At 50.7% G+C, this 53,916-nt stretch overlaps 4 protein-coding genes across 4 annotated transcripts in view; all 4 read left to right on the top strand.

Moving 5' to 3' along the window:
- The first annotated feature begins 381 nt into the window (after nucleotides 1-381).
- PIGV (phosphatidylinositol glycan anchor biosynthesis class V) lies at nucleotides 382-10,154 on the top strand. The gene is given in 9 exon segments (XM_036864438.1): nucleotides 382-995; nucleotides 3,073-3,207; nucleotides 6,397-6,798; nucleotides 6,800-6,853; nucleotides 6,855-6,897; nucleotides 6,900-6,974; nucleotides 6,977-7,069; nucleotides 7,072-7,517; nucleotides 9,330-10,154. Coding segments are annotated over 8 exon segments (1,473 nt in total). The 5' UTR covers nucleotides 382-995; nucleotides 3,073-3,129; the 3' UTR covers nucleotides 9,612-10,154.
- A 6,404-nt stretch (nucleotides 10,155-16,558) lies between these two features.
- Nucleotides 16,559-17,517, top strand: LOC118901303 (60S ribosomal protein L5-like). Its single transcript, XM_036864488.1, is given in 1 exon segment — nucleotides 16,559-17,517. A coding segment is annotated over 1 exon segment (891 nt). The 5' UTR covers nucleotides 16,559-16,610; the 3' UTR covers nucleotides 17,502-17,517.
- A 4,321-nt stretch (nucleotides 17,518-21,838) lies between these two features.
- Nucleotides 21,839-45,472, top strand: ZDHHC18 (zinc finger DHHC-type palmitoyltransferase 18). Its single transcript, XM_036864450.1, is given in 9 exon segments — nucleotides 21,839-21,977; nucleotides 21,980-22,280; nucleotides 26,501-26,661; nucleotides 39,926-40,075; nucleotides 41,531-41,668; nucleotides 41,799-41,847; nucleotides 42,370-42,472; nucleotides 43,993-44,105; nucleotides 45,022-45,472. Coding segments are annotated over 9 exon segments (1,158 nt in total). The 5' UTR covers nucleotides 21,839-21,952; the 3' UTR covers nucleotides 45,140-45,472.
- A 7,412-nt stretch (nucleotides 45,473-52,884) lies between these two features.
- Nucleotides 52,885-53,916, top strand: part of SFN (stratifin) — a 1,449-nt gene continuing 417 nt past the window's right edge. The window contains exon 1 of the mRNA XM_036864512.1: nucleotides 52,885-53,916. This exon is cut by the window's right edge and continues 417 nt beyond it. Coding sequence (XP_036720407.1) covers nucleotides 53,052-53,798 — 747 coding nt within the window. The 5' untranslated portion in view covers nucleotides 52,885-53,051 and the 3' untranslated portion in view covers nucleotides 53,799-53,916.

A 53,916-nucleotide genomic window follows, 5' to 3' on the forward strand; every position in this document is an offset into this window, starting at 1 on the left:
GCCGAGAAGCGAGGAGCCCCGCCCCTCCACCAGAGCGGCCTCCCAGTGCCGCCTCTTCCGTTACAGCCTCCCGCCCTCCCCTGCCTTCCGGCCCTAGGCCGGGCCGGGCCTCGCTGGCCCCCTCGAGAGTAACCTCTGAGCCGTGGCCCCTTTGGGGAGAGGAGATGCCCAATCCCCGCTTGGGACTGTGTCCGAAAGGAAAGGGCTAGAACGGGCTTCGGACCCGGCTAGGCTGGCAGAAGGCGGCCCCTGCCTCGCGGCGGCCAGCAAAGCCTCTGGTCCTGAGGACCCTGGGTCCGAACACCACCACCCACCCCCCGCCCGCCCCCGAGGATGTTAGTCTTACCCAGAGAGTCCTGGGCTCCGATTCAACAGGTTTTCCTGTCTGCTCAGATAGGGCCCTCCCTGACCTAAGCATAGCCAGCAAGAGCATGCGCTGTCATTGGACAAGTCCTGGGCTGGGAGTTGGGAGACCCTGGTTGTAATTCTGGCTCTGAAAGAGCGCATCCCCTTTGGCAGGAGTGACGGCTGGTGGAAAGATTGATGTTTCAGACAAAAAAAACAAAAAAACAAAAAAAAGACATTCTCCTTAAATATAGCCTTGGGAGTCCCACTTGACCCCAGTGAGCCTCAGTTTCCACATCCATAAAATGGCGATGGTAATTACACAGGGTCTAATGAGATCTCTGATGTAAAAACTCTGGAGAATTTTATTACTCACCTCTCTGGGGCATATTTATCTCACGGGATAATAGAGTAAAACTAGTTGCTCTGTAAGTGTCCTGCCAGTTCAGAGGGTCTGTGATTTCGTAAACGGGTTGTTGGGAAGTGAAGCCCGCAATTAGCTGAGAGGGAGAGCTCACTGGCTTTATTTTTGTTTTCACATGGTTTACCTGTAAACTAAGTGTAGGCTACAAGTCTTCTGTGATCGCTGGGTCTAGAGCGTGACTCTGGAGAAAGGAAAGGAAGAATGGAAGCCTGGTGAAGAGGCAGAGGTGGGTTCCGTGCTTTTCTTTTTCCAACTCTTCTGCATGTGGGTGGGAAATGAAGGAAGGGAAAAAGTGAATTCACCCTAGGATGGAGAACCAGCGGCCGTGTAAGGTTGGCTGTGCTTGTTTCTACGATTCCTCTCGATTCGGCGAGTCAGATGTTGGCAGTGTTGGGGGGATTTCAAAAGCTTGCCTTTGAACTGACTTTTGATGAGCAAACCGGTGTGGCGTTTGTGGCCCCTCCCTTCCTCCAGGCTTCCTGGTGATGGAGTAAGCAACAGGCGCCCCCTTGTGCTGAGAGGAAAGAGAACTGTTGCTTATGGCCAGTTTTCTGGAGAAACTGTGTTTTCCTGTGGCTTCTGTGACTTTGTCGTTTTGGTCTCAACACGAGATATGCTGGGAGGAGTACCCGGAGCAGGGATTTTATATCCAGAGCCAATGAACTAGTGAAGCCATATCCAGTGCTTGCTACTTCCACTCAATTAGAACACAGGCTTAAAATGCCTGTTTGTAGTGCTAGGCCCTGCCCTCATAAACAACCTGAATAAGCAATAGCAATAAAGACGACAAGGCAGAGTGTAATGAGAGCATATCACATAGTCTAGGGAGAGTCAGAGAAGTCCAGAAACAAGTGATGACCTAAAGGTTTGATAGGTGTTAGCCAGATAAGAGAAGAAAGAAAAGTCTTCCAGGCCTCCCTGTTAATTTCTCAGTTCTAGTATTTTTTCCTTTAGGGTTAGTTCTTCACCCCAAGTTGTGGAGCTGCCTCTGATGCGCTTGCCCTTCCTTCTGATTTCCAACTGGTTCCGTAGGGGCCATTGCTACTTCTTTTAACACAAGGAATTGAAAAAAAAAAAAAAAAAAAAGCCTTAATGTGCATTCCTTCCCTCAGAATGGCTTTGCAGTTGTTTATACATTGCTGCCATTCCAACAAAGAGATGGGAAATAACAGTTTTCCCCATCCCTAGTAGTCGACTCTGTCGTCCCCCTAAGTTTGTTTTAGCAATATGAGCTGGCTGAAGTCCTGCTGAGTGGTGGTTTTCTTTTCCTTCTCCACTTAATTTAACAGACCAGCTGAACACACATCAGAGAGCTTAACTAGAGTGTGTAGTCATTATGGTCTTCCAGTTCAGTTCTATGCCCCACTTTTGGGACTCTGGTTTGGGACCTAGTTTATTATTCTGGGCAACAGAGAAAGGGCACACACTAAATAACAGCAACCACAATATAGATTTGGTAGTACTTCTTCACACTTCAGTCCATTTCACCACCGTGACAATTTCATGAGACAGGCAAAATAGTCCGATCTCATTTTTTTTAATTAATTAATTTATTTATTATAAATTTATTTATTTATCTTTGGCTGCATTGGTCTCTGTTGCTGCGCCGCGGGCTTTATCTAGTTGCTGTGAGCGGGGGCTACTCTTCTTTGCAGTGCGCGGGCTTCTCATTGTGGTGGCTTCTCATGTTGCAGAGCACGGGCTCTAGACGCGTGGGCTTCAGTAGTTGTGGCACACGGGCTTCAGTAGTTGTGGCACGCGGGCTCAGTAGCTGTGGCTCACGGGCTCTAGAGCGCAGGCTCAGTAGTTAGGGCGCGTGGGCTTAGTTGCTCCGCGGCATGTGGGATCTTCCCGGACCAGGGCTCGAACCTGTGTCCTCTGCATTGGCAGGCGGATTCTTAACCACTGTGCCACCAGGAAAGTCCCCCGATCTCATTTTATACACAGAGAACTGAGGCTTAGAAGAACAAAATGAGAACTTATGAATGACAAAGTCAGGACTTGAACCCAGGTCTTTAGTTCCTGGATAGGGGCACTCAACAGGCTTTTAAAGGTTTTCTGTGAGCTTAGCTTTCCAGCTTCATGCCTACCTGTGTGGAACTTCCCCTACAAGGATACAGTGCTTCAGAGTGACACCAAGAGGTTCCATCTGCCTTTAAGATGCTTTTCCCTCATCTGGAAAGTAAGGTGGTTAAGTTTGCCATAGTAGTCCTGAAGCAGGGGTGATGTTTTCATGTAAAATGCTTTCAAGAATTTACTTTCTGCCCATGTGTGACATTTCCTCCTTGGGTTTTGGAGTTTAGAAGCCTGAGGGAGTTCAGCCCTGGCAGCAGCCCCCCTGAATTCCTGGTGGTGAGAGGATGTGGCCCCTGGACACATTCCGGAAAGAGGTCCTGGGGTTTGCAGTCAGCTGCCGTGTCCTGACTCTGGTGCTGCAGGTCAGTCTCTGATCTTTTGTCCTGAACATGCCATTGCCACATGACTGGGCTAGACGTTAAGAATAGGCCTCATCTTCTTTCCCTTTCCCAGATGCCCCCCCCCCCCCCCGACCATGTGGTTAGAACTATAGAGACCTAGACCACATAGCTGAAAAGTGGACAGGACTCTTAGATATGACCTATTAATCTCTTATTTTATATTTATTTATTTATTTATTTTGATTTATTAATCTCTTATTTTACACATGAAGTAGCTGAGGCCCAGAAAGGATAAATGGCTTCCTTAAAGTCACAAGGCAAGTTAGAGAAGGACCAGAATCAGACCCCAGGTTTCCTCACTCTTGGGCTAGTGGTCTTTCCAGCAGACCATGATGTTCTGTAACCAGAACAGGTGTGTTCTAGTTTAGGGTGTGACAGCTCAAAGTGTTGCCCTGGGTCCCCTGACCAGGAGACTGAGTGTTGCATCAGTCAGTTGAGTGGGAGAGAGGTGGCACTGTCCTGAGACCATCTGTGTATATTTGTTTAGTCAGCAGTGTCTCCTACTCTTCCCCCAGCTGTGTCCCCTTGCTGTCTCACCCACACACAACCCCCAGAATGCATTTTACAACTCCCTTTCCCCTCCAAGGCTGCCCTTGATACATATTTAATCAAATTTCAGGTATATATGAACTATGTATGGTGCCTAGCACAGTGCCCAGTGCTTAGTAGGTCTTCAGTATCTGTTATTGTTGAATGTATGTCAACACCCTAGGGATGTTCTATTAGCATACTATATGTGCCTTTCATCACAAGCACATTCTCTCTGAGGCTCATCGGTGGTTCCTTTGTGGAAAACTCCTTTTTCTCTCCTCCCCCACTATATGAGGCATAACAGCCTCTGCTGGGTCCCAGGTTTAGTTAGAAGTGTCTTCAGCTTGGAGACTAGGGGTGTTACCTGTGACTGTCACTCCTTTCCCACTTGTTTTCACTGTTTGAAGTGGCCTGATAAAGAAACTGACCGAAAAAGGAAAGAGCCTTAAAAATGAGGTTATACTCCTGTTGCTAGGCTGGAAAACTGACTTGATGATGTCTTTGAACCAGCATCAGCTGAATGATTGACAGAACTAAGGGAGCAATACAGTGACTCGGCATCTGGGATAGGGTACCAGGACAGCTGGGTTCTAATTCAGATGGTGATTTGGAAACAAATATGTTTCCTCTATACTGTTTGCTCAACAACCAAATTTTATTAAGTTCCTGCTCTGGTCAAAGAACTATGCTAGGTGGGAGTATAAAAAGTCACCATCTCTTTTCCCTTAAGTAGCTGACCAAATCTAATGGGGCAAAAAGACATTTAATAATAATGCTATTTCATTATCCTCCCCTCCCCCCCTTCCAGCTTTAAAGCTCATGCCATCAGGTTATACCCCAGTTACCCTTTGTTGTTGCTGTCATCTCTGTTAGCTACAACTCATTCCTCCTCATTCCTTGAAGGTTTTAGCTCCTGATTCACTGTTGCTCTTTCCAGCACTACTGTATATTTCTTGGTGGTTTCAGTATTAATAAAGCTGATACATCTAACCACTATCTCCTATCTTTCCAGTTCACTCCCTCCACTACCCCAGTTCTAACGATTCTTCCACTCCCTCGGGACTTATCCATTGATTCTACCACGGTTTCACTGTCCCTCACCTACCTCATGGCTTCAGCTCCACTTCTTACCCAGCTTAGATTCCATGGTCCACCATGCATACACGTACAACTCACTCGCTCCCTTCTCCCTATGTCTTAATCACAAGACAAAAGCCCAACCTTGGTTAAATTCAATTCTGTGTCTACTCCACGCGTGCATCTGCCCAGAGAAAAGCACACAACTGTGTTAACTAGTCTCTTTGTATTCAATATCATTAACCCAAATGAGTCCTTAGTGCTACCTGGCAATCTTCGTGTATTTCCCTGGTCCAGTTGCTCACCCATTCTCTCAAATTTTTCTGCACATCAGAATCAGCTGGGAGAGCTAAAAACAATCTAAACGCCCAGGCTGTACCCCATATTGGTTAAGTCATCAATGTTGTGGCAGGAGGGAAACCCAGGCACCAGTATTTTTGAAACTCCTTGGGCGATTCCAGTGCACAGCCTATTTTGAGAACTAGGGTCATAGATGACTTATTTTACACATTTTCCTCTTTTCTCAAGTCTCTAGCACCTTTTCCCCAGCTTGTTTTCCTGAGTGAAAATTCAGAAAAGTAGAAGCAATAAGAAGTAACCTTCTGAATACTTCCACCACAGCCATCAGCATACCTACATCTGCACCTCTGTGCCTTCACTACTGAAGGGTGATGAACTGTCTGTCTCCTCTCTAAGGCCAGTTCCACCTCACAAGCAGATTCCATCCCCTTTTGCCTGCTCCAGCATTCTTCCCTTTCTCGCCTGCATACTCAGTGGTTCCTTTCCACTGGATATTCCCATTGGCAAACAATACTTACCTCCCACCTTTGGAAAAAAAAACAACAAGATTTCTTTTGACCCCACAATGTCATTCACCTACTACCCCATTTCTCTGGCTTCCTTTACAGGAAAACTCCTCCAAACGGTTGTCTGTATCTGCTGTCTCACTTCTCCCCTTCTCTGCTGAACCCCAGTCCAGGCAGTCTTCTCTCTCACTCCACTCACTGAAGTAGCTCTTGTCAAAGTCACCAATGACATTCCCATTGCTAAAGCCAGCGGTCAGTTTTCAGTCCCATCTTACTGACCTATCAGCACATTTAAGAGCCGATCACTCCTTTGCTTTACTTGGTTCTATGACACCATGCTCTCCTGGTTTCCTCCCTACCTCACTGACCTTCCTTCTTTACCTTTATTGCTAGATCCTCACTCTCTTTCGAGCCTGTAAATGTTGACATGTCTGAGGCCCAGTCCTCGGATCTCTTCTTTTCTCTATCTGCACTTCTTCCCTGGGTGATCTCATTCAGTCTCACACCTTTTAATATCATCCATACACTTATGACTCCCAAATTTGTATCTCTAGCCCTGATTGCTCTCCTGACCCTCAGACTCATATATCTCACTGTCTCGTTGACCTCTGCACTGGAATGTCCATCTCAAACTTAACTTGTGATTCTTCCCCAACATGTCTGTTCCTCCTCATTTTATTAAATGGTAATTCTTCCACTGGCTCAACCAAAATCCTAGTTCTCCTTCATCCCACAGGCTCTCTTCAATGCCATCATCCCAGACCATCATGCAGAAGCCTTCTCTCCTCCTCGCCTCACCCCCTCCGGCTCTGTGGACCAACTTGTGGAAAGTCTCCTGGGCGGCCTATCTCACTGGGATGCTGAACACTTCCTGTTCATTGCTGAGCATGGCTACCTGTATGAGCACAACTTTGCCTTCTTCCCTGGTTTCCCCCTGGTCCTGTTGGTGGGGACTGAATTGCTGAGACCCCTGTGGGGGTTACTGAGCCTACGGAGTTGCCTGCTAATCTCAGTAGCATCGCTCAATTCCTTGTTCTCCGTGCTGGCCGCACTTGCGCTTCATGACCTGGGCTGTCTGGTTTTGCGCTGTCCCCGCCAGGCTTTTTATGGAGCGCTGCTCTTCTGCCTCAGCCCCGCCAAATGTCTTCCTGGCGGCTGGCTACTCAGAAGCTTTGTTTGCCCTCCTGACATTCGAGCGCCCTGGGGCAGCTGGAAAGGGGCCGAAGCTGGACTAGTGGACTCTCTTTGCCCTTGCCACTGGCGTGCGCTCCAACGGGCTGGTCAACGTTGGCTTCCTCGTGCATTCTCAGTGCCGAGCCTTTTCTCTTCTCTCGTGGTGCGGAAATCCCTGAGACAGCTCTTGAAGCTGATGGGCTCTGTGTTCCTGTCAGTGCTCACACTTAGCCTTCCTTTGCCCTCTTTCAATATTACGCCTATACCCAGTTCTGTCTGCCAGGCTCAGCCCACCCCATTCCTGAGCCCTTGCTGCAATTAGCTGTGGACAAGGGCTACCGAATCGTAGAGGGAAATAAGCCGCCTTGGTGCTCCTGGGAACTTCCCCTCATATACAGCTACATCCAGGATATCTATTGGAATGTTGGCTTTTTGAGATACTATGAACTCAAGCAGGTGCCCAATTTTCTACTGGCTGCACCAATGGCTATACTGGTTGCCTGGGCAACTTGGACATATGTGACCACCCATCCTTGGCTCTGCCTTACACTTGGGATGCAAAGGAGCAAGAACAAAGAGACCCCAGAGAAGCCTGGTCCTGGATTCCTCAGTCCTCGGGTGTTTGTGTACCTAGTCCACGCTGCAGTGCTGCTGCTGTTCGGCAGTCTGTGCATGCATGTTCAGGTGAGGTGGACTCCTGGCTGGGAAAAGGTGGGAACACAGGCCAAACCCCTTAGTCAGGGACAGGGAGGACATTTAACTTCTCCCATTTGAGTGACCTGTACTTATTCATTCAACAACTATTTGGGGATGTTTTTAGTGTGAGTTCCTGGGTCAGATCACTGAGGGTAGAACATAAATAAGTTAAGATTCTGCCCTAGTAGGTCTTTGTGGTCAAAATGGAGAGACCAGACATTTAACAGCTTAAATTATAGTATAGTGGGATGGAATTGGAGATATTTTTGAGGTAAAGTATTGTGAAAGCACAGAGGAATAAGTGGCTAACTGGCTGAAGGAGGTGAGGAGGGCATCATATTAGGCTGGGTCCTGAAGAGTAAGAAGGAATTCCATTTAAGAAGCAGAGGAAGAACATTCTGGCAAATGGAAGGGCCTGTGCGAAGACACCGAGAGTTGTGAAGACATGGACCGTACTCTGACTAAGTTAACAGGAATAGCACAGAGGGTTATCTCTGGGACCTTCCCCTAACATACAACTATACCCAGAAATGTCTGCTGAATGTCCGACTTTCTGAGGTACTCTGAGCTCTGGCAGGTGCTCCATTTTCAGAGGAGCGATCTTGTGCAATGTTCGGTTGGTGGGGAGGATAGAGGGATGGGAAAGGGTTTGATCATACCTTCGATTTTTTTTGGTCCTGGTTGTGGCCCAGGTCCACCTAAACCCTGAGAAGTCTTTTTTTTTTTTTACATTTATTTATTTATTTAATTTATTTTTGGCTGTGTTGGGGGTCTTCGTTTCTGTGCGAGGGCTTCTTCTAGTTGCGGCGAGTGGGGCCACTCTTCATCACGGTGCGCGGGGCCCTCTCACCGTCGCGGCCTCTCTTGTTGTGGAGCACAGGCTCCAGACGCGCAGGCTTCAGCAGTTGTGGCTCACGGGCCCATTGGCCCCGCGGCATTGGGATCTTCCCAGACAGGGCTCGACCCGTGTCCCCTCATGGCAGGCAGAATTCTCAACCACTGCACCACCAGGAAGCCCCTGAGGAAGTCTTTGTCTCCATGCTGGCCACCCCTCAGCAGTTGCTGCCTCTTGGAGGCGCACATTGGCTGTTTGTGAAGTTCTCTGAGCTGTGTGACTAAGAGGCACAGGGGAAATAGAAAGGAGCACTCTGTGTTTGTAGCTGGATGAGCTACTAGCGTGAATGCCAGCGAAGCTTAGAGTTTCAAGGATAGATGAGGGAGACCATTTGGAGACCTGGCTCTGACTTTCCCTAGAGGGACAGTGTTGAACCACAGGATCCCCTGCCCCCTTTCTCTCTGCTTTGCCATCCCCGTGGGATGAGGGAACCGTTTCATCACGGGGCAGGGGATAAGAGTCCTGGCCCTGGGCTAAAAGTGGGACCCCACAGACTTTTTTTTTTTTTTTTTTGGCCATGCCGCGTGGCATGTGGGATCTTAGTTTCCCCAACAGGATCTTATCCACGCCCCCTGCGTTGGAAGCGCGGAATCTTAACCACTGGACCGCCAGAGAAGTCCCCTGACCACAACCCCCATAGAATTTTTTAGTATCAATTGGCCCATTATTGTGGTAATTAGTGTGTAGCCATTTTATTTGTAACATTGCAGCACCTGGCTGGTGTCATGCACGCTTTATAAGGCAAGATCCTAAGCTCTGCTGAATGATATCTTTTCCAGTGTAATACATTTCTGGTCTTAGAGCTATAGCTATCACCCAGCAGCAAGGGAAGTCCCAGGCTCATCTCATTTTGAGGCAGTGACATTCCAGTAATTGTGTGGGTTTTCCCCTCTTATGATTTCCAGGTTCTCACCAGGTTTTTATGCTCCTCCACTCCTATCGTGTACTGGTTTTCAGCTCACTTGCTTCAGGATCAAGAACCGCTGCTGAGATCCCTAGAGACTGTGCCTTGGAAGCCTCTTTCAGGGGACTCCCCACCAGGACAAAAGGTCCCCAGAAACTCTATCATGGGACTCTTGTACAAGTGGAAAACTTGTTCTCTGGTCACACGATGCATTCTAGGCTACTTCCTGACTTACTGGCTCCTGGGACTACTCCTGCATTGCAACTTCCTACCTTGGACATGACCTGGAGACTTAGGGGACAGGCTTGAAGCAGACTTAACCAGGGTCTGAAAGTACAGATACATGCTGGGGCTGCCTGAGCTGCCCTGGAACCCTTACTCTGCCCTGTTAGAACCTCTCTCTCCTTGAAGGTTGGTTAGGAATGGGAGAAGTGTGAGCCTCTAGAGAGCCCCTTCTGGTCCTGGCTATGGCAGATTTTAAGGTAGTAACTATTTTCTCTGTAAATGAAGAAATATTCTTCCAGGTCTAAAGCATACCTGGATCTGTCTTGTCAATCAACCATAGCAGAGATAGTCTTAAACTTACCACCTACCCACACGTAAATTTAAATGTAAATTATTTAAATGTGAATTTCATCAAAGGCTCTAGGTGACAAGCTGGTCATCATCCACACAGTGATGGTGGAGGCCTGGACAGTGTAGCCTAAGTAAGATGGGACCATCTTTCCTAAATGGGACATGTTTCTGATGACTTTTTTCATGATTTGTCACTTACTTATATGAAAAACCTTACAAAGATATGCAAATTAAACAACTTTTGATTATATCTGCGATTAATTACCTTTTTATTTTTATTTTTAAAATTATTTTATTTTATTTTATTGGCTGCACGGCTTGCAGGAGCTTAGTTCCCTGACCAGGATTAAACCCGGTCCACAGCAGTGAAAGCACCGAGCTGGAGCAAGCACCAGTGAATTCCCATAAATTACCTTTTAAAAAAATAATACAAATTAAGGGCTGAGACCCTGCCACATACTCTGCATCCACACTTCATTTGGATATTAAAGGTCAATTGATGCAAAAAAAATTAATACAAGTTACTGGGGGAAAAAAGTCATGGTAAGAAGAACATTGCATGAGGAGGCAGGAGGCCTGGATTCTGTCCTCCCCGTTAAAGCCCCACTTACCAGCTGTGTGACCTTGGGAGAGTTTTCAGAGCCTTAGTTACCTCTCCTGAAACTAGGGGAAAATTACATTATCCTACTGGAAAAAATATCCAGTTCTCCTCTTTTCAGCACTCCGAGGAGTAACTTCAGTGATGTTTCCTTTGAATGAGGGAAAGCAGTGACACTTGGCAAATAAGGCTCCCTGTCCTGTGTAAGTAAGCCTGCCCAGGGGCAACTAAATGTTCAATGTGTGAGCAGTGACTGGTTTTCCTGCCCTGCCCGAGTGCCTGTGCTTTCTTGATTGGTAGGTAAGGGTCAGATGAGCCAACACAGCAGCAGGAATTGATAAATTGTAGGTAAGTCCAGGGTTGAATGAAATGGTATCTTCCTGGTCCCCATTTGGTAATGGGCTTGTCTCTATAATTGTAGTGAAATCTTGACCCCTGCTGAGCGATTTTTTCTCATTCTTTGAGCCAGGTAAGAGGCTCTGCATCATCACCACTCTTTCCCCGTTTGAGCCAAAAATTCCAACAAGCAGAAACTTGGAAATAGATGGATTGACACGTTCCCTCTGACCATGACTGAAAGCTAAACTTGCCAGCTGAAGGGAAGCTCCTGGCTGAGCCCCAGCACCCTCTGTTGGAGCTCCTAGTCAGCCTGGCCAATAAGCATTTCCCATCCATCGCCCCAGCTTTAGCACAGCTGAGAGAATTTGGTCCAGAGTCAAATGCTTCTGAAAATGTACACACAGATCGGGACAGCCCTCTGCCGTCTGCCAAGACACCCGAGTGCCCTTCTTGGCAAAAGATGATCACCCCTGCCCTAGTGTCCCTCCAGTTGGCAGAAACTGTTCCCTCCCTCCTCACCCACAGCTGCAAATCTGGGGACTTCCACCCTGTGTGCAGGAAGAGTTGAGGGCCTGATTCAGCTCTTTATTGCAGAGGTAGGAGTACTAGACTGTTTGCTCTCATGGATTGACCTCTTTGCCTCTTTTGGGGGGATAATCAGGACTGATTGTTTCCCTACTGGAAGAGGTGACTCAAACTCCGCAGGGTAGGGGGTGATTTCACTGCTTTGGCAGTCTCAGCTTAACGTTCACACTAGACCTCGTCACCCCCAGAAACGAATGATTTCAAGGACCGGAAACCCTATAAATGCGAACCTCTCATTTCTCAACGAATACCAAGGAACTAAATCACTCTGGTATTTTGCAAAGATCAGTTACAGCTGATCATAGAGGAGTTAAGTGAGGACCCCAGCTAGGTGGACATACCTGGTGTGACCTGGAGATGGACACAGTTTTCTCTCTGACCTTGGAGGGATCTAGTTCTCTAAGGATCTAAGGAATGGGCTGATTTTATGGCCAGCAGCTGTCCTTTTACTATCCTATTAACAGTCTTTAATAGCCTGGAGAGGGATATGAAGGGCCCAAGGCAGGAAGCTTCCTGTTTACACTGAGGTCTAACAATGCTGCAGCTGGGGTTGGGGCGGCTTACAAATTTCAGAGAAAAGGTCATTTCCTTCTGAGACCCAGCTAAAACAGAAACCAGACGCTTTATGTACCTAGAAGTAGATGCTTTTTTTGTTCTTTAATGAAGGTGGGAGGAGAGGGAGCCTTGACAGGGCTTTTACCAGTCCCCCTGAAAAAAAAAAATCACTTTTCTTAAACAGACCCTCTCACCCTCATCCAAAAAATGTAGTGTGTGCAGGCTCATGGGATTTGCAACTGATTGATTCTTTCAGCAATGTGTTAAGTAAGGCCTGTTTTAGGGGACTAAAGAAGACTCGCCCTGCCTCCTGTCCTCAAATAGCTGCCTGATAAGAGTTTCTAGCAGAAACACAGAACGTTAGTCAAGGAAAAAACTAATAAATTCTGGGAATGAAAGAAATACTTAAACTTCTTGCTCAATATTCTCTACTTGAACTTTTATGGGTGAGGATGACTTAAAATTTTACTTGTATGCTTGGGAAAAGGTAAGTGTGGTACAGAGTAAGTTCTCTGTAATTCACACAAGATGGAGATCCCTCCCGCTTGGAATACTTGAAAAGACTTGTAGGGAGATGGCCTTTGAGTTGGACTTGTGAAGAACAGTTAGGATTTGAAGTTAAGGGCAGAGAATGAATATAGGAAGCAGGAACGAACAGGACAGGGAGAGCTCGTTTGAGTGGAACTGAGGTATTGTCATTATTGTGGTCTAAGCATTGAAATCAGCCCCAAGCCCAGCTCCACTGTGTACTAGCTGTGTAAAGGTGAGCCAGATACTGAATCTCTAGGCCTCTGTTTACTCATCTGTAAAACATGGATAACACTATCTACCTCATAGATATGAATAATAATATTATCTCTCTCAGAGTTATGTGAATTAAATGAAAAATGTTTAGAACAGTACTAACACAAGAATAGCTGCATTTTGGACATGTTGAGTTACAATGCCATCAGCACATTCATATGCCAGGAAATGTGGGACAAGGAGACAAGGAGAGGGGTCAGGGAGCCATCCACACAGACATGATAATTATAGCAGCCATGATATTGGATGGGATTGTCAAAAAGAAAAAATGTAGAGAGAGAAGGAGGGCCTGTAAAACCTTGGGCAAGTGACTCAACTTCTCTAAACCTGTTTTCTCATCTCTAAAATGGGGGGTGACATCACTTACCACACAGAGTAGTTATGAAGATTAAATGAGATAAAGCACTAGATAAAACACTAGCATAGCACGTAGTACATAGTAAGAACTTAATGAATGGTAGCTATTTTTTATCATCATCATCATCGTTATTGTCGTCATTAAAAAACCAGAAACAAATATTATCTGCTGTACACAACATTGTAAACCAACTATACTTCAATAAAAAAAAATTTTTTTTAATTGCCTTTCTTTTTAAGGCTGAATAATATTCCATTGTATGTATACACCACATTTTGTTTGTCCATTCATCTGTTGAGGGATATACTTGGATAGCTCCACCTTTTGGCTATTGCGAATAATGCTGCTATGAACATTGGTGTACAAATACCTGTTCAAGTCCCTGTTTTCAATTCTTTGGGGTATATACCCAGAAGTATATATTGCTGGATCATATGTTAATTCTATGTTGTTGTTGTTTTTTAGGAACTGCTATATTGTTTTCCACAGCATTTTCATCATTTTGTATTCCCAGTAGCAATGCACAAGGATCCAAATTTCTCCACATCCTCACCAACACTTATTTTCCTTTTTTTTTCTTCTTCTCTTTTTTTTTAAAATACCAGCCATCCTAGTGGGCGTGAAGTTGTATCTCACTGTGGTTTTGACTTGCATTTCCCTAATGATTAGTGATGTTAAGCATCTTTTTATGTGCTTATTGGCCATTTGTATACCTTTGGAGAAATGTCTATTCAGATCCTTTGCCCTTTATTTATTTATTTATTTTGGCCGCACCACGTGACATGCAGGAGCTTAGTTCCCTGGCCGGGATGAACCTGCGCCCCCTGCAGTGGAAGTGCGGAATCTTAACCACTGGACTGCCAGGGAAGTCCCCCTTTGCCCTTTGTCTTTTTGGCTGCTTTGGGTCTTCACTGCTGCACGCAGGCTTTCTCTAGTTGTGGTAAGCAGGGGCTACTCTTCATTGCGGTGCGCAGGCTTCTCATTGCGGTGGCTTCTCTTGTTGCGGAGTGTGGGCTCTAGGCGCTTGGGCTTCAGTAGTTGTGGCACGTGGGGTCAGTAGTTGTGGCTCATGGGCTCAGTAGTTGTGGCTCACGGGCTCTAGGGCGCGGGCTCAGTAGTTGTGGTGCACGGGCTTAGTTGCTCTGTGTCATGTGGGATCTTCCCAGACCAGGGATCGAACCCGTGTCCCCTGCATTGGCAGGTGGATTCTTAACCACTGTGCCACCAGGGAAGTCCCTGCCCATTTTTAAATTGGGTTGTTTGTTTGTTGTTGAATTGTTGGAGTTCTTTATATATTTTGGATATTAATCAGATATATGATTTACAGATATTTTCTCCCATTTCATGTGTTGCCTTTTCACTCTGTTGATAGTGCCCTTCAATGCACAAAAGTTTTTAATTTTGAAGTCCAATTTATCTATTTTTCTCTTGTTGCCTATGCCTTCAGTGTCATATGCAAGAAATCATCACCAAATCCAATCATGAAGATTTTGCCTTATGTTTCTTCCAAGAGTTTATAGTTTTAGCTCTTATGTTCATGTCTTTTATCCATTTGGGGTAAATTTTCTATGTGGTGTAAGGTAAAGGTCTAACATTCTTATACATGTGAATGCCCAGTTTTCCCAGGACCATTTGTTGAAAAGACTGTCCTCTTCCCATTGAACAAAAATCATTTAGCCACATGTGTGAGGGTTTATTTCTAGGCTCTCTATTCTATTCATTTGGTCTATATGTCTGTCTTTATGCCAGTACTATACTGTTTTAATTTCTGTAGGCTTGTAGTAGGTTTTGAAAACAGGAGGTATGAGACCTCCAATTTTATTCTTCTTGTACAAAACTGTTTTGGCTCTTCAGGGTCCCTTGAGATTTCATATTAAATTTAGGTAGCCAAAGCTTTTTTCTTTTTTATTTTGGGCTCATAATTTCTTTGGCAATACAATTACCTCAAGGTATTTTTGGAGGGACTTCCCTGGTGGCGCAGTTGTTCAGGCTCCACACTCCCAATGCAGAGGGCCCGGGTTCGATCCCCGGTCAGGGCACTAGATACCACAGGCATGCCACAACTAAGAGTTCGCATGCCACAACTAAGGAGCCCCCCGCTGCAACTAAGACCCGGCGCAACCAAATAAATAAATAAATAAATAATAAAAATATTTTTTAAAAAGAGACAACATTGTAAATGAACTTTACTTCAATAAAAAATAAACAGTAGGGACTTCCCTGGTGGCGCAGTGGTTAAGAATCCACCTGTCAGTGCAGGGGATACGGGTTCAAGCCCTGGACCAGGAAGATCCCACATGTCACGGAGCAACTAAGCCCGTGCACCACTACTACTGAGCCTGCTCTCTAGAGCCCACGAGCCACAACTACTGAGCCTGAGCGCCACATCTACTGAAGCCCACGCACCTAGAGTCCGTGCTCCGCAAGAAGAGAAGACACCACAATGAGAAGCCCACACACTGCAACAAAGAGTAGCCCCTGCTCGCCACAACTAGAGAAAGCCCGCAGCTAGAGAAAGCCCACGTGCAGCAACAGAGACCCAACGCAGCCAAAAATAAATAAATAAATAAATGTATAAAAAAATAAATAAACATTAATTAAAAAAAAAAAGAAGTAATGAGACACAAGCTTTAAAAAATATATATATATTTTTGGTGTATAAGTCAGAATTCTCCAGAGAACATAACCAATAGGATGTACATGTGTGTGTATCTATATCTATATGTATGTATGTATCTATATACGTACAGAGAGAGAGAGAAGATTTTAATGAATTGGCTCATATGATTGTGGAGGCTGGCAAGTCCACAATCTGCCGAATAGGCCAGCAGCTGGAGACCCAGTGGAAGAGCTGATGTTATAATTTGAGTCTGAAGGCAGTCTATTGGCAGAATTACCTCTTTCTCAGGGAAAGTCAGTCTTTTTTCTATTAAGGCCTTCAACTGATTGGATGAGACCCACTCAATTTATGGAGGATAATCTGCTTTCACTCAAGTCTACTGTTTTAAATGTTACTCTCATCTGAAGAAAAACCTTCACAGAAACATCTAGATTATTTGACCAAATATCTGTGTACTGTGGCCTAGCCAAGTTGACACACATAATTAACACAACAGATTTCTGCTCTATTTGCTTCTAGTCATATCCATGTGACACTAACCACACTCAAGTTCTTTCCTAGATAGAATTCTCAAGCTGATATATTTATATCCTCATCACCCCCTTGCCTCACTCTCAACGTAATGGTGGCTACATTGAAGTCATATGAAGTAAGTGGAAAGGCCACACTCTTCACCTGCTATTTGCCTTAGAGGTGATCACATCTTTCACCTCATGTTGTTCAAGACCTTTTTCGATCTTATACAATTTGTAGTCAAGAAGCAGTCATCTGCTTTCCCCCCCTCCCCCACCCCCGGAGCCGTGCTGGTTCTGCAGCTCAATGGCGGCTAGAGCTTCTGTTCTACAGGATGGGGTTTGTTAAAGTTGTCAAGAATAAGACCTACTTCAAGAGATACCAAGTGAAATTTAGAAGACGGCGAGAGGGCAAAACTGACTACTATGCTCGGAAACGATTGGTAATTCAAGATAAAAATAAGTACAACACACCCAAATACAGAATGATAGTTCATGTAACTAACAGAGATATCATTTGTCAGATTGCTTATGCCCGTATAGAAGGAGATATGATAGTTTGTGCAGCTTATGCTCACGAACTCCGGAAGTATGGTGTGAAGGTTGGCCTGACAAATTATGCTGCAGCATATTGTACTGGCCTGCTGCTGGCACACAGGCTTCTTAATAGGTTTGGTATGGAGAAAATTTATGAAGGCCAAGTCGAGGTGACTGGAGATGAATACAATGTGGAAAGCACTGATGGTCAACCTGGTGCCTTCACCTGTTACTTGGATGCAGGGCTTGCCAGGACTACTGCTGGGAATAAAGTTTTTGGGGCCCTGAAGGGAGCTGTCGATGCAGGCTTGTCTATCCCTCACAGTACCAAACGGTTCCCTGGTTATGATTCAGAAAGCAAAGAATTTAATGCTGAGGTACACTGAAAGCACATCATGGGGCAGAACGTTGCAGATTATATGCGTTACCTGATTGACGAAGATGAAGATGCTTACAAAAAACAATTCTCTCAATACATAAAGAACAACGTAACTCCAGACATGATGGAGGAGATGTATAAGAAAGCTCATGCTGCAATACGAGAGAATCCAGTGTATGAGAAGAAGCCTAAGAGAGAAGTTAAAAAGAAGACGTGGAACCGTCCCAAAATGTCACTTGCCCAGAAGAAAGATCGGGTAGCTCAGAAGGCAAGCTTCCTTAGAGCTCAGGAACAGGCTGCTGAGAGTTAATAAACCAAACCACAATTTATATGAAGATTTTTCAGATAACGACAGTAATAAACTTATTGAAAAAGTAAAAAACAAACAAACAAACAAAAAACCAAAAAAAAAAAAAAAAAAAAAGAAGCAGTCATCTTTTCTGACCCTGAAAGGCCCATCATTTTTGGACTTTCTCCATTTCCCTTCCACCTCTGCTTGAAAATCAGCTAATTCTCACCTAATTTCACCTCTTTCTTCTAATACTTTATAAAGACACCTGTGCTAGTTATTAAGTTATTGTCTCAGCTCCAAATCCACCCTTCTACTTTCTACTGTGAGATAGTGGAGCTGGGACTCTGCAAATCACTTTTCTGCTGTCAGCTGACTCTACTTTTGGCTCTGCCAATAGGGGCCACTAGAGGGAGATAGTGAGGTCACAGGAGGAAGAAAGGACTCCTTTCTTCCTTCTGCTTCCTGTTCGTGTGAGGTCACCCTAGCAATGCTCCTTCACCCCAGCAGCAGCAGTGCCTTTATAGCAACAGCTGAATCCACTTTGCAGTTTTTTCCAAAAATTACAAACCCAGCTTCATGGTGTCCCAGTCAGAGACACCAGCACCATCTGGATAGCACCTTTTTCTCAGAAGTGTTGGTCGCTCCTCTAAGTTCAGAGACACCAGACACCAGCACTAGACTTAGAGGTCTGAGTTTCAGCTCTGTAGGGCCCCTCTTCTTCTTCTTCTTCTTCTTCTTTTTTTTTAGGCCGCGCCACACAGCATGCAGGATCTTAGTTCCCCAACCAGTGATCAAACCTGCACCCCCTGCAGTGGAAGCAGAGTCTTAACCACTAGACCGCCAGGGAAGTCCAGGGCCCGTCTTCTAAGTTTCTAAGTTTTAGTAATTCCAAACTCTTTCCTTTGTTCTCCTAGCCCTAGGAGTTATAGATGCTTCCTGCTGTTGCTGCCTCCATGGTATCCCAGTTTTCTTTTCACCCTTTCAGTTGTCTAGTTAACAACTTTATACCTAGTTAACCATTCTAACCATTCTCTATGTTAAATTTCCTCCAATGACTGGTGTGGTTTCTGTCTCATTGGCGGGACACTGACTGACACAGAAATTGGTGCTAGGAGGGATCCCAGGAAACAGACCTCAAAAGATGGGATTAGGGAACTGGTTCGGTTGTGTCACTGGGTTTGAATGTGCTAAAGCTGCTTGTCAATGAGAAGCGTGATGCTGCTAAGCCACGGCATGCCGTGGCGACATGATTAATTAAATTATCACCTGTGGTTATTTGTGATGAAGTGCCAGCTAAAGCAAGTGCCTTGGGGGCCCAGGTGGTTGTTGCACTTGACTGTTATGGCAGTGATGATGACTACAGGGGCTTTGTATGGGAGGGATTCTTCTGAGTGCATCAGAGTCCTTGCAGAAAGAAAATGACAGGCTTGGGTCTTTAGATTTTTTTGATGTGGACAATTTTTTTAAAGTCTTTATTGAATTTGTTACAATATTGCTTCTGTCTTATGTTTTGGGTTTTTTTGGCTGCGAGGCATGTGGGATCTTAGCTCCCCGACCAGGGATCAAACCCACACCCCTTGCATTGGAAGGCGAAGGCTTAACCACTGGGCTGCCACGGAAGTCCCAAGCTTGGGTCTTTAAACTCTCGGCTCAAGACATGGTCAGAGAGTCACAGAGCTTCCATGATAGCCATAAAAGGATCTCTTATTTCTTGTGGCCACCAGCCTTATTTGCTACAAATAAAACAAAAATATGGTGCATGTTGTAGAATTTCATCAGTTGAATTCAGTCTAACTAAGCCTTTCCTGTGATTGAGAAGAAGTGGGACCCTAAAACTTGGAATGGAGACATGTGGTTTGACTCTTTTCTAGGTTCTCAGAGTCTCCTCCATTCCGCCAGCAGATGGAAAGGAGAGCGGAGATCAGCACTTGAGAGTTTTATGGGACAGTCTGTCACTTCCACTCACATTCCATTAGCCAGGATTCAGTACCTCTCTGTAAGAGAGGCTGGGAACTGTGGGTTTTGGTGAGAATGGGTTGTGTATGCCACACTAAATGGGTCACTAGTGACATTTAAGATAGAATTCTTAAGGGAGTGATGTAGACAGAGGCCAAGTTGTAAAAAGTTAAGAAATGATTAAGTGACAGGGAAGTGGTAGCTACTTTTTAATAAGAGTGGCTAATGAGAGAGAAAAAGATAAACCTGAAGCTAGAGTGAGGAGGTAGCCAAACACGGAAAGCAGTTTCTGTTGTTGGTTTTTTAGTTTAGTTTTGCATTTTAATTGATAGAGGAGAATTGAGATGCATTTGTAGTCTCAGAGAACAGGAAGAGAGATAGGACATGAGTGGAGGGTTGGCCATGGACAGAATGAGGCCCACATCTTTAAGATGAGAGGAAAGGATTGATACAAATAGAGAGAAATTATGAGGTCAAGAGGAGGGTAGCTAACAGTCAAGCAGGATAGTTTTGGTTTCTATAAAGTGACAAGGAGCAAGAATTAGGGGTGCAAGAAGATCCAGTTGAGGTGGGGCAGGAATCTGTATTTGAACCAGTATGTCCAGTTTTGTGGATTTGTTCCACAGCCAAAGAGCAAGAGGGGAGGAGGTCCACAACATGGTTCATTCCAAGGTGGGGCTCATCAAATCCAGAATCTTTGGCACCAAGGGCATGGTTCTGTGGCCTTTGTCATGTGTAAAAATTACAGAACCTTGAGGTCATTGTTGCTGTCTTTCTACCCCTCTGCATCGTGTATTCTGACTTCTTTTCTTACTCTCTCCTATCCTAGTCTCCAGCTCTCTCTTTTCCTATACTTTTCCTTAGGTTTTCCAGTAACCTCAGTGTGGTGGACAGACCCTAAAGTGAGCCTCAGTGATTCCTGCCTCCTGGTATTCACACCTTTGTGTGATCCTCTTGAGTTCAAGTGGGACCTGTGATTTGCTTCTAACCTATAAAATATGGTGAAGGTGTTGGACTGCCACTCCCATTACATATATGTTACGTTACGTAAAACTCTGTGTTAGCAGACTGGGGCTAGAGATTCTCCTTGTGGGCTTGATGAAGTAAGAGGCCATGTTGTAGAAGCCCATGTGGCAAGAAACTGTGGTAACCTCAAGGAACTGCAGATGGCCTCTGAAAACTCAGGGAGGCCTCCAGGTGACAGCCAGGCCCTCAGTCAGACAGTCACAAGGAAATAAGTTCTGCCCACAAAGCCTGAGTGGGTTTGCAGGTATTTTCTTCCCCAGCTGAGTCCCCAGACGAGCATGCACCCTTGCTGACATCTTGATTGCAGCCTTCTGAGACTAAGCAAAGGGCTCAGCTAAGCAGTCCCAGTGCTCCTGACCTGGAACCTGCGCGATATAACGTGTGTTGTTTTAAGTCACTAAATTTGTGGTGATTTGTTACACAGCAATAGAAAACTAATACACCCAGAATTCCTGAAAAACACTGGGGCTGGGGCTTCCCTGGTGGCTCAGTGGTTAAGAGTCCGCCTGCCAATGCAGGGGACAGAGGTTCAATCCCTGGTCCGGGAAGATCCCACATGCTGTGGAGCAACTAAGCCCGTGTGCCACAACTACTGAGCCGGCGCGCCTAGAGCCCGTGCTCCCCAACAAGAGAAGCCACCGCAGTGAGAAGCCCGCGCACTGCAACAAAGAGTAGCCCCCGCTCGCTGCAACTAGAAAAAGCCCACGCGCAGCAAAGACCCAACACAGCCAAAAATAAATCAATAAAATAAATTAAAAAACAAACAAACAAACAAAAAACCACTGAGGCCCTGTGGCATCAACCTTGCATTAGGTGATAGGAAGCTTGGGTCTGGGTCCAGGTCACAGAGCTGGGTGAGGGAGGACAGAGGATGTGCCACACATACCCCTTGGACACTTTGAACTTCAAGACAGTAATTAACAGGCCCCTGGCTTTCAAAGCAGATTGTGTCCCCATCCCCACCCCTGCTGGCCCCCCAAAATGCCTGTCCAGTAGGTCATCAGAGATGGGTGAAGCCTGGCCCTGGAAATACAGATTGCCAGAAGCAGATCACGAAGTTCACCTCTCAAATCTCGGCGCTCGGCACGGCGCCCGGAATACAGCGGACGCCCAACAAATGGTTTGATTGCAAAAGAACAGAAAGAGTCCTGGAGCGCGCCTCTGCTGCCCCGTCATTGTGCAGCAGGGATCGGGGCGGCAGGGGATTGGTCGGGGCCCTGCAGCGGGTCAGGACCGGGCCGCGGGGCCCGAGCGCCATCCCAGGCCCGGGCGGAGGGGGCGCTGCGGCGGGAGGCCGCGCGGGGCGGGGCGGGGCGGCGATGGGGACGCCCCCTGCGAGCGAGCGCCGCGCGCCGCGCGCCGCGCGCGCCGCCGCCGCCGCCGCCGCCGCCGCCGCCGCCGCCGCTAGCAGCTCCTCCGCTCCGCCCCGGTCCTGGTGCGGCCCGGCCGGCCCGCGGGGTGCAGAGCCGAGGTCCGCGGCCGACCGCATGAAGGACTGCGAATACCAGCAGATCAGCCCGGGGCCGCCCCGCCGCCCGCCTCCCCCGGGGCGCGCCGCCCCGGCCCCGCCGCGCCCCCCGGCCCGGGCCCCGGGCCCCCGCCGCCCGCCGCCGCGCCGCGCTGGAGCAGCAGCGGCAGCGGCAGCGGCAGCGGCAGCGGGAGCATCGGCCGCCGCCCGCGGCGTAAGTGGGAGGTGTTCCCGGGCCGCAACCGCTTCTACTGCGGCGGCCGCCTTATGCTATCCGGCCACGGCGGCGTCTTCGCCCTCACGCTGCTGCTCATCCTCACCACCACCGTCCTCTTCTTCGTCTTCGAGTGAGTTCGGCGGCGTCCCCGCCCCCTGAGGCGCCCCATCCCTTCCGATCCCCTTTGCCGCCTGCCGCTCACCCCACCTTCCCCAGCCCTTGATGGACACTCCAGCCCCTTTGGTCCCCTGCTGGGCACCCCCGGCCTCTCCCACCTCCTGGGCCCTCCACCCTTCCCAGCACCTGCCAGGCACCCTCCCTTCCCAGCTTCTCCTTGGCCTCCTGGTGCCTCTCAGAATCTGCCCTCAGGCCTCTCCAGTCTCCTTGCTTATCTCCCACCTGTCCTTTCTGGTCCCCTCCCAGACTCGCCATCCTTCCGTGACAATTTGGATCACCATCTAAGCTGGTCCCCTCCATCCTTGCCAGCCACCCCATTCCCTCTGGCCCCTCCCTAGCACCCCCATCCTTCCCTGGCACCCTGCCTTTGCCAACCTCTGCCAGGATCACTGCCCTCCCATGTCCCTCCAAGACCCCTATCCTCTCTGCCCTCTCAAAATCTGCCCCAGGCCTCCCCAGCTCCTTGGATAGATCCCCTCTCCTCACCTATCCCCTGGACCATCTCTTGTTCCCAGCTTCTTTCTGACCCCTTGAGGCATCTTTTCTTTATATCCTTTCCAAACAACTTCTGAGTTTCTTCCTTGTCCTTTGGCTATATACCACCTCAGATTTCCCAGCCATCTTCCCTGTTCCCTCCAGGGTCCCTCTAGGGTCCCCTAGTCATCTCTCTACTCTCAGATCCTCCCCCCTTGCTTTCCCTTCAGTCGTTCTCACCCTAGGCCCTCAAATATCTTTGGGCCTCTCAGACCTCCCCTTTTCTCTCCAGCACCTTCCTTAGTTTCTCCAGAGCTTCCTGTCCTTGCCTCCTCCTCCTCTGGTCCCCCCAGACATCTCCCAGGCCCCCGCCCCCCACCTCCTGACCTCCTGGCTTGCTTTCCCTTCCCAACACTCCAGAGTACCTTCTGGCCTGTTCCATGGTAGGAACAGTTGCAGTGCCTTGTTATTTTTCAAAAGAGGATTTTCCTGTGACAGGTCATATTTGCCCCCATGGCTTTTTGACCTCTTCATATCCCCAGTGACTCAGGATTGGCCCACACAGTATTCTCCATTTCATGGATGGAGGAAGGGATGCCTGTCACTTTACCAGGGTCACATATTTGTATCAGAAGTTTTCCACTCTACCATTGATCTCTAGCTTGAGCCACCTGCTTCCTGATTCCTTTCACACACACTCACACATACACACAAATGCACACCTACCCATGCTGCATGAGCCCCACCTTTCCCTCCTGGTTCTACCCATCCTTTGTGGTCTTACTCAATTTTACAGGTGGTTAAGAACTCCATCTCTGCAGCCAACAGAGCTGGTTCAAATCTCAGCTCCACCATGCACCAAGTGTGTGACTTCCGGGCAGCCACTCCACTACTCAGAACCCCAGTTTCCTCATCTATAAAATGGGGTGTATAATAGTACCCCCTCCTCAGGTTGTCACGAGGGTGGCAGGAATTCATGCACATAAGCTTTAAGCTGGTAATAAGCATTTAAAGCTGGCTGCTGCTGTTACTTGTCGTCACCAAAAAACCCTTCCCAAGGGCCATGATAAGGCTTCCACCAAGACACTGGCCCCCAGTTACCCTTTCCAGCTGCCAGATCATGTATCTGCAACCTTGGGTTTCCCCTTGAAGCAAGGTGAGGACTTCCTACCAATTAGCTTCTCCCTTTCACCCTTTCCTTTCTGACTCAGGGTGGATAAAAAGTTCCCGAATAATTAACAAGCAGAAACTCTGGGGAGCCCCCAGCCTCCAGCATGGCCCTTGGGCTGAGTTTCAGATACACCCCGCTGGGCCGGCCCATGTGGGTGTTTTGGAAGTGACTTTTCCAGCATCCCTCAGGCTCCACCAGGTCCTCCCAGCCAGGGATGCAGCTGAGGCAGGAGGAAGTGGTGCTTGCCAGGGCTGGCCCCTGTGACCCTGCAGTGTGGGATTTGGTCAATTCAGAAACAGGACTTCCTCTGGGCTGAGGGGATATCTTCATTGGTGACAGATTTGTCCCCAGAGAAGGAGGAAGCGAGGACTTCTGGGTTCCAGGAGAGCTTGTGAATCATCCCGTCTTTGTTGCTGCGCTCCTCCTCACCTGGGCCGGTGGTGTTGGCAGGAGGGTTTGGGTTTGGGCTGAGAGCTCGCCTGGGCCTGGACTGGGGTGGAACCTCAGTAGGGACCTGGTGTATGGGAACACTGTTGGTGAGGGCCTGGAGGGCGAGAGGTGCTCGCACTCTCCCAAGGCTCTGGGGAAAGGTAAACGTGGCTCTAGGGCCTTTCTTGCTGTGAATGATTTTCTCTACTGTTTGATTTGGTGCATTATTGCACAGGCCTCCCAGCTTCTGCCCTGCTTCCCATCCCCACACAGCAGCCAGAGTGCCCCCTTTAATTCCAAGTCAGATCTGAATATTCCCTGAATATTCCCTGCCTCTCTGGATAAGAGCCAGAGCCCTCGTGGTGGCTTCCTCTCTGTCCCCATCTCCTCCCACTGTCCCCTGTGCATTCCCTCCAAGGCACATTGGCCTCCTTGCACACTCCGACCTCAGGGCCTTTGCATGGTTTGGAATATTCTTCCTTTAGATAGCTTCCTGGCCCACTCCCTCACTTTCTCCTGTCCTTCCCTGACCATCCCTGTAATATAGGAAACTGGCCCCCTCCCTCCTGTCCCATCTGCCGTTATTCTCCAAAACACTTGCCGCTATCTGACATACTACACTTATGCTTCTTGTTAGCTTCTTGCTTGTCTCTCTCCATGAGAACAGGTATTTATTCTCACTGTTGTATTCACAGTGCCTAGAACAGGGCCTGGTATGTAGGAGGCACTCAATACAGTAAATAGATTACAATACAATATAGCAAATACGTTTATTTGTTGAATGAAATGGACAGAGCATTTGCTGGGGGCCTGGAGACCCCAATCCTGCCATTGCTTGGCTGGGTGACCTTGGATCTGGCTGTGGGCTTTGATGTCCCCATCTGTAAAACCAGGGGCCAGGACTTGGTGTTTCTGAGGGCTCTGCAAGTCTTCTCCATCTCCCAAGAAGTCTGGTTGTACATGAACTAGTTGAATTGTCATGTGGGTGACACAGAGGGCGCAGCACTGTTTGAGGCTCAGACCTGGGGACCACTGAGATGTTTGGAGCAGAACGTGGCCCACTTGGAGCCCTTGGTTTCGGCAGTCTCTGCTCCTCAAGGGAAGGGCCTCTCTGGAGGCCAGAGCCTCCAACAATGGAGGCTCCAGAAACAGCGTGTAGATGCCCACAGGTTTTCTCCTCCAACTGTGCCAGCTCCTGGGATGTTGGCTGATTCAGGCCTCCCAGCGCTCAGTCATCCCCAAATAGCAGTTCCTCACCCCGTCAGGTGCCACTCTGGCTCTGGGAGGGAAGGCCACATAGGATGGTGGTTAATAGTATGGGCGGTCCTCAACGTCAGACCCGTGCACAGGCTGTTGGAGCCCACTAGGGTCAGGGGGCCCGATAGAACTGACTCCGGATGCCGGCCCTTGGGTGACAGTGGCAGTAGCTGGACCACGCTCTTCCCCCTACACCCTTTACCTGGCTGACCCTACTCATTCAGGTTCTAGCTTAGGAAGTCTCTCCTTCATCCAGTCTTTCCTAACTGTTCTACTAATTTCCCCTTCCCCATTATAACATGCCAAGCCCTGTGTGGCAATTCTCTGTTTAAATGTCTGTTTTCCTCACTGGGCCATAAGCCTCACTGTGGGAGCGGGGGGACTCTTGTCTTATTCACTGCCGTTATCCCTGCTGCTTGTTGAAGTCATTGCCTTTAACACAGAGAAGACCTCAGTAAATATTTGTGGAGTGACTGAATAAATGAATGAACACTGTCTTGGATGATTCATCTCAAGGGACAATCCAGTTCATTGGTAGTGGCTTCCTGAAGCTCTGTGTTTAGAAGGATTCTGAGGCTGCAGCCAAGTGCAGGGGTTGAGTGCTGGGATCTGTTGATCACATCTGCCAGGGGCTCAGGGAGAAGGTACAAGGATCAATTAGTGATGTCTGCTCTAGGCACGGACGGGTGCGAGGCTGCACTCATCCAGGGACCATACATCTGCCTCTATTCAGGACCGTGGTGGTGTTTGATGGGATGACAGCGCCTACCTGGTGCTGTAGCCCTGAGCCCCAGGCAGCCCTTGGAGTGTCTGCTCATCTCTCTCTCCCTCTCTTTTTCTAGCTGTCCCTTTTTGGCCCGCCAGCTGACCCTCGCCATCCCCATCATTGCTGCCATCCTGTTTTTCTTCGTCATGAGCTGCCTGCTACAGACAAGTTTCACCGACCCCGGAATCCTGCCCCGGGCCACCGTCTGTGAGGCTGCGGCCCTGGAGAAACAGATCGGTGAGGCTCCTACTCCAGCCGTGGCTGTCTCTCCCAGCTCCGCATTTCTTGATTTGAGAGGAGGCCTGATTTTCTCTTCCCACACTGTGCTAGGCACTGGGGGTACCGTGGTGAGCAGGGCAAGCTGGAGCCGATGCTAGAGTGGAGGAAGCAGAGGATAAGCACATGAGCAAATAAGCAAGAAATGCTACCACGTGAGGGCTGGTGTTGACAGCCACATGGTACTGAGTGCTCATTGGAGCCCAGGCACTGTGTTCACCTCTTTATATGCATGATCATATTTAATCCCCCAGTAATCCTGTGAGACAGGTACTGTGGTTATTCTCCTTTTACTGATTAATTAAAATGAGTCTCAAAGAGGTTAAGTAAATGGTCGAAGGTCACACAGTCAGTGGAAGAGCGCGGATGAGACCCCGGGCACTCTGGCCAGAGTCCCTGCTCTTAAACATTCATACACACTTATTCATTCACTCATCAAACATTTATTGAGCCCCTACTATGTGCCAGGCACTTCTCATACACTTTTAGATACAGCAGTGAACAAATCTGACGATAATCCCTGTCTTCTTGGAGCTGACATTCCAGTGGGAGGGGAAAGACAGTTAACAATTAAATATCTAGTCTGTGACACAGAGAAGAGGGAAGCTGGGGGAGGGAGGGCGAGAGCTGGGGGAGGGTGTACAATTTTAAATAGGGGGAAAAAATAGGGGAGTGGGGAAGGCCTTGTGAAGGAGGTGACATCTGAGCAAAGACACAAAGACCTGCAGAGATGAGGAATTGAGCTGCGTGGGCGTCTGGGGGAGAGCGCGGTGGTGCGGGGAGTGGGCTGGTCCAGATGAGTCGGTCAGGGGAAGCCCTTTGGAGGAGGTGGCGCTTGAGATGAGCCAGTAGTGTGCGTTCTGGACATAGTAAAAGCAAAAGCCGGGAGTGGCCACCAGACTGGTGTGTTTGAGAAGTGGCAGGAAGGGCAGCATGGCCAGGAGGGACCTGTGTTCCCAGCACCCAGGTGGCCCTTGGTGCCTCCGTGAGTGCTGAGTGGGTGTTCTGGGTGGCTGGGCACCACGGCCACGGCCTTAATCTCAGCTTGCTCCACCCCAGCTCCTTCCTGCCGAGAAGTGACGTGGGGATTTGCACACCTCAGGGGTTTCCGGTCCGTGGTTGGCTCCTTCCCCTAACAGGGTGGCTTTCAGACAGACTTAAATAAATACCCAGCTGCCTCTGAAGAGCCCTGGCAGCCTGTGAGTGGCAGAGCCCTGCTGCATCCGTCCTGGAAGTCATTCCGCTGATGGTCTGGAGTAGCTCCGGAGGGCGGCCGGGAGGGGAGGGGCTGTTCTCCTACGCCTGTCTGTTCTCTGTCTCTTTCCTCTGCCCTGGCCTGTCTTCAGCCACGCCCTCGGTTGTCATCTTCCTCTGCCTGCATCCAGCTTCCTTCCCCCTCGCACCCCTGGGCCACTCGCCACCCAGCCTCCTGGTCTCCGCTGCTTCAGTTTCCTGCGGTCTGACCCAGCGGCCGGCCGCTGGCAGCAGGGGAGGCTCGGGGCAGCGCTGTTTCTCCTCTCCCAGGTCGGGGCTAATCATGAGGCAGGATTATTGTCCAGCTCAGCCCAGGCTCAGAGGTCTGGCTGCCTGGCATCCTCTGGCCTCCTGTGAGCTGTTTGGGTCATACTGGCAACAGTAATCCCCTGTGTTTGGGGAGAGCTTGACTGTGCTGAGTGCTCCCCAGCCATTATCCCCACAGATCCTCGCAACAGCCCTGCTGTGCTGATGCAGAAACTGAGGCAGGGGATCCCACGGCCGGGAGCGGGGGCGCGGAGACAGAGCCTTGACCCCAAAGCTGTAAGCTTTCTCTTCTGAGATGGCGGCAGGGAGACGTCCCAGTCTTCCGCGGCCACGCGCTCTTTATTCTGAGGTCTCAATTCAATTGACTGGGAAGCCTCTGTGACCCCAGGTGGGCTGCACCTTCACGACACCTTCCCAGAGCACCTTGTCCTTCCACCATGGCCCTGGGCTGCATGGTGGTCATTACAGAATTGTCAGGCAAACCCAGCGGCCTTTCCTGGGTGGTAAGTGTCTTGTTCACCTTGTCCGCCACGTGGAGGGCTCAGCGACATTGGCTGAACGGACCAGCCTCTGCAGAGGCGCTCCTTGCTGTCCGCTGGTGACTGGTGGAGAGACAGTTGGAATTTCTCCTAACCAGGCGTTATAGGTTTGGTCGTTTATGTGTTAATTCTGTATGCCGACTCCTGACTGCAGGGAGAGGAGGCAGGGAGGTTGGGGGGGAGGGGATATGAATCTGATGTGAACCCTCCCTCTGGTGGTTTCCAGCTTAGCCCAGTCCAAGGTGGAAGGCCTGAGTGGCCGCCACAGGTTAGATGAGGCTTTGGAAGAGGATCGAAGAAACCAGGGTATCTTCTGCCTGGAGGTTATGTGGAGGCTTCCTGGAGAGGTGCCCTGAGCCAAACCATAAAGTTTGGGTGGAGTTCAAGCACAGGAAGGTGTGTGAAAGGAGGCCCCCATGCAAATGCAACAGGAAGAGGGGAGGACAGAGTGGGAAGGAGGGGGGCAGGCGTGGGAGCTGAGCAGGCCATGTTGGCTGGACACAGGAGTGCTTCAGAGGATTTGGAGGATGGGTAGAGTCAGTCTGGAGGGCCCCTGAGTGTCAGGGTCAGAAACATCCCTTTGAGAACAGTTCCCAAGCCTGGAAAATGGCATCTTTGGGGTCTTTGAATCTAAACCTGAACTGAAGGCTTCTAATCAGGGTGAAACATATTTTCTTAGAAAGGACTAAAGTCACTGAGCCTTTTCGAGAAGGTTGGGGGCCGGCTCTGAGGTGCGTGGTGCTGTTCATATAAACGTGTGCTGGTGACCGGGGCCTGGACCCATGCAGACAGTGTGACCCTCTCATTTTGGCCCCATAGGCCAGCCACTCCAGCCCCATGGGATCTGGTTCTAGGGCTCCCACCCTGCAAGGACCGTCCCAGGTGGGGTGGCCAGCTCTTCACAGTTTGCCCAGAACTGTCCCTGTTTTAGCACTGAAAGCCACATATCTTGGGAAACCCCAAAGTTGCAGGCAGAAGGGCTGGTTGGCCACCCTGGTCTGAGCTCCTGACTTGTCAGCTGGTGAGCCGTGCAGCTAGACTACCCTGCAGGCTCTGGGCAGTTGGCAAAGAGGTAGGAGGAGGCGGCAACATTGCCCCCAAGAAGCTCCTGGTCTGATGGGAGGTCATAGGAACACCTGAATCTGAGTGACAGATACTCACCTAGCCACGGTTACAGCTCACACGACAAGACACAGAGGCCGCCTCTCCCTCCTTCACCACACAGCAGGTCACAAACCGCATCCTATCTGCCTCCAGAGTGTCTCCCCTCTGGTCCTTCTGAAGCCCGCTGCCCTGGGCAGACACACCTCATTTTCCATCTGGATTGGCTCAGGACTCTGCTGACCAGGCCCTGTCCTCTCCCTTCGGTCGTAGTTGTCTCTCCAAGGTCCAGCTTTGACCTGGCCCTCCCTGGCTCAGAATTTGGGTGACACCCTACTGCCCTCAGCAGCATTTCCTGAAGATCGGCCATTGGAGTGCAACCTCGGTGATTTTTGCCCTTTCTGCATCTCCCCTTGTACCCCCCTTTCTTTAGTATTTTCCTTTAAATGGCTTGCTTTTAAATGATTTTTACAAGGAAAATTTATATCACCCCTGTTAGCAGAAGCCACTTGCTCTAAATAGAAGATAATCATAAGAACAAAAGCATAACAGTGTTACAGAATTCTTGGTGGTTACAGTCGCCTGTGGAAAGCAGTCACCTTGAGGCCTGTGAGGATCACAGGTATTCCGTGTTAAAAGTTGAGACTTTCCCCTGGATGGAGTCAAGGCTTGAAAGAGAATTGAAAAGGGAGTGACTTTCTCATCATGTGATTCAGTGCTGCTTAGTGTCACGGCCAGGAAACAAACCATCTCCCATCTTCCTGAAAGCTCGTCCTCGGAGGCGCACTCGCCTGCAGGATGAAGGCAGGCCCCGGCCCACCCTTCCCTCCTCATCTCACTCCACTCCCCGGTGCCCCAGCCACACTGCATGCAGATGCCTTGACCCACGGGGCCCCCTCTGCTACCGTGCCCCCCCATGCCCCCATGAGCCTGAGGTCTCAGTCTCTCCCACCCAGCTGCATCGCTGCTTCGTCTCGTTGCTTTCTTGAATGCTGCCTCTTGCCCACTCCCGACATATTCCACTCTGTCTTCTCATGGTGGGTTGAGTACAGACACCAGTAACACCATTCATTGACCAGCAGTGGGTTACACCTTTACATCTCTCATTGGCATCATCGTCTTACAGGGTTGATACCGTTATTACCCAGTGAGGAAACTGAGGCTCAGAGAGGCGGAGCAACTTCCTCAAAATCACAAGCTAACAAGTGGCCAGGCCAGGTTTCTCAATGAGATCACGCTGGCCCCAGAGTCGCCACCCTTGACTCACCGTGCCTCCTGTGCTGACTCTGTCATCATCCACCTCTCCTGCTCACTCTGCCCCCAGGCCGAGCTCTTCCTGTACCCCCAGGCCTGCCAGGAAGCCTGTGTGTGGCAGGGGCTCCATAAACCTCCAGAATGAACAGAAGTGGTCTGGTGGGGATCACAGTGACCCAGTCTTCACAGCCTGGCCACTGAGGCTGACCCCAAGCCTGGAAGCTGGGCAACTGCAGCCCTGCAGCTGATTCCTCCACCGGTGGGGACAAGAGAAGGGCAGCGTTGGGGCCCAGCAGGGCAGGCAGAGGTGCCCGGCCTCCCCTCACTAACGCCTCCTCACTAGCTCATGGCCAGCCTCAGGGGCCTCCCCACCAGCCCTGGGTTTCAGTCACAGCCCCGGCCGTTCAGCTCCTGGCTGCTCCTCTTCGGGGCCGGAGTTGGGGTGAAGATACCCAAAGCAGGCCCCCTGGTCAAGAGGAAGGAGTGGGAGATTCATTTCCTTCTCCCAGCCATTCAGCAAGAAGGAGCCTCCCCCTCGTTACCACGTCCCTGGGGGCTTTAGTTTCCCACCCGGAGGTGCTTTTTACTTCTTGGGGAAGAGCCTGAACCAGAAAGAGCTCTGGAGGGCCAGGAGAGCATCTCTTATTACCACTCCTTCATTCATTTCTTCAACAAATGTTTTCTGAACTGAGTAACAAAGCAACCACATTTGACTCATTTCTGTGTACTTACCCCCTACTTCCCTCACCTGCCACCCCGGGCCTTGTACAATATCTTGAAATCATAGATGCTAGTGTCTGAAAGAATGGACAGATGAATGCCTTGGAGGACAAGGGTTCTAATTTCAACCCCACCTTGTACTGTTGGAATGAAGTCTGTAAAACGCGGGCACGTGTCCTGTCGTTGCCCAGCCCAGGGCGTTTTTTGTACGAGTGAGACGGGGAATGCCAGTGCACTTTGAAAATGGTTTTTCTCTACTGAAACTGAAGAGCCTTGAGACTTGTGGTCAGGAATGGCAAGTGGTCTTGCTCTGGCCACTGACAAGCTACCACTGGTAATGGCTGCTGGGAGGAGTGGGTTGAGGAGGATTCTGAGGCCGAGACCAGGGCAGTTATTGGTCAGCCTGAGAATATGCTTTTTGGCCTGAGAAAAAGCAGTGGGACACCTGCTTGTCTTCCCCTACCCCATGTGGGGTTCAGCCCTGAAGCAGCATCCCTGCAAAGCCTCCTTTGACCCATCTCATCTAGGGCCCTGCAGTTGGTGACTTTACTCAGCGTCTGGGTGGCACCCTTGCACTGGGCCCTTTTTCCTCTCCTTTACCTGCAGCTCCTGGCAGCCCGAGGAAGCTGGGTGTGCAGAGCCTCACTTCCTCTTTCTCAGGGTTCTAGAGAGGCGGAGTCCTGGCTGCCAGGGGCCAGAACATACTGGTGGGAGTTCTCTTCCTGCCTTGGGGGAGAGGCATGGGCACCCCTCTGCCCTGGGAGGGCCTCTGGGAATCCAGTGAGGGTTCCAATAACTTTTCTCTTAGTCCCGAAGAGGGTCTGTGGCTGTCCTTCACTCACAGATGGGTTGTGTTCTCAAGTCTCTTCTACAAATCAGTTGATGGAATATAGTGTTTTATAGAAACAACAATAATAATAATGGCTAATATTTATTAAGCTCTTGCCAGGTGCTGGGCACTTTGCTAAACCCACTTGATGAATTCTTGCCTGATCCTCCTAACAGCACTAGGAGGTAGATTTGATTATGTCCCATTTTATTTGCTTAGCAGATGAGGGCACAGAGAAGTTAACCGACTTGACACACATCACACAGCTAGTAAGTGATTGGGCCAAGATTCACACCCAAGTGTCTGTCTGGCTCCAAAGCTTGTATCCAAGCCTGGGAGACCACACTGGGCAGGGGCAGGAACTGGGACCTAGGGCCCGAGGGGCAGGATTAGGGGTTGGGTTTGGAGTAGCATCAACAGCTTTGGGAAGAGCTGGGGAGTTCTGCACACTGGGGTGTCACAGCCTGAGCCGTTTGTCAGGACTAAGGCTCCTGTGAACCCAGCACTGTGCCTTGCAGCCTCTCACTCAGCCCTCACCACAGCTCTGTGAGAGTGAGATGGTCTTGTCTCCATTTTATGGATGAGGAAACTGAGGCTCAGAGAGGTGAAGAGACTTCCTGAATTAGCAGGTGGGTAGCAAAACCAGGATTCAAACCCAGTGTTTCAGACTCCAGAGCCTGTGCCTTGCTGCCCCTCATGAAAACAGCTACTAGTAAGTACTCACCAAGTGTCAGTTCCCTTACGTGTACTATTTCTTTTCTTTTTTCTTTTTTTTTTTTGTTCAATTAAGTTCCACTTTTTTAAAAAATTCATTTATTTATTTTTGGCTGTGTTGGGTCTTCCTTGCTGCGCGTGGGCTTTCTCTAGTTGCGACGAGCAGGGGCTACTCTTCGTTGCGGTGCGCGGGCTTCTCATTGCAGTGGCTTCTGTTGTTGCAGAGCACGGGCTGTAGGCATGCAGGCTTCAGTAGTTGTGGCATGTGGGCTCAGTAGTTGTGGCTCACAGGCTCTAGAGCGCAGGCTCAGTAGTTGTGGCGCACGGGCTTAGTTGCTCCGCGGCATGTGGGATCTTCCAGGACCAGGGCTTGAACCCGTGTCCCCTGCATTGGCAGGCGGATTCTTTTTTTTTTTTTTTTTTCTCAAAATACTGGATAAGAAGGAGTGAGGCGGCAATGGGAGGGATGCTTTCTTTTTTGCTTTCTTTTTTTTTTAAAATTTATTTATTTATGGCTATGTTGGGTCTTCGTTTCTGTGCGAGGGCTTTCTCTAGTTGTGGCAAGCGGGGTGCCACTCTTCATCGCGGTGTGCGGGCCTCTCACTATCGCGGCCTCTCTTGTTGCGGAGCACAGGCTCCAGACGCGCAGGCTCAGTAATTGTGGCTCACGGGCCCAGTTGCTCTGCGGCATGTGGGATCTTCCCAGACCAGGGCTCGAACCCGTGTCCCCTGCATTGGCAGGCAGATTCTCAACCACTGTGCCACCAGGGAAGTCCCGTGTACTATTTCTGATCCTCACCACCCTTCAAGGTAGTCACTATTATTTGTCTCCTTTTACAGATGCAGCAATAGGTTCACAGAGGTTAAGCAGCTTCCCCAACGGCACCAGCTTAAAAGTAGAAGAGTCAGGATTTTTTTTTTTTTTTTAATAAATTTATTTATTTATTTATTTTTGGCTGCGTTGGGTCTTCCTTGCTGTGCAAGGGCTTTCTCTAGTTGTGGAGACTGTGGGCTAGTATTCGTTGCGGTGTGCGGGCTTCTCATTGTGGTGGCTTCTCTTGTTGCAGAGCACAGGCTCTAGAGCGCAGGCTCAGTAGTTTCAGCGCACGGGCTTAGTTGCTCTGCGGCATGTGGGGAATCTTCCCGGATCAGGGATCAAACCCGTGTCCCCTGCATTGGCAGGCGGATTCTTAACCACTGCGCCACCAGGGAAGTCCCAAGAGTCAGGATTCGAACTCCAGGCCTGCCTGTATCTCTCCTCTTTGCCTGCTGCCTCGTAGTTGATAGGCCCAGGACTGCCTGTTTGTCCCACTGTCCTCGCCCTCAAGCAGTGTAGGGTCCAGTTGGAGAGACAGTGTACACACACGGAAGTCCTGTCCCAGCTCAGCACGGAGCAGAGAGTGTGTTCTGTGCTGTGTGTGAGGCCCGACAGCCCCGAGGCTCCTGTGGTCAGGGAGGCTGCTGACAATGCCCGGTGAGTCCTGATGCGCAGAGAGAAAGGAGGCCGGGCTCAGGAACAGGGGCAGGAAGCTGGGGCAGAGTAGTGGGAGAAAAGCTGGGAATGGAGATTGGGCTCAACTGTGGAGGGTCCTAACATCAGGACAAGAAGTTTGCCTTTATCTTGTTTTTTAGGAGAGGCCAGTGAAGGGTTTCTGAGCTGGGAAGTGACTCACGAGGGGTTATTTAGAGGAATGTGACAGTGTGTACAAGGCGGGTGGAAAGGCAGAGGGTCTGGGAGCAGGTAGTCTTCTGGGGAAGCTGTTTGGTGATACAGGCCTGGCCTGGGTTAGGGTGTTGGGAGTGGAGAGAGTGACGGGTGATGAAGGAAGAACCTGACCAGACCTAGCGACTGGCCAGGCATGGATGAGGGAGAAGGAAAGTTCTGCGAGGAGACTTCAAACTGGGTTCCCCTTCCTCTGCCACTTACTGGCTGTGTGACCTCGGACAAATCCCCTGACCTCTCTGGGCCTCTTTTCTCATTTGTAAACTGAAGGAGTTAGAACAGAGGCAGTCAGTGAAGGGACATTTATCAGGTATCTGCTATGTGCCAGGGGCTGTGTTATATGCTCTTTGAGGTTCCTTTCAGCCCTTGGATTGTGCCATCAGCAGAAATAAGGAACCAGACAGGGAAAAATAACACTCACTATGACACTTCAAAATGTACAAAAAGACCTCAAGCCCAAGCTTTGGGAACTTGGGTTCACATCCTGATTCTGCCACTGTGTGGCCTTGAACAAGTCACTAGCCTCACTGAAAAGGCTCCTTAACTGTAACCTAGAGATGATGATGATAACTTTACCTCCTGGGATGTTATCAGGATTAAAGAGGAGAATATATGCAAAGTGCTCAGCATACAGTAGCACTCAGTGACCTGTTCTCTTTCCCTTCTTTCTCTCAGTAGTTCTATGAGCTGGCAGCAACAGTGCACACTTCTTAAGCATTTACTTTGTGTCACTTCACATGTATTAACTCATTTAATCCTTGCAACATCTTTATGAGGTGAGTACTCTTCTTATCCCCATTTCAGTGATCGAGGAAACAGGCACAGAGAGGTTAAATGATTTGCCTTGTCACACATCTAGCAAACGGCATCATCAAGAGAAACCCAGCTAGTAAGAGGTGGAGCTAGGATGCATGTCCCATTCTACCTGTTATTCACATTTTACAGATGAGAAAACTGAGGCTCAGAAAAGTTCATTTGACTGCAACCTCACACACAGTCAGTGGCAAAACCAGGTTTCAGAGTATGTCCATTGGCCTCAAACCCCCTGCCTTGACCATGCTGCCATTGCTAAGGAAGAGATGCTTAGATACTTAGTTCCATTTTAAACATGCTACAGTCGAAGTGGTGGTGAAACAGCCTAGCAAAAGTCTCTGGTAGCTGGGAACGTGAGACACGAATCTGCTTCACTGATGCATGCCAAGTGCCTAGAATAGTGCCTGGCACACGCTAGGCACTCAGTAAGTAATCGTCGGGGGCAGGTGGCCAAACTGGAGATATTATCTGGGACTCAATCCAGTGGAAATGATGTCTGGGAACATAGCCGAGGGCTGGGGATCCCAGGCAGCCCTGTGTGACTCTCGGAATTCTGTCTGGGGAGAAGCCACTGGTCTGGGGAACGCTGGTCTTCTGTGGCCTGGGGTACCAAGAGGCTCTGTGGGTAGAATTGTGGGTTTTGCATATGGCAGATCTAAGTTCAGCTTCCTGCTCTGCCAGCCTACCCACCTTGTGACTCGGACAAGTTACTTTCTTTTTCCTTTTTCTTAGATTTTTACTGAAGTATAACAGGCTTGCTAAAAGTGTACAACTCGTAAGTGTTCTGTTTGTTGAGGGTTCACAGTTGGAACACACACGTAATTAGCACCCAGATCAAGAAACAGTGGTGTCCCAGGAGCCCCCATTGTTCCCCTTTCCGGTCTCTGTCAGCCCCCGCCCCCAAGGATAACCACGATCCTGACTTTTAACACCATAGATTACTTTTATCTGTTTGTGAACATTTTGTGCTCTTACGTCTGTGGGTATTTTTCACTTTACACAACGTTTGTGAGATTCATTCATATTTCCATGTGTAATTAAGGATCATTCATTCTCGTTGCTGTATAGAATGCCATTGTATGAATATACTGCAATTTTTTTTTTTTATCCATTCTACTATTGATGGGTGTTTGGGTAGTTCCAGATTTTGGCTATTTTGAGAATTGTTGCTAGAACAGTCTTGTACTTGTCTTTGGTGCATGTCAGTTCATGCGCATTTCTGCTGGGAAAATACCTACGAGTGGGATTGCTGGGATGCATATGCTGAGCTTTGGTAGTTAGTGCAAAACAGTTGTCCAGAGTGGTCATATGAGATTTCTAGTTGCTTTACATTTTTGCCAGCACTTGAGAGATATATGTGTGTGTGTGTGTGTGTGGTTTTTTGTTTCTTTTTTTCAATTTTAGCCATTCTGGTGCATATGTACTGGTAATATATTGTGGTTTTAATTTGCATTTCCCTGATGACTTAACAAGTATGAGCACTTTTTCATGTGTCTATTAGCCATTTGACCACCTTCTTTTATGAAATGCCTGTTTGAATCTTTTGTCCACGTTTGAATTCAGTTGTCTGACTTTTTCTTACTGACTCATAGGAATTCTTTACATATTCTGGGTACACATCCTTTGTCCTTTGTCAGATAAACATATTGCAGATATAACTCTGAAGGTCATCTTTTCATTCTCTTGATGATCTCTTTAGATGAACAGAAGTTCTTAATTTTGATAAAATGCTGTTTATCATATTGCTCTTTTATGAGTAGTCCCTTTGTGTCTTGTTTAAGAAATCTTTGTCTACTCCAGAGTCATGAGGTTGCTCTATTTTTCTTTTTCTTTTTTTTTAACCCAAAACGTTCGTATTGCGAGCTGCAGTCCATCTGGAATTGAATTTGTATTTAGTGGGAGGCAGGGGTGCAGATATGTTTTTTCCCCCCATTTGTGTATCCAGTGGACCCTGCACTGTTTATTGGGAGGAGACCATCTTCCTTCCTTTTTTTAAAAAAAAATAAATTTATTTATTTATGGCTGCGTTGGGTCTTTGTTGCTGTGTGCGGGCTTTTCTCTAGTTGCGGCCAGCAGGGGCTACTCTTCATAGTGGTGCGCGGGCTTCTCATTGTGGTGGCTTCTCTTGTTGCAGAGCACGGGCTCTAGGCACGCGGGCTTCAGTAGTTGTGGCTCGCGGGCTCTAGAGCGCAGGCTCAGTAGTTGTGGCGCACGGGCTTAGTTGCTCCGTGGCATGTGGGATCTTCCTGGACCAGGGCTCAAACCCGTGTCCCCTGCATTGGCAGGCGGATTCTCAACCACTGCACCACCAGGGAAGCCCCCATCTTCCTTCTTGGCACTGCAATGTTGCCTTTGTCATGAACCACACGATCATGTACATGTTCATATCTGGAGTCTCTGTTCTGTTCCGTTGGTCAGCGTTTCTACCCTTGTACCCAAACCAGGATGTCTTAAATGCTAAGGCTTTATCATAAGTGTTGATGTCTCGTGGTATAAGACCTTTAGCTTTGTTCTTCAAGAGTGCCTTGGCTATTCTTGGCCCTTTGATTTCCATGTGAATTTTAGAATGAGTTTGTCAATTTCCACACCAAAAAAATCCTGACTGGGATTATATTATACCTACAGATTAATTTAGGGAGAATAAATCCTTTATTAATATTGAGTCTGCCAATCCATGAATATCATATATCTCTGCATTTCTTTTTTCTCTTAAAATTTTTATTATGAAAAATTTCTAACATTCAGAAAAGTGGGAAGAATTAATACAACAAATTCCTATACATTCACTGTCTAGATTAGTTATTTGTATCATACACACACACACACACACATAATTCTTATTAAACCATTTCATAATAAATTATATACATCATAGACACCTAACCCATAAATACTTCAATATGTATCCAAGATTTAAGGATAGCCTCCTCATAATGACAATTCCATTATCACATCTAGGAAAATTAATAGTTACCAAATTTCTAATCTATAGTCATTTGTCCCCCATCACCCTCCAAATCTCTTTTGTTGCTGTGTTTTGTTTTTGGAAACAGGATCCAGTCTAGGATCAAGCATTGTATTGGTTTATATCTCTTAAATCTCTTTTTTTTTTTATGTTTTTAATTACTAGTCGTTTCTTTTGAGGTTTTTTTTTTTCTTTTTTTAATTAATTAATTAATTAATTTATGGCTGTGTTGGGTCTTCGTTTCTGTGCGAGGGCTTTCTCCAGTTGTGGCAGGCGGGGGCCGCTCTTCATCGCGGTGCGCGGGCCTCTCACTATCGCGGCCTCTCTTGTTGTGGAGCACAGGCTCCAGACGCGCAGGCTCAGTAGTTGTGGCTCACGGGCCCAGTTGCTCCGCGGCATGTGGGATCTTCCCAGACCAGGGCGCGAACCCGTGTCCCCTGCATTGGCAGGCGGATTCTCAACCACTGCGCCACCAGGGAAGCCCTTAAATCTCTTTTAATTTAGAACCATCTCCCTTCTCCTTTTGTAAGTGACATTGACTTTAAAAAAATTTTTTTTTAATTGAAGTATAGTTGATGTACAGTATTGACATTGACTTTTGTTAGAGAGCAGGCCAGTGGTCTTGTAGATGTCTCACATTCCGGATCTGATTGTTTCGTCATAGCTTTACTCTCATTGTGTCCTCTGTCCCTCTGTCTCCTGAACCTCCTGGAAACCAGAACTTAGATCTAGGTTTGTTTAGATGCAGATAAACCTCACGAAGCCTTCCCTGGTCTCCCTTTCTGATAGCCCTCCTTAGAGTGGAATGTGAGCAGGTGTGTGAAGCTTTAGCGCAGCGCTCGGCACATAGCAAGTTTCGGTAGGTGGTAGCAGCTCTTGAGATTTGTCCCCCACTTAGGCAGGAATTTTGCCCTAATGTTTGTTCCCCAGAAACAGCTTCCCTAAAGCTTCTCTTGTCCCAGCCAGGCATCACTGGCTTCCCCCCGTGCTGAGGCTCCTGGCTCTGGGCTTGGCCATCCCCCATCTGTCTCTCCTCCCCGTCTCAGACAACACAGGCAGTTCCACGTACCGGCCACCCCCTCGGACCCGGGAGGTGATGATCAATGGGCAGGTGGTGAAGCTGAAGTACTGCTTTACCTGCAAGATGTTTCGGCCGCCCCGGACCTCACACTGCAGTGTCTGCGACAACTGTGTGGGTAAGTGGGAGCCCTGAGAGGGATGGAGCCTTGCAGACAGGGGAGTTGCTCATGGGGGGTGGGGGGTGTCTGAAATATCCAGGGCTGGGCAGGAAGTCTGGTTCACCCAGATTTGCTGTGACTGAGGAGGGGCTGTGGAGCGGGGGCTCTGAATGTGACCAGTGGTACCTTGGCTTCAGCGCAGGATTGGTGGATTCCTTCCCCCAGCTCTGAAGTGTGGGGCAGACACAGAGATGCCCTGAACCCTTCTTCTAGGCCTTGGCCTGGTCCTCAGTAGGTCCAGGTTCCAAGGAGCCAGAGACTGGAGCAATGACATTCTAGATATGTGGCCCAGGGCCAGCTATACTGAAAGACTTTGACCTGATTCCCAGAATTTGGAGGGACAAGAATCTGGGAACAGAGGAGTTTAAGCTGATGAGGTGGAGAGGACATAGCCAGGCTTGGAAGCTAAGCTCCTGACCCACAACTGCAGTGGTTGCTGGGGAGCCAGAGGCTGTTTTGTCCCCTCTCCCTGCTCTCCAGAGGCCTGGCAGCTCTGATGGGGACCCAGGGTGCGCCCCTGGGAGGGTGTTGTAAGGGAAAGGCTATGCAGAGGACCCAGGCGAGCTGAGCCACGGTGACTGTGCCCGGTCTCCAGGGCGGAGACCTCATCACGCTAGCTCAGCACTCCCTGAGCAAGAGAACAGTGGGGAACACCCGGGACAGCAGGCAGTGAAGTGGGTGACTCAGTGGGCGTCATTCATCCCTGAGAATCTGCACACCCCCCCCCCACCTCCGTGAAGGGCCCTGGCCTGGGTGTGAGGCCTGCGACAGGCTTGTGACCCACATTCCCACAGGGGACTTTCCTCACTGGTCTGGGTGTGACCCCACCCCCAGGGACATAGTACTGGTGTGAGCTCAGCCCTCTGACTAGGCCTCCAATGCCGGTTCTCCACAAGTTACGTAGTGGCCCAGCCCCTCCTTGGTCCTCTATTTTAGAGCAAGGGACAGGGGTCATTGGTTGTTGGCATGGGGCTGGGATCGTAGGCCAGGCGACAAGTACTTTCTGTGGCTCTTCTTTGTACCAGACACTGCCAGACCCTGGGATTCAGCTCAGGCCCTCTCATGGAGCTCACAATCGAATAGGGGTTACAGGCCAGCCCACCAATTGTAAATAAATATATAAACACACGTGGGCAAAGTGCTGCAAAGGATAAGTGCCGTGTCAACAAGGCAGATAACAGGGGCCTTACCTTGTCTGGGGTTGGAGGAGACTTTCTCAAGGAAGTGGCCTTGCAGCAGAGACAAGAAGGAAGAATTACGGGACCTGTCAGGTGAAGGACCAGAGGCCAGGAGTGTCGAGGAACTGAGAGTCACGTGTGGAGAGAGCGAGGGGGTGGAGATGCGAGAGGCCTCTAAACACCCCTGCTGGTTGTGGGCCAGGGCGGCCCTAACCCATCTCCCTGGCCCTTCCAGAACGGTTTGACCATCACTGCCCCTGGGTGGGCAACTGTGTGGGGAAACGGAACTACCGCTTCTTCTATGCGTTCATTCTTTCCCTCTCATTCCTGACGGCCTTCATCTTCGCCTGTGTGGTCACCCACCTGACGCTGCGTGAGTTGGGGATGATGGTGGGAGTGCGGGCAGGGGCAAGCGGGCGGCCCGGGCCAGCAAGCGCGGCCAGGTCAAGGGACTGTGGTCACTCTCCCTTGAGCCGTGCCCTCTCCTGTCTCTTCCTCCCCAGGCTCTCAGGGAAGCAACTTCCTCTCCACTCTGAAGGAGACACCAGCGAGATATCCTTTGTCGGCAAGGGGGAGCCCTGGTGGGACCCGAGGCCCCCTTCACTGGGGCGGGTCCCCGCACCTCATCCCGTAAACAGAGAGGAATGGAGTAGAGCTGATGTTTGCGCTCTAGAATCCAGTCTACTAGCTGCTTCTGTTCAGCCCCAGGCTGGAGCCGATTCTGAATGCGCTGTTGTGGAGCTGGGATGGCCGAGAGCTCTCAGGGCCACAGTCCCTGTCCTCCCTTAAGACACCGAGCTCCCTGGACCATGCCATGTCCGCGGTTCTGGTGTTTGGAATCCTCAATTCCCTCTACCGTCCATCACCCTGGGCTCGTCCTGCCCTTGGGGTGCTCCCAAACCCTGCCTGGGGCCCAGGAGGTGATCTGAAATCACGGAAAGCTTACAAAGTTATATCCTTTCTGGAGAAGTAGCTCCACGGAAGGATGGGTGAGAGAGGCTGGCGAGGCCAGCTTCCAGGCAAGGGAGGCTCCCGGCCCCAGTGTCCGTGTGCCTCCTTGACTGCGCTGCTCACCGTGCTGGAGTTGGTGATCTGCTTCTTCTCCATCTGGTCCATCCTGGGCCTCTCAGGGTTTCACACTTACCTCGTCGCCTCCAACCTGACAACTAATGAAGACGTGAGTAAGGCTGGAGCAACACCTCACCGCTGGGCCCGATCCCAGGATGGAGGCAGGGCCGAGGGAGCCTGGGGCAGCCGCAGTGCAGCCCTGACTCTCAGACTGCCAGGGAAGTGCGGGTGGAGACGTGAGGTGGCCTGACATCTCCTTCCAGCGCTCAGGGCCGGGCCCTGGGAGACCCTGTGCAGGCTTCCGAGGCCCCCTCGGTGCTGGCTCCCAGGGTCCCGAGGTTGCTTTCTCCGTAGCCCCGCTAGAGCAGCACTCACACCACAGCCGTCATTACATTTGGCCAGCTCATTGCCATTTCCAGAGTTCTTTCAGTCTCCGTCATCTCTCTGGGTCCTTTTGCCAACTCTGAAGCAGACGGAACAAGGGCGCTTTTTCTTCATTTGATGGCTGAGTGACTTGCCCCCGGTCACCCAGCTGGAAAGGGACAGAGCCAGGGTTGCACTCAGAGGCTTGCTGTGCCCACCGCACTGCCCTTGTAGACAGCAGCAATGTGCCTGTTCTCAGGATGTCCTGGGGCTCTCTGAGGCATCCTTGCTGAGGGGGCCGGCCAGGACAGAAAGGTGAAGCTCCATCAGCCTCCTGACCTGCTGCCTTGTAGATCTCTACCGACAAGCATTGTTTGAGCACCCACTGTGTGCCCAGCCCTGGGCCAGACCTGACCGCCCACCCCCGCCCCCGCCCCACCATCCTTCCAAACAACAAAAAAGCAAATGAGAGCATCTGTTCCAGGGCCACCATCTGATACTGCTCAGAGGCCCACTGACCAACAGAAAATACATTTCTTGACCTCAGCCTGTCTTTCGGGGAAACAAAACTTAACATGCACAATAGGGTATCACATGCTGGGTGATTGGTACAGAGCAGAAATGATGTCAGCCAGCTTCTCCCAAGGTGATTTCCTGGGGGCTGTTTCTGCAGGATAATACTAGGGGTTAAGCAAAAAGGGGTGTCATGGCCAAATAAGTTTGGAAAACTCTAGGTTAAACTCAAGCCAGTATCCTTTACTGCTAATCTCCTTAGTGCCTTTGATAGCCGGCTTCACAGAGCTAGAGATGGGCAAGATTTCATCTAATGCTCCAACAGTGTTACCAGAGAGTTCCCTATTTTTCAAATGAGGACTGAGACTCAGAAAAGTGGTGATCTGTCCAGGGTCATGCAGCAAGTCTGTGGCAGAGCCAGAGTTCACGGCCAGGTCAGCCTGGGCCCTGTGCCCTTGCACTATCCTCCCTCTTGGGTGGCTGGACAGAGAAGGAAGGATGCACCCAGAAAGTCTCCTTTGGAGGCTTCTCTTTGGCTTTGCTCTGTCTTCTGTCTTGGTTAGTGCCTCCTCTTTTGGGTGCCCCCCAACATCCAGCAAATCCCCCATATCCTCACTGAATGGCCTGGGTTAAAGGCATGTTCCCTGCAACAGACTAGCCAGAATTGGTTTCAGAATTCGCTGATTTTCCCCAGCCTCTAGAACAAGTGAAATGAAGGGAGGTACCTGACCCAGAGTTCCTTCCTGCTTGCAGATCAAAGGCTCGTGGTCCAACAAGAGGGGCGGTGAGGCCTCTGTCAATCCCTACAGCCATAAAAGTGTTATCACTAACTGCTGTGCTGTGCTCTGCGGCCCCCTACCTCCCAGGTAAGCCAGGGGGTACAGGGGAAAGGTCATAGGGCCTGGCCTGGCCAGACCAGTGGGGGGGTGGCCCTGTGAGTCTATTCCTCTGAAAGAGGTTCTGGAATCAGCAGACCTCTCCCCACACCACAGATGCCCTCTGTCCACCATCCCCTGCTGGATGCACTCAGGACACGTGTCACATAAAGGAATTCTGTAGAGAGTTTTAACTTGTAATCCCGTGCGCTCATTGTAGAAAAAAATTAAGTACAAAATATTAACAAGAGTGTTGTATATCACATGTAATCCTACTTCCCAGGGGTAACCACAATTAATGTTTTGTCCATGCTTGAGTGACACTGCCTTTCTGGTGCTCATGGCTGGACTGGGTGGGGCCTCCCTCTTCCTCCTGGCAGAGGAGAGCCCTGGTGGCTCAGCCCTGCTGGGAAGCGCCCCCTCTGTCCTGACACCAGGGGGCGCTAGATGTCCAGATCCGGAGTTAAATTGGGCACTGTGGGGGCAGGGGAGGGGGGCTGGTAAGACTTCCCAACACCATCCCTACCTCCTCCTGCTCAATAGCCAATATGCCTCTCTCCGATCCTGCCCCCAGGGAAAGGACAGTAGGAATTGTACCATCTCCCAATGCCCTTTCATCCTTGCTCTTCCCCTTACCTGCAGCCTGGGAGCCCGACAGAACGCTGGACAGTTTGAATTAATAGTGGGTAAAATCTGTGGCCAAAAGCCAAGTGTCCAGAGTACAGAGACGGCCCTTCCAGAAGGGAAGGGTGTTGAGCCGCCAACTGGAGAGCAGCTCCCCTTTCCTCAGCCTTTCTAGGGCTGGGTCTTTCCTTGGCTGGGAGATGGACCCTGCCATCCAGCCCCCGGCCTGGAGCTCTGGTGTCAGGCAGGGCCTCATGTGTCCCCCCACCTTGTATTTTGAAAGCCTGATTGACCGGAGGGGATTTGTGCAGTCTGACACCGTGTTGCCCTCGCCCATCAGAAGCGACGAGCCAGCCTGCAGAGCCAAGCCTGATGCCAGCATGGTAGGAGGCCACCCCTGAACCGTGCTCAGTACTTGCCACCTGCTGGCCTGTATGCCCCTCCGCACTCACCTGCCGCCCTCCACACCTGCCAGGACCCTCCCCATTTCACCCGAAGGGAAGCAGAGCCGCCAAAGACTTTTTAAGTCTTTTCGTATTTATTTCCCACCCTGCGTGGCTTTCCCCACACTGTGCCATGGCTGTACCCTCTGCTCCCCAAACCAGGTTCCCACGGTCTTGGGCGCTAAATTCCCCCAGCTGATCAGTGGCAGGAGTGACAGGAGAGAGCGGCCAGGGCTCCTGAGGCCGCCCAGGGGACCACGCCAAGCCTCTGCCGTGCCTCTGAGCCGTGCCCCGTGTGAGTGAGGGTGCGGACTGAGTGTGATGCCTCCGAGGTGGGAGAGCTGCTGGGCCCTGCTGGGCCGGGGTCCAAGGGGTGAAGCAGGACCGAGGAGCAGTCGGCTCTGGACAGCAGGCTGTCGGAGAGGATGCTTCTGGGGTCTGCTTTGGTCTGTGGTCTCCTTCATTCTTTTTGTGATAGCCATTGTTCTTTCTTCCATTTTTGTTCTTGTATGGAGTTGGCCAGTAGACTAGAGCTGGGGCTCCAGGTAGAGAGGGCAGAGTTGGGGGTGGCAGGGGCAGCCTGTGTCAGAGGAAGCCAAACCGGCCAGCCAGGCACCCGAGACCTCAGCTCCTGCATGATTCCTGGGCAGCACACTAGGAGGCGGGGGCCTCGCCCTCTCTCTGCCCACGGACGGTTCAACAGGGGCCCAGCCTGGCCCCCCACCTTTCTCCCCAGTCAGGTCTGGGGATGGGCAGGTTATACTCATGCTGGCAATACTTGAAATGGGTTTATTAATGCTGGGTATTTTGCACAATTTTATAGACCTCTTTTCTACATAGCCTTTTTTAAATGGAAGAAGAAAAAAGAAGTCAGCCACATTGCTATCTGTGTAGTGCCAGGTTAAGGGTTATCAGAAGGCAACTTGGTTTTAATAAGTTTATTACAAGAGACCTTCTGGCCATGAGTGAGTGAGTGTGTGTGTGTATGTGTGTGTGCGCTCGCGTGCCCGTGTATGAATGTGGCTGGCTCCCACTCCCCCAGGGTTGTCTCACTCCCCACTGTCCCCCTGGGGTGTCAGCCGGTGGTGGCAGCAGCAGGAGCAGCCTGAACCAGGGGGACAGGGAGTGTGTGCATTGGTCACAGGAGACCCCTGGGCTCCTGCGGCAGTTCAGCCCCATCCTCCTATCTTTCCCTCCTCCAAGGACTTCAGATAAACAGTGGCTGGGACTCAGCCGCCCGGCCCCCAGGTCAGGCTTCCAGCTGGGACCTGCCCAGACCGGCTGGGGCCTGGTCAGGTGGGTGGCGTAATGGCTGTGGGGAGTGGCTGCCATCCTGCACGCCACACTCCCTCCTCCAAGGTCTGAGTATGGGACCCAGTGCCAGGGGCTAGAGCATGGGGAGTCGGCCAACTGGAGGCCTCCCTCCAGAGAAAAGGAAGGAACAGGGTGGGCTGAGAGACGAGTGAAGGTTGGCCTAAATCTGGGTCAGAAACTTAGAGGATGTCCCTCCTCTCCTGGGAGTTTTAGTTTCTTGTCAAAATAGATAGGAAATTGTCCCTCTGTCTCCTTCCTTGGCCCTTTAAGTGGGCTGAAGCCCTTGGAAAGTGACATAGGACGTCCTCGCATCTTGTCCTTCCTTGCTGCAGAGGCTAGTGGGTCACAGGCAGCTGAGAAGTGGCAGCCGCAAGGGGCTCCCTCTGGGAGAAGCAGCTTCGCCCCAGCCTCAGGACCCTGGGCCATGCTGCCGTGGCAGTGGGGGTGGGGAGGAAGCTGGCCAGAGGAGGGGACTCCTACCTGCCTTTTATTTAAGCCAGTATTCTTTGTTCCTGCTTGTAATAAAATTTTTGTTTTTAAGAATTGATTTGCTTTGGTTTGGTTTTTGTTTGCTCTTTCTTTGCTGAGGCCCCAACTGGCAGCCCTCTATTCTTCCAGCCAAACTTGGTCTTTCCTGGGGAGACAGAAAGAAGGTAGGCAACCCAGTGATCTGGCTACCGTTCTCCTCCCCTGGCTGGAGGCTGAGCAGAGGGGGCTGCAGCTAGGCCCCCGCAGGCGTGTAAGAGAAGGCCATCCTGTCCCTTCTTTGTCGCCTCTACCTTCCCCTGCCCTGGGGGCTTGGAGACCCCTGAGTTCTTCCTCCTTGCTGTCTTTCCGTGCTGACCCCCAGTGACTGCTCGCTAAAAAAATGTTTATAAGGCAGTGGATTCCAGTTTGAGAGCCAGAGCCTCCCTGGCCCCCGCCCCCGCCCAGGCAGCAGGGCCCGGCCAGACAGCTCGTAACGCTGGCCCACCTCTGGTATCTCCCCCAGGACACCTGTCAGGATTTTGCCATCTCCTGCACAGCCTGAGGGGAGCTAACAGGCCTCTTTGCAGAGGGTTAGCTGGTAAGACTGTATCTCCCCGTCAGCCAGCACCGCCCGCTCCCCTCACACACCGTGTCGTCCTCATCGCATGCCTCGCCAACCCCACGGAGCCCGTTCATCTGTCTGGTGTGTGGTGTGGTGTGTGTGCTGGCCGTGGTAGGGCCCCCAGGTCTCCCCCCTAAGCAGAAGGGCCGGGGTGTTGGGGCAGGTCTAAAAGCCCAGCCCCACTCTGGACTGAGGATGTGGCTTCGCACAGAGCAGCTCCCCAGTTGGAGCAGGAGGTGAAGAGCGAGGTCGGGGAGAGGATGCGCACCTGCCCTGAGGTGCTGGGGCTGTTCGGGTGGTGTCCTTGTGTGCAGGGGCCCTTGATCACTAACACTGTGTCCTGGCTTTCTGCCCCTGCTGAGCTTTCTCTCACCTGCCCGTTTTCCCTCCTGCTTTGTTGCCTGCTGCCCGAGCCTTGGCCCTTCTGTGGGGAAGAGGCAGGTGCTGTGGCACCCCTGTGGGCCTCCTCTCTCCTCCCGATCTCGCTAACCCTCTCTCTTCTCCTTCTTTGCTGTCCTGCCCTGGATCTCCAGTATGTGCGGGGGCTTAAGGACCTCCTGAGGACCGCTGCTCTCTGCCTCTCCAGGAGCGGCCTGGGGGGAGCCAGGCGCCCGGCACCTCCACCTGCCTAACCCGGGCCACCGTCTGTGCCTACAGGGTCTGCCCCCAAGCCTGCCCCACACGTGTTCTCACTAGGGCCCCCCATGGGAGGCAGGGGCTGGCCTCTCTGCCCCCGCCCCCCTCCACGCGGCCAGTGTAGAAAGCCATAAAGCTGCTGTCGGCACGGATGACGTAATACTACGCCGAAACTCGCCCTCCCCTCCTCCGCTCTCCTTTCCCTTCCCCGGATCTGTAAGGAGTCAGGACTCTAGGAATCTTGCCTTAGAGCCTGCCCAGCCCCAGAATAAGGCACAGCTCTAGTCGAGCCGAGCAGGTTTCTTCAGGAGCCGTCTGGGGTGCTGACTGATGCTGCTGAACAAGTTTGGTGACTGTCCTAAGCACAGCTGGTTTGACACTGTTCCCATGGCCCCACCCCCGCCCCCGGAGCAGGTAGGACGCCAGGAGAATGCTTGTACCCTTTGCTCCAGGCACTGAGGGACTGAGCTGGCTCTGACAGCCCTGTGCTCTCCAGAGGAACTAAAGGAAACCAGGCCGGGCCTAGGAAGTCTGCTGAGCCCATGGGCGTGGGGTGGGTGCTGCTTGTCTGCTGTCCTGTACCTTTTTTAACCAAAATAAAGATTTCCCTCTTGCCATACCGTTGGCTGTCTGGTACCACCTCTGCTTTGGGGTCCAGGGCTGGGGCCTGTGATGAATCTGCAGAACATCTGGCTTACCCTCATCGCCAGCCTTGTCAGCTGGTCAGTGCTGTTCTGGAGATTTAAAAAAGAGGCCCAACGGAGCCAGAAGTGACACAGGCAGAGTGGCTAGTGTCATCTTCACCCTGCCCCTCCGGAACTCCTGGTCTCAGTTCCAGAGACCTTCAAACCTTAGCTGACCTCTGAACTCGGAAAGGTCCCAGCCTAGGCTGGGACAGAGGGTTTAACTCCAGTCTGGGACTGTCACACCCCTGAACTGAGCCCAGCCCAGGGTAACAATGGAACCTTCCTTTTCCCCAGCTGCCGCCCCACATTGAGATACACACACAGTGTGCTAAGAGCTAAAAAATAATTACAGTGGCCATTTAGCAAGGGCTTGCCCATTCTCTTCCCTAAACCTATGAAGAAGGCAATGACAGCCTTTTTACAGGTGAGGGAACAGAGGCTCAAGAAAGGCACAGAAATTTCCCAGGGTCTCCCAGCTGATAAATCCAGGATTTGAACCTGATCTCTGCCCCAACCTCTGACCCTTCTGCACCACCCAAGGAATGAATTTGGCTGCTGTGGGAGGAGGATCTCAGAGGGAGAAACCCTAAAATTAGAGAATGTCATTCAGAGCCAACAGGGGGCTTAGTGACGATCTGTGTTGGCCTCCTTGTACTGATGGGGAAACTGAGGCCAAAAGGCAAAAAGGGACCTGCTCAAAGCCTTATAATAGAGCTGGGATGCAGTTCCACACCCGGACCTTATTCCATTCTCTTTCCAGTAATTCCACACTGTGTCCTCGACTGGAATGGCCTAGGAGACCTAGGGTACTCTAAACAGCAGCACCTTGAGGAAGAAAAGACTCAGATAGCTGAGTCACTTAAAAGTAATCTAATCTCTCTCCCAAAGGCAACCAACTAGTAGAGTGAGCTCTTAGCTGAATAACTGAACCCTTGTTCACAGCTAACCAAGGGAGAAGGTGCCATAGTTTCTTCCAGTCACCTGTTTAATTTGATCATTCCAAGACTGAAAAAATTTCCTAGGAAGTTCTTTCTGCAATCTAACCAGAGTCCCTCCTGCTACAATCAGAGCCCTAGCCTTTTTCTCAATGGAGGTAGATAGCAACTGGTTGCTATCTTCTCTATGCCACACCCTTCAAAGCCTGTTATTACTGGCTAAGACGGATTGGTTGTCTGTGAGACCAGAGGCTTTGATCCTGCTGGTAGGATGGATGCTATATGGGAGGGTGGGGAGGTAGCAGGCAGGATGAGGAAAGCCCCTTTGGGCTGCAGCCCCCGCTCCTGTCCTGCTGACTCAGGTGGCTGACGGTGGAACTCCGTGCCCTGCCAGGGCCTGCTGCCTCCTGCCTGCCTGGGCTCCTGGACTTGGGAAAGGGAGGCCTGGAGGCAAAGGGAGGTGCCTGAGACAGGAACTGAGTCAGGACCGACAGGCCAGAGCGGGCAGGAGGTGTTAGGTAGCCTGGCTCCCAAATTCACCCCCTGAGCTTCTTCAGCAGGGGAGGGGAAGAAGTGAAGAGGCGTCGTTTCCCCTGCTCATCGCTGTGCTGAGGGCATAGAACTTGTGGTGTGAACCATCAGGTCTCCTGGCTTGAGCGATAGGAAGAGAATGCTTCCTCCCTTGAGACAGAAGCATCTCCAAAATTCCTAGGCCTATCAGGCCCTGCCCTCCAGGTTTCTAGTGTTCTGGGCTCTCCTGCTTTCCCCCGGGAATTGGGAAAGCCTGAGCTGGATGACTAGTACGAAGGAAGGTCCTTGAGGCCCCAGGGCCTGCGAAGGCCAGAGGAACGTCTGGGCTGGAGAGCGAGGAGGCAGTGCTGAGCGAGTGCATCTGACCAGTCATTCATCTTCTCTGCAGCTGGGCAGGGTCTGGCCTTCGGCTGAGGCCTGGTTTGAGACCCTTCCTTATTTCATAGAAACCAGCTCCATATTAGTGCTTTGAGTGTATATGTTTATAATAATAAACATTATTATCATGTGGATTTTTTTTCACACGATATTAATAGTTACCATCCACTCTACTAAGTGCTTTCCATCAACTTATTTAATCCTCACAACAAGCCTCGTTTTATACTTAGGAAAACCAAGGCTCACAGAGGTTAAGTCACTTAGACAAAGCCACAGCAGCTTGTGAGAACTGAACCCAGGCAGTCTGATTCCATAGATACTAGGCTATTCTGTCTGTCATAGAAAAATAATAAACATTCACCATTGGTAACCTGAAGATACTAGGAAAATAAAAAAAAAAAACCCACTTAGACTCCTACTACCTAAAGATATACTCTGTAAATTGGTACTTTAGTGTATTTCGTTTCCAACGTTTTCTGTGTCAGTGATCTGATTTAAGCAAAGCCTTCGGGATGGCAAGCCTAAAATCCCTTCTGCTTCCTTGGAGAACCTATAGCATCAGCTCAGACTTGTCCTTACCTTTCCTTCAAAGAGGCAGATCTCATCTTTGGGCCTCAGAGTTCTGGCCTCAGAGTCTCTCCAGGAGGGGAGGGTGGGTGTTCAGACACCAAGAGGAACTAGGGACGGACAGGCCTGTGAAACAGTCCTGGTTCAAGGATTAAACTGGCTGGATCCCAGAGAGAGGAGCCCCACCCCTGAGTCCCATCTGAGCTTTGGCTAGGGGTGGAGCAGATAAGCAGGAACTCACCCTCATAGGTGCAATGCCAACACCTTTAGGTGAAATTCTTGGCTGACACAAAGACAGCACCTCAGTGAACAGGGACAGAAGACTGGCAACAGAGCAGTCTCCATCTCTGAGGCCTCTGCCAGGGGTCAGGGGTGGGGCCATGGTCAACGGGAAGGGGCAGGGAAACTTCTGAGAGGCAGGCTGGGGAAGGCAGCACTCAGCCGGGACTGCTGCCCCATAAACAAAATGGCCTGTGTGACAGCCACTTCCTTTTTTTCGGTCCTGTCTCTCTCCCCGGTTACTAGCATCCCGCCCTGGGGAAGCAAACTGGGCAGAGTACCCGGGTGGCCTGCTTCCCAGCCTCTGACAGAAGGCGGGCTGAGTCAGGCAGGAAAGTGGGATAGTCAGTGAGCTGGGTCCCCACCCTCTGTGAGCCCCACTGATGCATGACGGCAGGTGGTTTGGAGGGGCGAGGTGACCTGGTGTGGAGAGCCAGAGGGTAAGTCCTCAGACAAGTGGCAACAGGCCACCAACTTGAAAGGGAAAATTGTGCTGTGATGGGGAAAGTATCCAAAAAACCTACTGGGTGACTGATTACAGAGGCTGGGCTGGAGCGTCAGAAGCCGCTCGTTAAACACCTCATTAAGTGGCACCCTGAATGCTGCTGCTTGTGCATTTTGGGAGCTCAGAGGGGACAGGACCCTGAGGGGGAGTGACGAGTGGGGGATGGAACCATTTCAGGTAGACTCTGGAAGAAGCCTGCATCTTACTTCTAAATACAGCCTGGAGCTCACAAGTCAGAAGCCTTGATGGGAGAGAAGCCTAAGCTGTGTGACCCTGAGCAAATCTCATCCCTCTCTGAGCCTTAGTATTCCCATCTCTGCAGTGGGAGTAGCAGTCACAGTCCTGCCCATTTCGCAGAGACACAGCAGAGACTATAGATCATGGGTATGAAGGTGCTTGGGAAACTACAGCCCTACCTAAACAATGAGTTATCTCACCTGAGCCAACCGGGGAAATGTACCTGGCAGGATCAGGAACCCCATCCTCCTGCACCTGGCTTCATGGGCTCTGCCTAGGCCCACAGCGGTCAGGTAGCTGAAGCCATCCTCAGCCCCTGGAAGGACACGGTGAAGGAGGATCTGATTTGAGAAACTGGGGCAGCTACCTCGTGTGGGAATGTAATGGAAGCCCTGAACAAGAGGGGGCAGCCTGGAGGCTGGAGAGGTGTCAGTGCAGGTGTGGCCAACGCCCAGATTTCTCCTGCTGACTGTCCTAATGACTCACCCCACATCCCAGCCCTTTCACCTTTAAGGAAGAGCCGGAAAGGGTGTGGGGGGAAGAGGAGAGGAGGCAGGTCCAGGGCCCCAGTCCCACCCCCTGCCCCTCCCCACCCTGCTCTGGGCCTGGCCTTCCAGCCAAAAGGCAGGCGGAGAACAGGAGAGGCACAGAACACAGCATTGGTTCCGAGGCAGCCAGTTAGCCCGCCGCCTGTCTGTCTGTCCCCAGAGCCATGGAGAGAGCCAGCCTGATCCAGAAGTCCAAGTTGGCCGAGCAGGCTGAACGCTATGAGGACATGGCAGCCTTCATGAAGAGCGCCGTGGAAAAGGGTGAGGAGCTATCCTGCGAAGAGCGCAACCTGCTCTCAGTGGCCTACAAGAATGTGGTGGGTGGCCAGCGGGCCGCGTGGAGAGTCCTGTCCAGCATCGAGCAGAAGAGCAACGAGGAGGGCTCAGAAGAGAAGGGCCCGGAGGTGCGAGAGTACCGGGAGAAGGTGGAGACGGAGCTCCGGGGCGTATGCGACACGGTGTTGGGCTTGCTGAACACCCATCTCATCAAGGAGGCCGGTGACGCCGAAAGTCGGGTCTTCTACCTGAAAATGAAGGGCGACTACTACCGGTACCTGGCTGAGGTGGCCACCGGTGATGACAAGAAGCGCATCATTGACTCAGCCCGGTCGGCCTACCAGGAGGCCATGGACATCAGCAAGAAGGAGATGCCGCCCACCAACCCCATCCGCTTGGGCCTGGCCCTGAACTTTTCTGTCTTCCACTATGAGATCGCCAACAGCCCCGAGGAGGCCATCTCGCTGGCCAAGACCACCTTCGACGAGGCCATGGCTGACCTGCACACCCTCAGCGAGGACTCCTACAAAGACAGCACCCTCATCATGCAGCTGCTGCGGGACAACCTGACGCTGTGGACGGCCGACAACGCCGGGGAAGAGGGGTGCGAGGCTCCCGAGGAGCCCCAGAGCTGAGCCGTGCCCGCTGCCCTCCCTGCCCTGCCCTGCCCGCTCGTCCCCCACTCCTGGCAGAGAGGACTTGTACGGGGTGGGAGGCCCAACCCTTCTCCCCAGATGCTCTGCCCCTGCTCAG

This window comes from Balaenoptera musculus, chromosome 1, assembly GCF_009873245.2.
Source record: "Balaenoptera musculus isolate JJ_BM4_2016_0621 chromosome 1, mBalMus1.pri.v3, whole genome shotgun sequence".
In the NCBI taxonomy this organism is placed as follows: Eukaryota; Metazoa; Chordata; class Mammalia; order Artiodactyla; family Balaenopteridae; genus Balaenoptera; species Balaenoptera musculus.